The sequence below is a fragment of the Pelobates fuscus genome, chromosome 11 (assembly GCF_036172605.1).
Source record: "Pelobates fuscus isolate aPelFus1 chromosome 11, aPelFus1.pri, whole genome shotgun sequence".
Classification (NCBI taxonomy): Eukaryota; Metazoa; Chordata; class Amphibia; order Anura; family Pelobatidae; genus Pelobates; species Pelobates fuscus.
Genome location: NC_086327.1, coordinates 77,058,439 through 77,130,527, shown reverse-complemented (window position 1 = coordinate 77,130,527; position 72,089 = coordinate 77,058,439). Strand labels below are relative to the sequence as shown.

The window sequence follows — 72,089 nt, the reverse complement described above, 5'->3', positions numbered from 1 at the left end:
GCACCTGTACCCAGAGTGGTACCTCTGCCGTAGTGTCTTCCGGGTCCCTGTAATGGTACTTACCCAGTTTGCGTGCTGGCTGGGGTCCTCTGACAGAGCCGCACGGGGCTCGAGCACTCCTGCCTCCAGGAGAGCCACATGTGGCTCAAACACTCGTGGATCCTGGCGGGGAGTGTGCGCTGAACAGTCTGATCGGGCGCGCGCCCCATACAGTATTACGAACGCTGCTAACATCGCGAGCACGTTCTTAAAGGGGAAATGGGAGCATAGCCTTGTGGTCAGCTCCCATTGGCCCACTTCATTCTGGCACCCCCTTTCATGCATATTTTTGGAGCGCAGGCATGACGTGGACCAATCAAATTAAACAAAGGCTTATTTAAACTTACCTGCCTGTCTTGCTTGCCCTTCTGATTATTACCGTGCACCTGACTCTGGCTAGTTCTCGTTCGCTGTCTCTCCGTTACCCAGACCCCAGCTTGTATTTCAACGACTCTTTCGACTACTGTCTGTTCCTTGCTATCCTATACTCTGCATGTTGCAGGTTTAAGACAGCAAATGGTTTCCTACGAGGCGAGGTTTGAAGAGCAAGACCACTGCATGGATCAAACTGCTTAAAGCGGCACTGTCATACCGAACTTTCCATTCTTTAATCGATTTCTCTTCTCTCCCTCTGTCAGGATCTGTTCTTCATTTCTTCCTGTCTGCTCTATTTTTCTTTAAAACAGAATACAAAGTAGGGACTACTTTGTCTTATGGAGGTTTCCTACACTTTACCAGCTCCTGGGGCTCCGATACCGAAAGTCTGTCCACTTCCAGACCGGAAAAGAAGAGGGACTCCGAGCTCTGCCATCTTGGGCCCGACTCCCCGCCGACCTCTCAGGCTTCCGCCTCTTGGAAGCTTGGGATCTGCCGCTCACCGTTTTTTTTTTTTTTGAACAGCAGAAGACTAAAAGAAAACTGTTCCAGCCTGTTCCTTCTGCACTGGTGAGTACCCTCCCCTTTGCACCCCTTCTTATACCATACCATCTCTTTGCAGCTTTGTATCTCTTTCTATTCCACCCCTTACTGCAGGGCAGCAGTCATGTCTCCACTTCCTTACAGTCCAGGGGATCCCTTTACACAGACATGCCTTCCATGCAGTATACACACACCCATGCTGTTCACAGACACATCACACGTTTCAGACTAATGAAATTATTTGATACATTAAAGCCCCTACCACTCTTCCTATCAAGGCATCAAGCCCCAGTCCTCTTCCCTTTCTTCTGATGGACAGGCTGACTCACCCAGTCGCTACAATATAAAGCTCCTTCCTGTGCTCCACATGTGAAGCAGTTGCTTCCTTCATCATCCCACAAGATGCCTAACACTCTTGGGACCTTGCCTGATTGTAATAAATACACCTGAGTGTGCTTTCACCTCAGCTTTTCATTGCTGTGGCCCTCATTACTCACTCTTCACTGACAGATGGCTAACAGTGGGCCCTTAAACTCTGATGAGCCCTGCAGCATCTGCTGCCCTTGTCCAAGATGTGTGCTATAACACTGACAGGTGAGAGGATATAACATTTATCAAAAATTAATACTATATGTATTTACACAACTGCCTATTACTCCCTTACCCCCAAGCGCAGTTCTTTTTTTAAAAACCTGAAACAGTGTAATGACTGTTTCCTCTCATTAGTCTGGTGCAGTGCCTCACAGAGCCACTGCCTTTCTGTGGTGCTGTTGTAGGCTTCTGCACACAGCCTGAGAGGTCTGACTATGTTCCCAGCTGGCCTTACCTTGCAATTATTCTCCTATTTCATTAAGACTGCCCCTTCATGTTTGCCAGTTCATTCATTTTGATTTTTCTCTGGTCACTATGTAACCTTCTATGTTCCAGAACTTACTGCTATCCTGGTATCCTCAGCTCCTTGTATCATGAGCCGCTGCTACATTTTCTTATTGAATTATGTTTTGTATGTAATTCCATTGTGTTACTTTTATATACTAATACACTTTTTTTTTAATTGAGTCGTGTGTAACTATGATCAGCACCCCTTCCTGACCAGACCATGATAAACAGGATGATATTGGAGCAGCAGTACAATGCTTGTCTGTTTGGTTATATTCTAAATGGCACAATAATCCAGTATGTCCCAAACCAGGCCCAATATATGTGGCATCAAATGACAGTCTAATGCTGGCATACCTTTTATCAGAGAAGCAGGAAGGAGGTCAATCCAACTGTATTGGCATTGTTGGAAAAAACATACATTTTGTTACAAGGTTTGATATGCATGTTCTGCAGCTCCACTGGTCTAAGAATGGTAGGATAAGGTGAGTTAGGTGAGAGTTATCCAATATCCATCTATGGGCCCAACAATCTACAAAATCTGGATAGAAAGCAGATTTAGTTTCAGAGTCATTATAAGAATCAGAAACCAATTAAAAAATGAATCCACTCAGTGCAAGGATTATTTGAAGCAACTTTCAGTTTCCTATATCCTATTTCTATTGTTTTGCTAAGCTTTTTGTAATAAATTCCCTAGGTATGTAAGGGCTTGTTGTGCTTTCCACTGTGACAAAACAGCACATACAACTATCTCTCAAGTGTCTACTTTAAGAGTGAAGGGACAACTGGGATCAGGGTGAACAAAAACTGTAGCACTTGCAAAAACCTTTATAAAAGACTCAAAAACCTCCACAGCTTCAGGGATCCAAGTCTGTTTTTCCTCCCTCTTTTTTGTCAATTCAATTATGAATGCTTTGAAGGAGGAAACACCCTTGATCAGCCAAACCCAGTGGTAATGGCCAATTCAATACAGCTGTCAGATTCTAGAGGTGATTGTGAACCCAGTAAATGGTACAATGTAACCTAAGAACTGTACTTGATAATTCGGGATTATTCTAGCTTTAGTGACCGAATAATCTAAATTTTATTAAAGACAGGAGGCGAATATTTGCTTATCTTTCTTTACTGTAACTCCCAGCAGCAAAGAAACAGTTAACAGTAAGTAAAAATTTAACCAATCAGAGTGCACAACAGAGTATGTCCAGCTATCAGGCTCCTCCCAGCTCCTCTTTCTTGATGCAGCCGTAGAATCAACCATGTAAATATAACAGGAGAACGATGAACAGTTCAAAGTGAAGTCAACCATGTAAACGATTTTGAAGAATGTAGGTAATTCCTTGGGAGGATAGTGAAGGGTTTTCACACTAGGAAAAAAGAGAGAGAGGTCGTGAAAGTATGGTTTCTTGGGTAAGAGAAAATTACTTAATTACTTTAAATGACATGTTTCCAACCAAAGAGTACACCAAATATTCTGACAAGTCTTCAGTTATGTTTAGTGACTGTGGGTATTATCTGTAAGTGTAGTTGTAAAGAGTAGTCTGGCACCTTGATTACGTAAAATAATTGGTGTGTGAAGTAAAGGTGTTGTGTAATACCTACCTAGATGGGTTGGGCGCGTATTCCAGCGGGCGGGAAAATATTCGCCTCCTGTCTTTAATAAAATTTAGATTATTCGGTCACTAAAGCTAGAATAATCCCGAATTTTATGTCAAGACAGGAGGCTTCATATTTGCTGTTTTAAAGCGATGATAAGATGGAATTGGATACATGAGGGCATTGTCTGAAATAGAATGTTCTGAAAGTGGATTCTCTGGACCAATCTGCGGATGTGAGGATCTCCGTTAGGGAGCCTCCGGACGTAAATGCAGAAGAGGCAGCCGCGCCTCTCACTGAGTGAGCACCGAAACATGGGTCGATGCCTGCTAGGGACAGTAGCCACTTGATCCAACGAGCAATCGTGGGGCATGACACTGGTTTGTGAGGTCGAACATAGGACACCAGTAGGGGGCCTGTTTGTGGTCTAAGGTCAGTAGTGCGAAGGATGTAGTGTCGGACGCAGCTAGCTACGCAGAGCGTGGGTTTGTCGTGGAAGTAGGGGTAATTTACCGTAGATGAGTTAGTTTTGGTGCGCCGGGTAATGGAGAAGTGTACTCCCTCAGGGGTAAAATCAACGGCATGGACGTCAAATGCTCTGATGTCTGAAACTCTTCTAAAAGACACCAGACAGAGCAGCAGTGCCAATTTGGCCGACAGTTGTCGGAGAGAGAGCTCTTCATTAGAGGGCCAAGTCTCTAAGAAGGAGAGCACAATAGCAACATCCCAAAATTGATTGTATTTGGGAGCCGGGGGTCTCGCCAGTCGGATGCCCCGCAAGAGTCTACATATGGAGGGGTGTTTGCCAACCGCGGAGTTGTCAACAGGAGTATGAGCTGCCGAAATGGCGGAACGGAAAACATTAATTGACCGATAAGACTTACCCTGTTCGAAGAGTGATGCCAGAAAGTTCATGATGTTAATCAAAGAGGCTGAAAAGGGATTGACGTCCCTCTCCAAACACCAGCTATTCCAACGTTGCCACGCTGAGAGATAAGAGCGTCTTGTTCCTGGGGCCCAAGAGTCCCAGAGAAGTCCTCGAGCAGCAGTCGAAAGGCCAAAGACGTTCCAGGATCCCCTGAAATGGTCCAGGCCACCAACTGGAGGTGGCCTTGTAGTGCTAGTGGATGGAAGTTGCCTGAAGGGTCCCTGAGGAGGTTGTAGGAGACGGGTAGGAGTAGGGGGTAGTCCACTGACATCTCCAGTAGGTAGGGGAACCATGGTTGGGTTCGCCACAGTGGGGTCACCAGTGTTATCATGACGCCCTGTGTTCTGAGGTATTGTACCGTGCGTGGGATCATGGAGAACGGGGGAAAGGCATATGCCCCGGATTTTGGCCACGGTTGGAGGAAGGCATCCACTGCCAGGCACGCTGGGTCTGGAAGCCAGCTGAAGAATGCGTCCGTCTGACGGTTCAGGCGAGATGCAAACAGGTCCAGGTTGAGTGGTCCTCTCAGAGCTTGTAGTTGAAGGAAAATTTGTGGATCTAGTTGCCAGTCGCTGGAATCCCTCCAGTGGCGGGAGAACCAGTCTGCCACAAGATTGTCGGAGCCTGGGAGGTATTCTGCACGAAGGGAGATGTTCCTGTTGAGGCAGAATTGGTACAATTCCTTTGTCAAATCCGATAGCATCTTTGATCGGGAGCCACCTAGGCGGTTCACGTATCGTACTGCTGAGACATTGTCCATCCTCAGGACAAGGCTGCAGTTGTAAGCTTCCTTGGCGAAACTGCGGATTGCGAAAGAACCAGCAATTAGCTCGAGGCAATTGATGTGTAGTGCCTGTTCTGATGGGGACCAGAGGCCTCCGGTAGAACGTTCCGAGCAAGTGGCACCCCATCCGAGGAGGCTGGCGTCTGACTCCAGAATGAAATCCGGTTGTCGGCCGAAGATAGCCCTTCCATTCCAGGCTTCCATATGTTGAAGCCACCAGTGGAGTTCCAATTGTACTTCGTCTGTGAGAAAAATCTGTTGTTCGTAAGATGTTGAACGACGTAAGTAGTGTGTTTTCAAACGTTGCATTGCCCGATAGTGAAGTGGGGCTGGAAATATTGCCTGGATTGAAGCGGAGAGTAGTCCTATTGTGCGGGCTAAATCCCTGAGTCGGAGATATGGTGAAACCAGCAGTCTCCGGATGTCCTTTTTTATGGTTTTGATTTTTGTGGTAGGGAGTTGGAGGACTGCCTGAATCGAATCTATCTGAAATCCCAGAAACTGGACTGTCTGAGACGGCGTTAGAGAAGATTTTTGAAGGTTGATGACAAAACCCAAATTCTGGAGGAGAGCCGAAGTCCTATCTGTATGGAGACGTAGAGTCTCCTCGTCTTGAGCCATAAGGAGGATATCGTCCAAGTATATGATGGACCGAATCCCTTGTGAACGGAGTAGTGCCATCACCGGTTTCATTAGTTTGGTGAAACACCAAGGTGCGGAGCACAGTCCGAAGGGGAGACAGGTGAACTGCCATAGTGTTTTGCGCCAATGGAATTGGAGGAAGGTGCGGTGTTCTGGTGTGATTGGTACTGTGAGGTATGCATCCTTGAGGTCGAAGCGGGAGAACCAGTCTCCCTCGCAGAGGAGGTCCCGTAGTAGATGGATGCCCTCCATCTTGAAATGTCTGTATTTGATGAATTTGTTCAGTTCTCTTAAATTGATGACTGGTCGGAACTCGCCCGACTTTTTCTTGACCAGAAACATGTTGCTCACGAAACCTCGTGGGCTGGGTGCTTGTTCGATGGCACCCTTGGTGATAAGGTCGTCGAGCTCGACCTGAAGGGACATGTCGTCTATTTGAGACATTTTGAGGGGGGTAGGTAAAGCAACTTGAACTGGGTTCTCTGTGAACTCTAGGTGGAAGCCAGACACGGTCTGTAGGATCCACGGGTCTTGTGTGAGTCGAGACCACTGTTGGGAAAAATGGGTTAATCGACCTGCTATAGGTATATGAGAAAAATGAGAGTCCATTACCTGTAGGAGTGCGACCGCGGAGGGAAGCGGATCCACGTCCTCTAATAGAGCCACGAGATGGGAAGAAGGATCTGTGATGGAAACGGGTATTGCCCGAGTTCCAGTGTTCGGAAGGTTGAGGCCTGTAGCCCGTGAAGGCAGCTCTGCCAGCCGACCGGCCTCTGTAATGGCTGGCTCTCCCAGAAAAACGTTGGGTCCTAAACACCTTGCGTAAGGAGGATTGCGCTTTGGTAAGCGTTGTAAACACCGCAACGTGTTTGCTCAACTCCTTAATAAATTTGTCTCCAAAAAGCATGCCTTTTGCCTCAGGGCCAAGCTCTTTAGTGCCGAGTTCGGCGAGCTTTGAGTCAATGTTGTATAGGGCGGCTTTCCGCCTTTCGGTTGACATTGCTACGTTGGCATTGCCAAGTAGGCATAATGCCCTTTGTGCCCATTCACGCACCATGTGCGCATCTAAAGTGCCACCTGCCAAAGCCTCATCCGCAATGCTGAATATTTGGATAAGCGGTCCCGCTATATCCAATATCTTGTCTTGAGTTGCCTTCAGGCCTTGTTCCAAACCCTTACGGGGATCTTTCCCGGATTTGTATAGAAAGGTGACCAGCAAGGGGTCAAATTCTGGGGTAACAGCTACCTTGTCTGGGATAAAAGGTCGTGAGCATTCTGCTTTTAGTTTAGCTCTCACTTCCTTTTCCAAAGGTTTCCGTAGCCACATCCTGCAGAATTTAGCGATGTGGTCTGGGGGGGTCCACTCAGTCGACCGTGGGTGTTTGATGTACCTAGGGTCGAACAGGGGACGGCCAAGGGTATCTAGTAAGACCTCCTCCGAAATGGGGTTAGAGTCAGAGGGGGGTTCATTTAGTTCGTGAGAGGGAAAATCCTCGTCTGAATACCCTGCACAGTATTCGTCAATGACTTGAAGTTGCAGGTTGGAGGTGGAACCCTCTAATGGATCCCGGTTATAGTTGGGGTTATTATCTGGAATGGATAATTTAGGCGTCTTAGCCGGTGCTTTGCCTTTACCGGCGGTAGCACTATCGCCCTTCCAGGGGCGTTTGCGGGGGTTTTCCTCATGGTCTGAGCTTTTTGACTCTTCCGAGTCTGACAAATGCACAAAAGGAGCTCTAGAGGTAGATTTTGACTGATCGTGGATAGCTGCTAAGGCTTTTGGAATAGAGTCCGCAATGGCGTTATATAGCCAAGCTTTGAGCTCCGCAGGGACTGCGGGTTCAGGTAAATCGGACATAGTTGGTAAAGTGGGGTCACCACTAAGAAATGTATTTTTGATTTTTTTTTTTTGATTTTTTTTTTTTTTTATATAATAAATAATTCAATAGGCGGTGGACTTGTTTTCGGTAAAGTAACGCAAAGCGTTGTATCAAGAGTGGTGTCAGTCACCAATTGAGCGTGGAGTCACCCACAAATAACATGCGGTATAGATTAATAAGGGGGTCACCCTTTTGGAGGCAAAAAATGGTTTATGAAGTAGAGGGGGTCACCCTCAGTAATTTTCAGGCAATATTAATATTCTTTTCAGAGGGGGTCACCCTCTATAATGAGGCAGACAAATATAGTATAGAGGGGGTCACCCTCTTGAGACAATATTATTTAGAATAGAGGGGGTCACCCTCTTATGCAAGGATTTTAGATTTTCAATGGCAATCTGAAAATAAAACAAAGTGAAGGCACTTTAATAAAAAGAAATGTAACAGCTAAGTGCTGTTTAATTCGGTGTATACATAACATGTATGTTTGTTTTAAATGCAACTTACCTGACAACCAGAAGGCGGCGCCGGAGAGCCGTTTGAACATCACCCTGTTGCAACTGACGTGATGGTCGGAGAGGAAGCGCGGGAAAAAGCCCGCGCAATGCAGAGGGAAGGAGATGGCCGCGGAAGGACGGACCCGTCGCTATGGTGACGGTAGGGGAAACAAATGCGGCAATACAGGCGGTGTTACCGCCCGAATATGGCAGCCAGCCAGAAGCTGCGATCAGGTTACCGACGTGGCTCCTGTCAGTAATCCGATGTGTTTCGGATGTGACAGGAGCTGCAGACGGCGGTAGTGTTTTAATTAAAGTGACAGTTTTGGCATTACATGTAAAGTACTATTGACTACTTACAAGGAATGAGCTATAAAGCAATATAATTTTAAATGGAAATAAATTAGACCATTGTTAATATATATATATTTAGAAATTGATTACATGCTGTTATTGGAATAGACTCACCTGGGAGGCTAGCAGCAAAGAAAGAGGAGCTGGGAGGAGCCTGATAGCTGGACATACTCTGTTGTGCACTCTGATTGGTTAAATTTTTACTTACTGTTAACTGTTTCTTTGCTGCTGGGAGTTACAGTAAAGAAAGATAAGCAAATATGAAGCCTCCTGTCTTGACATAAAATTCTTCAACTCCTAGAAGATGGTATTACAAACACCAAGGAACTTTTGTGTATCTTTAATGCCCATTTCTGCTAACGGCCATCTTTCATTCATGACCCTCCTTAATTCCTAAAGACATTGGAACCTAATTGTATTGAAAAACAATGTCAAAGGATGTCTATTTTGTATACAATATGGTTTAAAGGGCCATTTCAGACACATAAAGCACTTCAGCAGAATTGCTTACAAATGTATAGATTTAAAAATAGGTTTTTCCTCCACTTGTAAATAATTCTTTGGCATAGACCTCTATGCCAACAAACTGACTCACAGGTAGAGCAGAATCTCCTGCTCTCCGTGCATAACAACAACAGTGTATGTGCTCTGATTGCTATGGTTACTTCAAGCACTGGATATGGAGTATAGGAACAGAGGGACTCCTAACTCTGTTCAGAGTGTGTCATGAAAGCAGTGCAGCCAGTGTGTCTGCATCATGGAGGAGGTTTGCCCTGCTTGAAGGCGGCAATAAAGTAACACCCATGAAGTTGAAGACATGTCAAGACTAGAACAGATAAGGGGTAATTAAACATATCAGACTTTATTTTTTACTGAATATTTCATTTTATCCACATGACAGGAGGTTTCATATTTTCCATAACTTTCTTTACTCGAAACTCCAGCAGCACAGATCAATCATAGAATCAACCAATCAAAACAAAGTAACATACTCTATTTAAGGCACTGAAAGTACAAACTCATCCTCTTTCTTTGCTGTTCCTGCTGTACACAGCTATTTGCTCCTTCTGTTTTCTGTATCATCCATGTGTACTTCTATCTACACTTATATTTCTTTCATGGTGTCTCCTATAGTTTCCTATACTCTATGCTGCCCTACCACCTCTCTTCCCCACTGTTCTGCCTACCCTTTATGCCCTGTCAGGTTTCTGACCTTTAGTTTGCCATTAGGCCTCTGGATTTTACTCCCTATAGTTCCCCCTGTATTTGCTTGGTTTTGTTTGCCATTAGTCCTCTGGATATTACTCCCTATAGTTTCCCCTGTATTTCCTTCTTTGGTTTGCCATTAACATAGAAACATAGAATGTGACGGCAGATAAGAACCATTCGGCCCATCTAGTCTGCCCAGTTTTCTAAATACTTTCATTAGTCCCTGGCCTTATCTTATAGTTAGGATAGCCTTATGCCTATCCCACGCATGCTTAAACTCCTTTACTGTGTTAACCTCTACCACTTCAGGTGGAAAGCTATTCCATGCGTCCACTACCCTCTCAGTAAAGTAATACTTCCTGATTTTATTTTTAAACCTTTGTCTCTCTAATTTAAGACTATGTCCTCTTGTTGTGGTAGTTTTTCTTCTTTTAAATATAGTCTCCTCCTTTACTGTGTTGATTCCCTTTATGTATTTAAATGTTTCTATCATATCCCCCCTGTCTCGCCTTTCCTCCATGCTATACATGTTAAGATCCTTTAACCTTTCCTGGTAAGTTTTATCCTGCAATCCATGAACCAGTTTAGTAGCCCTTCTTTGAACTCTCTCTAAGGTATCAATATCCTTCTGAAGATAGGGTCTCCAGTACTGTGTACAGTACTCCAAGTGAGGTCTCACCAGTGTTCTGTACAATGGCATGAGCACTTCCCTCTTTCTACTGCTAATACCTCTCCCTATACAACCAAGCATTCTGCTAGCATTTCCTGCTGCTCTATTACATTGTCTGCCTACTTTTAAGTCATCAGAAATAATCACCCCTAAATCCCTTTCCTCAGATGTTGAGGTTAGGACTCTAACAAATATTCTGTACTCTGCCCTTGGGTTTTTACGTCCAAGATAAGGCCTCTGGATATTACTCCCTATAGTTTCTCCTGTATTTGCTTACTTTAGTTTGCTATTAGGCCTCTGGATTTTACTCCCTGCTTTGCCTTGCGTCGTGGCCGACAGCACTGTGCTCTGAGCACTCTCTCCACTTCGGATCCACAGGGGTTGTTCCCCGGGTCTTCGCTCATGGTGACCATTTTGTTTCTTGTTCTAGTCTATTTGGTTAGTTTCTAAAATGTTTTTACACTAACGACACACTATAAAACTGTCACACTGCTCCATATTGTCTATCCACACAAGGAATCCTACTGTTACACCGATACCCCTCACTTGCTGGTCTGCCTACACTCCTGGATCCACTGCTAAACTGCATAGAAATAATACAGGATCTCTCTCAGGTGCTTTCCTTTGTTGCTACATAAGAAGGATTTAATTGTACTCTATCAACTGTACAGTTATAATTTTCATTGCAAAGGTTTACCTAACTTACATGTAGAAGTTTACTTACATATAGGGTGCCTGATGGGGCAGTTTGCCTGGTGCAACTGTGCGTAAGGGTAAGCCCCCATATATCTTATCTTTGCCATGTGCCTCATGGTATTCTATAGGGGTGAACCCCCTTTACTTCTGAAGACTACCAGCGTTTCCCCATATTGTTAAGGGTACCAATCCCTTGCATATATTAGCTACTTGTTTCAATCGGCTCTTAGTGGTGAGTCCTCCTAATAATAAATCATTAAAAGCACCTTAACAAGTATACCTTGGTTGTTCACGCTATCTACCATACCAAGAATGTCATCCACAAGATGGTGAAACGTACTTAATTTATGTCATTTGTGCCATTGTCACCGAATGATACCATTGATGATCTAAAGAGGGTGATATACAGTGTATACTACTGAACTTTTCTGGTGCCTGTTTGTGCAGACTGTCAGGTACAGCAGCACGCAGAGTTGAGCCCCTTTCTGTACCATTGGGAGGAGTCCTCTCCAGGCCTATGTGCTTGCTGGCAATAGATAGGGGTGACATCCTCTGATTGCGGTACCGCTATCCAACTGTGATTACAACACAGGACATTCCGTGCACAACCTTGAGTGACTCACCACCACCACCACAAACCCAGGATTTCCAGTCCATGATTAATGTTGCGGAGCTTTTGTGGAGAAGGCTCCACAAAAGTGACTGCCACTTCCTCCCAGCAGTACTTTGCGGTTGCGATTTTTTTTAAAAGGGACCGCAGAGCTGACCGGGCCCCTGAAGATATAGGGCCCATCGGGTGTCCCTAAGTGCGTGTGCCACCTGATAGGCCCCAACAGTGTGCGGGCCCCGGTGCAACTGCACCGGCGGCAGTTCAGCCGCTCCACGTGGGGCCTGGGCGGCCGGGCCCCCCAGGGCCGCCGGGCCCGTGACTACCGTCATGGTTGTCACCCCCTGATGGCGGCACTGATTCCATGTCAGATGATAAGGATAGCCGGCAAGATGTGAGTCAAAAAACTTTACGGAGTCATTCATGGAAGGCTTCCTCCCACAGGATGACACCAAGGATTCTCATCCGCAGGACAGTGAGGGTTTTTTCCTGGAAGCTCAGGGTTGTCCACTATTAGATTCCAGGACATCAGATATCCAAGGTTCTCCGAAGAGAGCCTACCCACCCATTTCTGGATAAGAAAGCCCTTAAAACATGAGGTCCGGGCTCTCTTACGAGTGGAGTGTGCATGATCTCTCCTCCCATAAAATAGAATGGCGGTCACGATGGAATTTGACCAGGTGGTCATATTTAGGTCCAGGACGGGACGCAACTCATGTAAGGGGGTAGAGAACAGGTTAGAGAGCACCCAGGATAAACTGCTTGACCTGCTAGGTCTGTTAGCCAAGATACTCTACTTTGCAGACCTAGCACTGTCACAAAGAACCCTTCTCGACCCGAGAGCTATACGCGAATGTGCCAAACGCTCTGTTTGTATGCTGGGGAATACTAATGCGGCTTTGAGCACTGAGAGGCAAAGAGAAGACCTCTCGAGGATTGACTCAGAGCTCTTGAACATGACCACTAAGAAGCTTTGACCCTCTATCAATGTATTACTGTTTGGCGACTCCTTAATTTTCAAGCTCAAGAAACACGTCTCCCTGTTTATGACCTTTAAGAAGGCTCAGTCCTCCTCGAGACAGATATCCTCCTGCTCCAGGTCAAGGTGTTTTTCGGCAAACTAGTCGGCAGAAAGGCTGTGTCGCTAGCCGATTTTGGGTTTCTGGCCCTAAGCTTTCTTCCCAATTTCTTCCCAATTTCCGTATCATGGACATTTTCCCACAGTTGGGTTCACGTTTCCATTGTCCTTCAGTGGGTAGACGAGGTGACCGATTTATATATCAGCTGCATGGAACTGATCACCAGCTCCTTTGCTATTCACAGTTAGACCCGTCACATGTCTGACTACTGCATGCAGTTACGCCTGGACAATGCCTCAGCAGTCCAGCATATAAACCACCTACACACAAGCGTTGTGAGAAACGCCGAGGGCATATACAGGTTCACTCTATCTCGCAACATCACACTAAGAAAAGAGTACCTCCCGGGAACCTTCACCATCACAGGAGATTGTTACACTTGTCATTGGTGGGATGGAAGCAACTGTAGTCTTCCACAAGCTATTCAACTGCAGGGGCCCTTTACGTGTCGAACCTTTGTCTCATGTCTTGGCCGGTGTCGAATCTTGTTTCGGTACTCATTCCGTTCACCGCGCGGCTGAGTTGCAGGCTTTTTACGGACATCATGCGTTACACAGATTGGTCTTGCGAAGCTTCATTTCGGGTCTTTTATTTCTGTCCTTCTTCTCAGGTTTCCTTTGCTTTCCTGTAATCCTAGTATTAAAAATGCAAAATACGAAGCCTCCTGTCATGTGGTAAAATTGTAGATTATGCTAATGAGGTGTACCTATCATCTTAATATTAATAATGACAGGAGACAAGTATTTTTCCTCCCTTCTTTCCCTCCCTTCTATAGGTTTTTATTTTTTGTGATCTATTTCTCTTCTGGGTTTTCAGACTTCGATACATGTCTCTGATTTTTATGTACAGCATGCTTTGTCCTGTTATGATTCTGAATTGACCTATTTTCCTATTTAGTATTGCATAGCACTTGATTTTCGCTCTTATGTTGACATGAAGCCATTAACGTTGCCTTTCACTTATTTCTGTTCTGTTTTGTTTGAACTTCAACATTTTTTATCGGCTATGATGGTCTCTTCCGAATTTCTTTTCGGAACTATTTGGAATCAGTATTCTGTTGTTCCGTTGACTTTCCTGTTCCACTTCTTTTTGGTTTCTAACTACCTCGAAAGAAAGAGGAAGAGTTTGGACTGTCAGGGCCTTATATAGAGAATGTTACTTTGTTTTGATTGGTTGATTCGATGATAAATCTGTGCTGCTGGAGTTTTGAGTAAAGAAAGGTATGCAAAATACTAATCTCCTGTCATTACTAAAATTATGATATAATTTATCTCTATCATAAAGTATGTATTAATTGGCTATTGGGTGAGGGATTTCTGTTAAAGTGAACCTGTCAAGATTCACTTTAAAGGGACACTATAGGCACCAATACCACTTCAGCTCATTGAAGTGATCTGGTTGCCCTGTCTCTTTTGCACTTTGTGCTGCAATGTTAAACATTGCAGTTCCAATGAAACTGCAATGTTTACATTGCAGCTCTAAGTGTGCCTTCGGTGGCTGCACTAGACGGCTTTCTGGATCGAAATGGACCTTTGGTCTGGTATCTGACACTGGACGTTCTCACGTTCTGCATGAGGACATCCAGCGTCAGATTTTCCCCCAAAGCAAATAATTGATTCAATGCTTTCCTATGGGGAGATCTAATGCGTGCATGGCATTTACCGAGCATGCACATAAACGCCAACTCGTTGAGGGACGTCAGAGAGGGCGGTTCCTCGACCGAGCGCCAAGGGACACTGGTGCTGGTTTAAGGTAAGAAAATGAATAGTGCCAAGAATACAGCTTTGTATTCCTGGTACTATAGTATCCCTTTAACCTTTCAGACCTAGCTGATAAGGTGTGCTGTGATGTCAAAGAAAAAAATAGTCAGTTAAAAAAAAATAAAAAAAATATGTTGCACAGACAGGTATTCAATCCAGTCACACCCAGTCAAGTAGTGGAGATGAGGATGTAGCAGAGTCCGGCTGCTCAGTCATTCCCTCCCAGCTCTCTCTGGAGGGGAACAGAAAGTTTCTTTAGTATCTTCATGCGACATATTTTTTATTTCAATATATATATATTTATTTTTTTTTAATTTTATTTTAATTGTCCTGTAATAAATGCAGCAAGAATCAATGCAAAAACAATCACTCATCAGTAGGTCATTGTTATCAGTTCAGTCTCCTTTTATGACGTAATGTTAACAGTGTCAGGACATAGAAAAGAGAAAGAGAAAGAAAAAATCAAAGATAATATACATGCATTTAAGGTAACATATTAGAAAGAAAAAGTAAATAAGTGAATCAGGTGCATACTGAGTTGTTATGGTAAATTTGCATATGTGGAGCTCATTGTGGAATGTAGAATTTGTTGTTATAATTAAAACAAAACATATTTAAAACAATTCCCAGTCTATCCATTTTCTCTCAAAAAAACTAATTGTATCATTAAAAGTGTGGGACATTTTCTCTCAATACTCTTCAAGTACTAATGTTAATTTTCAAGGCCAGAGAACTATGAAAGAATATTTTTTGTTGATTACATGGGATTTGTAACAGCACCATTTCCAGAGTACGTGGAAATGATGAAGATGCTGAATGGCTTGCCGGGTAAAAAGTGAGTTATTATATATATATCATGTCCCTCGGAGTCCCAGAGGAGGGGACAGATCCAAAGCATTACTTCAACGTGAAACATACTGGATACACCGCCTTGACACGGTTACCCCGAAAGGACTGAACAAATATATCACATTCTCCATGTTCTCTTGACTCTATATTTTGTATACATCCTATGATTATTTAAACAACAGACTCTTGATCTACAGATAACGCTTATGCTATATAGTAACTTTTAAATAATGTACAATAGTTACTTAAATAGATTAACTATTTTTTTCATGAATGTATACCACGTTCATGAATGCAAGTATATTCATTTATGCTCTCAAATATATAATCTTTCTTTTTCGTTTGTTTTTAATGTAACTTAAGAGACCTATGGTATTTCATTTTTTAAATCACTTTTTTCTGTTGCACTGGATCTAAGCACTGTTGAGCACCTTTAGCACACAGCACTTTCACATTTGGTTTATAGGTCTTATTTCTATACACTTGTATTAACTTGAGGTCTTCTTACTATTTGTGTATCTATTCTATGAGATCTCTTTAACAAACAGCACTATCTCTGAAATCACAATTTAGTACGACATTTTACAGGCTGGTTGCGAGTTTCACTGTTTACTGAGTATCACCTAGCAACCACGCCGTACGCACTGACGCACGCTAGGGAAACCACGTGGGTCTCCGTGACACTTCCGGGTTTGAACAGGCGGCTGCACACACGAGATTGGTGAGTCAATTTCCTTCACTCATATATAAACTGTATATTTTTCACGTGTAAATTGTTCTTGAAAAAGACCCTGAGGGGTCGAAACGTCGAAATAGAGGATTTACACTCTGATGTAACTTTCTTGCACTAATAAACCCACTTTGGAAAAGTCCTTTTGGAGTGCTCCGATTTATCTTTTGTATATGTTTGGACGACGGATGCACCAAAGGCAAGATATACCTATATTCTATTCAGGGGTGAGTGCCTAAATTACAATTTTTATATATATATATATATATATATATATATATACAGTTGTGCTCAAATGTTTGCTTTTATGGGATTCATATTCAACTGTAGGTTATAACAGAATGGCACAATCATAAAACAAAACATGGCAACAATGAAAAAAAAAATTACCCCTGTTCAAAAGTCTGCATACCCTTAGTTCTCAATACTGTGTATTGTCCCCCTTAGCATGAAATGACAGTGTGCAGTCTTTTGTAATAGTTGTCTATAAGGCCCCAAATTCTTGCAGGAGGTATAGCTGCCCATTCATCTTGGCAAAATGCCTCCAGGTCATGCAAAGTCTTTGGTCGTCTTGCATGAACTGCACGTTTGAGATCTCCCCAGAGTGGCTCGATGATACTAAGATCAGGAGACTGTGATGGCCACTCGAGAACCTTCACCTTTTTGTGCTGTTACCACTGGAGGGTCTGGCCTTGTGCTTAGGGTCATTGTCATGCTCGAAAGTCCAAGAGTGTCCCATGCGCAGCTTCATGCAGAAGAATGCAAATTGTAAACAGGATTTTCTGATAACATGCTGCATTCATCTAGCCATCAATTTTCACAAGATTCCCCAAGATCAGAAGATTTATAACTCACACCACAAATACCACACTGTCTTTTCCAGAGAAACCTGTATTTCTCCTGAGGTTACCTGTGGGGTTTTTTTTTGTATCCCGAACAATTCTTTTGGTAGTTGTGGCTGAAATCACACTTGGTCTACCTGAACTTGGCTTGGTATCAAGAGATCCCTAAATAAGTGATTGAAGAGTACTGACTGGCATTTTCAAGGCTTTGGATATTTTTATATATCCTTTTCCATCTTTACAAAGTTCCATTACCTTGTTAAGCAGGTATTTCGATAGTTCTTTTCTTCTCCCCATTGCTCAGTATCTAGCCTGCTCAGTGCATCCACGTGAGAGCTAACAAACTCATTGACTATTTATACACAGACACTAATTGCAATTTAAAAAGCCACAGGTATTTGAAATTAACATTAAATTGCCATTTAATTGCCTGTGTGTGCCACCTTGTGTGTCTGGATCAAGGCCAAACATTCAACGGTATGTACATTTTAAACCATGTGGTTGATTTCTGTTATTATTATGATTTCAAAAGGAGCCAAACGACTATGTGATAATAAATGGCTTCATATGAATACTATCCTTCAATAAAATAAAATTGTTTGCATGATCAGTCATATTTTCAAAATCAATGCTACAATTTCTGGCAGGGTATGCAAACCTTTGAGCCCAACTGTACACACATGCAAGGATGGCACCCCTGGGTTTTCTTGTAAATTAAAACAATTTGTATCATTAACATTTCAGTTTTATATTAAAATATATTATGTTTTATATTTCTTTTCAGTTTTATGTTAAAACTTCCATCAAGGCAAACATTTTAAAATAAAACTAAAACATTGAGAATTAAAGTTAAGTTTAAAGTTACATTAAGAATCAGGAGAGGAAGGAAAATAATTGCCCATAGAGGATGTTTATTTGATAAGAATGCATTTAGCTTATAAACAATATATATACACTTATACACATACAACGCCACATACTCTGTCCTTTGCATATATGTACAAACACTCTACCTTACATTAACACACTCGCTCTTCATCTCACACACACACATGCATAGCTACATACTCTGTCTTTTATATATAAGTACAAACACAAACTCTCCTTTACACTAATGCACTCACTCTTTATTATTACACATACATACAGCATGTGTGTATACAAACACACTCCTTCTTGCACATGCACTCACTCTGTGGGACATACACTATCCCATATCTTCTACCCCATATATTTATACATAAACATTTACACACTCACCCACGCACATATATTTTGCCTGTCTCTCTGAAATACCAATACTGTAGACGATGAGATGTCTCTTAGTAAAAATAGATGGAGATTCATGATGCAGGACATTAGTTTCCACAATACAGACAGTGCATCATGTTCTATTCCCCCAGTTACAAGTAGCAATAAGCAGTTAAAGGGATTCTATAGTGTGAGGAAAACAAAGCCGTTTTCTTGGCACTATCGAATCCTACAGTTAAAACTCCTTCAGTTACTTAAATAAAAATCCAGCGACAATATCCCTAGGCGGTGGATCAGGCTCCACCCACGCTCCTAACCCACCGACAGCCGGGGGGGAGACCTAATGTGAATGTGCTGCATTATTCAATGCTTTCTTATTGGGAAAAATCTAACGCTAGAGATCCTCATTTAGAGTGTGAGGACGTCTAGTGTCAGATAACGGACCAAAGGTCCGTTTCGATTCAGGAAACCCTCTAGTGGCTGTCTGGTATACAGCCACTGTGGGCATATTTAGAGCTGCAAAAGGGACAAAGTACCCAGACCGCTTCAATGAGCTGAAGTTGTCTGGGTGCCTACAGTGTCCCTTTAAAGGCAGCAGGGGTTTTGAAAGACCTCGAAGAGGAGATATGGGAATTTCCCCAAATTCTTCTCTCTACAGGTACCATTGACAGAACTCATGTGGACTTGGGGGAAGCACAAACCACACTGCTCCCCAAGATATACCAATATCGAAAGGTAGCATTTAAAGTGGTCTGTTCACCCTTATAATGCCTGCAACCCTGAGGCTATTGCTTGGTGGCCCTCTAGCAAATCCAGGCCCTCTGGCAAATTTTATATTTTCCCTTATAATAAATTAAGTATAACATTGGATGAGCCTAATGGGGTTGTAGTCCACAGAAGCTAGAGTTCCCCATGTGGAAGGGGTAGATTGTTCCTAACTTGCCAAAGTTCCTAACATGCTAGAAACTAGAGTGAAGCTGGTTATAGCTTCATCAGTCGGCTGTAGTGATGAACTCGGGACAATCGGGAGGTGTGTGGGCAGAGCACCCTTACTTGAGGTAGAAGTGTTCGTCATGTGATCGCGAAAGTAGATTGAGCGCGATCATTTAAAAGGACAACTGGACCTTGACAACACTACAGCCAATTGATGAAGCTATTACTAGTGAAACACATTTTGGCCTAAAGAGACTATACTATCAAAACCAGATAAGTTTACCTGTGGTGTTTTTTTTTTTTTTACATATATGTTTTAACTTTTACTTTATTTATAAATATTGGTTTTAAGCACTGCTGATAGTTGGTCTTGCTCCAGGTTCCTGCTTTGGGGAGTGTCACCCCCACAAAGTGACACCAAGCACTTACACCTTAGAGCCAAGGCAAACAGGGCTCTAAGCAAGGTCTTAGAGAGTCTTTTTACATTGATTGCCTATTACATGTTACCAGCATAGGTATACTACACCATAATTTTCTACTATATCTTTGTTTTGAGAGAGAGACCTATCTGAAGAAGGTGGAGTGCTGCCTCAAAAGCATATCTGAGCTATTATAGAGCCTTATTACTGAAAATTGTGAGTGTAACCCCATATTTCCCTTTCTGCACATTAGCACTTCGTTAATACTATCTGCACGTTTATTTTATTGTATTTTTTCTTTAATGTTGAACTGCAAAGAGACCTGTATATTGATATATTAAGGGTTAGGACTTAATTTTTAGCACTCCCCCCTATGGTTACAAGAGTATCCTTGTGAACCATTTTGTTTTGTTGGTTATAAGGGTAAGGGGTAGAGGGTATTCCATCACGGGTGTTAGAGCTGCATAAGACTATACAATTTAGGCGCTTAATCACACCGACTCATAGAGAGTCTTTTCTAAGAGTAGGAAAGCCCTCTACAGGAAAGGTGTCTACTCTGCCCAATGGGAAATCCGTCCCTGGCCGCATATATATTGACATATATGGAAAGTTCTGTGCATTAGATGGATGAATATGCTTAATTTGTGTGGCCTGTAGCTAATGTGGTGTGTGGACAGTCAATGAGTATGTGTTTGCAAATGGGGGCGTATATGAATGTGTGGAAAGCTCTGGGATAGTCCTCTACTGCTTGTGACACATTTCCTCTCACTGCCAGGGCTGCAAATGCTGTAGCCTCACTCCCTGGCTCCTGGAGAGGAACGGCAGAGCAGGGCGCAAATGGCAGAGCACCTTAAAAAAGCCCCACCTTTAAAATGTGGACCTTCTCATGTAATTTACATCTGCCGGAACTGCTTCTAAAAATAATTGTGAGGATTCTGCACATATTATTTTACTTGGTTATTTAAGGTGGACTGTGTACTATTTTTAATTAAGTTTTTACTTTCTGTATTTTAAAAGATTTCCAATTTATAGCGCTAATATATGTTTATCAACACTGATTCTATTCGGCATAGTTTATCATATTTATATTAATTCTTGCGTGTGGTCCCATAGGTAGTGGGTTTCCTACCAGATGTACAGCTGCTGTTACATATTTTCAGGTATTTTAGACTGCTGATATTTGTGATTTCTATAAAGCATTGCTGGTATTTGTGATTTCTATAAAGCATAGACCAGTGCAGGGTAGAGCTGCTGATCATAGGGGGAGGGAAGTGATTAAATCCACAGTGTTTGAGGCTTAAACTGTGCATAGAAATGCTTGGTTTGATAACTGCTGTGTCTGAGAGGGACCTGGTTGGAACAGTCAGTCTAATCTGACCCCGATCCTCACAAGCATAGCATTTAAATCATTTGAGCAGCGTAACCACAGTGCTTGGGACAGGAGCCTAGTCCTTCACCCTGTGGCTGCACAAAACAGCTATCTACGACTTCAAGGATCAGAGACATTCTTTAAATCACTTGCCAGGACTCAACTTTCACTCACAAACTACAAGAATGCAAGTGGAAATTGTGAGCCCTGCCACAAATGAAGGAAGCTGCTAATATTGCCAGGCCCAGGTTTACACCACAAGCACCTGTAGGCAGAGGCGTAAGTAGAAACCATAGGGCCCAGGTTGCACTCCGGTCACAGGGATCAACAGGGCAGCTGGGCTCCCTGTAGTGACGGGCCCAGTTGCTACTGCGACCACGGAAGTTCTGTCACTGCCTGTAGGCACAGAATTCTCAAGCTCCCCCAAATTCCCCACACACAAATCCAAACTAATTAAAAATTAACCATTTTAAATGGTGAAAATTGTTGTTTATACACACACAGGCCCAGACTGGCCATCAGGCATACCGGGCAAATGCCCGGTGGGCCGCGATGGCCATGGGCAGAGGCCAGCAGGATCACAGGATATCCCAGGCTGGCCCATGCAGGGCCAACACTATTAGAGTGCCGGCCCTGCTGTGTGCCTTCATGGGCCGGTGGGGAGATCAAAGATCTCCCTCACCAGCCCACAGGCACTGTAACGCTGCCGCTGGCTGGAGAGGGAGGGAAAAGAGGACCCGGTGGAGCTCTACCCTACAGCTCCGCCAGGATCCTCTCGCGATGGCCATGGGCCGAGGCTGGCAGGGGAGATCACAAGATATCCCCAGCTGGCCCGTGCAGGGCCAACACTATCAGAGTGCCGGCCCTGCTGTGTGCCTTCATGGGCCGGTGGGGAGATCAAAGATCTCCCTCACCAGCCCACAGGCACTGTAACGCTGCCACTGGCTGGGGAGGGAGGGAAAGGAGGACCCAGTGGAGCTTTACCCTGCAGCTCCGCCGGGTTCTTCCCGAGAGGTCGGAGATCGTTGCCCCAGTTACCATGGCAACGCTCAGATCTCGCGAGAGTGAACTCTACCCCAGGAACTGCAGGGTAGAGTTCAATCACCACTAGGACCACAAGGGACTTCAGCACGGCCCCCCTCCATGGCAGCATGGCAACCCCCTCCCCTCCCAGGCTAAAGGTAAGAAGGGAGGGGGGATATGAAGTTTAGTTTTTAATAAAAAAACATATTTAATATATTTACATCTTGTCCAGACATATTCACACACACAGCACACTCACACACCCAGCACACACACACTAACAGCACACTCACACACACACACACACACTAACAGCAGACTCACACACACAGCACACTCACACACAGCACCCTCAGACACACACACAGTGCGCTAACACTAACAGCACACTCACACACACAGCACCCTCACACACACACATAGCACCCTCACACACACACACAGACACAGCACCCTCAGACACACACAGCACCCTCACACACACACACAGCACACTCGCACTAACAGCACACTTACACACACAGCATACTCACACACACAGCACCCTCACATACACACAGCACCCTCAGACAAACACACAGCACACTCACACAGCACCCTCAGACACACATAGCACCCTCACACACACAGCACCCTCACACACAGCACACTAACAGTACACTTACACACACAGCACCCTCACACACACAGAACACCCTCAGACACACACAGCACCCTCAGACACAGACACACACACACACAGCACCCTCACACACACAGTACCTTTACACACACACAGCACCCTCACACACACACACAGCACCCTCATACACACACAGCACTCTCACACACACACACACACACACACAGCACCCTTTTTTTCCCAGTCTGGCCCTGTACACTCATATAGAGTAAGTGTATACTTGTACATGTATTATGTGCATATCTGTAGCAGTGTGTGTGTGTGACGAGGCAGACTCGATTAAATCCGGGAACATTGGGAGGGAGAAGGGACCATTAATGGTACCCCTATCGTGCCATATGTGCTGGAGTTTAGGGAACGCTTGGAGGCCATGACCAAGACTGTGCGCGACAACCTCCAGGCGGGCCAACGACGACAGCGCCGATGGTACGATAGGGGAGCCAGGGACCGCAGCTTTCAGGTGGGACAAAAAGTACTCATATTACGACCCGTCCACAAGGACAAGCTGCAGGCCTCCTGGCAAGGCCCATACAAGGTAGTAGAGCAAATATGCGATACCACCTATGTGATCGGCCCGGTCACCGGCACAGGGGTTAGACGCATGCTCCACGTGAACATGCTCAAGCCCTACCAAGAGCGGACAGAGGAGGTCACTGCGATCTGCACGTCCGCAGCTGAGGATTTCGACAACTTACCTCTCCCCGATCTCTTAGACCAGGAGGGCCAGACTGGAGATTTGGGAGAGATACAGCTGGGGGAGCGGTTAACCACCCCAGAACGGACTCAAGTCCAAAACTTAATTAGGGAGAAAAGGGCCACTTTCTCTAACTTACCCGGATACACCCCCTTAGCCACCCACAAAGTAGAGACTCTGGACCAAACCCCCCTCTGCCAACCTCCTTATCGTATCCCAGAATCCGTAAAAGGGAGTATGCATAAAGAGGTTGCGGAGATGCTCCAGCTAGGAGTGATAGAGCCCTCGGATAGCCCTTGGGCCTCCCCAGTGGTACTAGTGCCGAAACGGGATGGAACGACCCGTTTCTGCGTAGACTACCGGAAGCTCAACGACAAAACCACCTCCGATGCTTACCCGATGCCCCGGATAGACGAGCTCCTAGATAAAATGGCCAGAGGCCAGTACCTCACCACAATAGATCTGTGCAAAGGGTACTGGCAAATTCCACTAGCCGAGGACGCCATCCCCAAGTCGGCGTTTGTCACCCCGTTTGGCTTGTACCAGTTCAGAGTCATGCCATTCGGGATGAAAAATGCCCCGGCTACCTTCCAAAGGATGGTGGATCGGCTACTGGATGGGTTTCAGGAGTATGCTTGTGCATATCTAGATGATATTGCCATCTTTAGCTGCTCCTGGCCTGAACATCTGACCCACATAGGAGCCATACTAGACCGCATCAGGGAGGCAGGATTGACCCTCAAGCCCAGCAAGTGCCACATAGGGATGGCCGAGGTCCAGTATTTGGGACACCGGGTAGGCAGCGGTCAGCAGAAACCCGAGCCGGCCAAGATAGAGGCCGTCGCCAAGTGGCCAACCCCCCGCACTAAGACCCAGGTGCTGGCGTTTTTAGGTACCGCAGGGTACTATCGTAAATTTGTGCCCAATTACAGCACCCTCGCCAAACCCCTCACTGATCTTACCCGCAAGAACTTACCTAAGATAGCAACCTGGGCCCCAGACAGGGCCGCCATCAGGGGGTGACAACCATGACGGTTGTCACGGGCCCGGCGGTCCTGGGGGGCCCGGAGTGCACAGGTAATCCTCTGCATGCCCGGGCCCCCAGCCCTTCAATCTGCATATATACATAGCGCGTACCGCTATGTATATATGCCTCTGCGGGCCCTGCTGGGCTGGCTTCCAAGCAGGGCCCAGGATATACTTACCTTCCCCTCCAGCACTCTCGCGAGCCACAGCAGTAAAGCGTTGCCGCGGGTTGTCATGACAACGCTCCGCGGCACGCAATGCATGCTGGGCTCGCATAGAGCAGTGGCTGGCAGGAGGGAGAACGTGGAGGGAGTCTGCTGGGCTCCTCCTTGCTGCCCCAACAGGCAGAGCCACCGGACCACCAGGGAATCCAGTGCCCCCCTCCCTGGCTACAGGTAAGAGGCAGGGAGGGGGGAATACACCTTGTTTAATTATACAAATTCTTAAAAAAAAAAAAAAATCCCAGCAGCATTTGTCACACATCACACACACACACACACACACACACCATCCACCATCCACTACACAACCATACACATCATCCACTACACAACCACACTAATTGCATCCACTACACAACCATACACATCATCCACTACACATCCACACTAATTGCATCCACTACACAACCATACACATCATCCACTACACAACTACACTAATTGCATCCACCACACAACCACACACATCAACCACTACACAACCACACACATCAACCACTACACAACCATACACATCATCCACTACACAACCACACTAATTGCATCCACTACACAACCACACACATCAACCACTACACAACCACACACATCATCCACTACACAACCATACACATCATCCACTACACAACCACACTAATTGCATCCACTACACAACCACACACATCATCCACTACACAACCACACTAATTGCATCCACTACACAACCACACACATCAACCACTACACAACCACACACATCATCCACTACACAACCACACAAACTGCATCCACTACACACATCATCCACTACACACACACACAGCATCCACTACACAAACACACTGCATTCACTACACACATAATCCACTACACACACACAGCATCTACTACACAAACACACACTGCATTCACTATACACACACTACTTCCACTACACAAACACACACTCTGCATTCACTATTCACATACTACATCCAGTACACAAACACACACTCTGCATTCACTATACACACACACTCTGTCCACTACACAAACATACAATCTGAATCCACTATAAACAGCGTATACACTTTACTCACGCACTTTATATCCACTACACACATTTTATAGCCACTATACACACACAAAATAAAAATTCAGTACACACACACTTCATCCTTGAGGGTGGACTTAAGATGGGCCCTGTGGGTGCATTTGGGGGCGGGTCATGTGGGCGGACTTGGGGCGGGTCATGTGGACTGACTTGGGGGCGGGCCCCTGGGGGCCCAGACCGTAGGCTGTGTCAGGGGCCCCAAAATTTCTGGTGGCAGCCCTGGCCCCAGAGTGCGAGCAGGCATTTCAGCAACTAAAAACGGCTCTTGTAAACTCCCCTGTACTTTCTGCTCCCGATCCAACTAAACGATTTCTCGTTCATACAGACGCTTCTATGTTTGGATTGGGAGCAGTACTGAGCCAAGTCGGAGCGGATGGCGGCGAGCACCCAGTGGCTTATCTAAGCAGGAAACTTTTACCCCGGGAAGTGAGCTACGCCGCCATTGAAAAGGAGTGCCTGGCTGTGGTGTGGGCCCTCAAAAAGTTACAACCCTATCTATATGGACAAGCTTTCTCTTTGCTCACGGATCACAACCCGTTGGTGTGGCTGAACAGGGTGTCCGGAGACAATGCCAGGCTGCTGCGCTGGAATTTGGCGCTGCAGCCTTTTGACTTTACCATCCACTACCGCCCTGGGAAACAGAACGGTAACGCCGACGGGTTATCCAGACAAACAGACATTGATAAGTGATCCGTGAGTACTCTCCCGGACATCCCAAAGCCGATCCGTTAGGATCAGACTGTGTATGCCGGCTTGGTTCTGTGGGAGCATTGTGGCAAATACAGCCACTATATATTGTCCTGTATGTATAACCACTGTTAATGTATGTGTATACCCCTTTAAAAGAACCAAGCTAGCATTCGTATGCTGGCGGCATGTAAACCGCCAGCCTTCAGGTAATCGTTTCACGAACGGTGAATTTCAACACCATTCGTGAAACAAACAGACTACCGAATGGAGACCACACACAGGAGGTTGTGTGCCCCAATTAAGGATTGCAACAATGTTGCAATCGGTATTTAAGAGGATTCAGGGTGGCCGTCGTTCGACTACCGACCATGCGGCGGTCGGCCATTTTGGATCCTTTGTTCGTCCAGCGGTATTTGGTCGTCGAGGGCCTGGAACTAAAATCGGCTACTCGATGGCACGAATACCGCTGGACTTCCAAGCCGTTCGGGAGCCCCGGTCTTTCGGTAATGTGGTCTCCTAAGCTCAATCGGTAGTTTGAAGCAAGCAAAAGTATAATATGTATTTTGTGCGGCGTTCGGTTAGATAAGCTGGGATCAGAGCGGTACTTTCACGAAATGTGCGCTCAGACCCAAGCTATCTACCGAACGTCCAACCATGTTAATATACCGAATATTACCCAAGTTATGTATTTTAACTGTAAATTGTCAGTTCTGCTGCACGAGGGGATAATCCACTTAACTGTATATTTCAGTGGGAGTATCCCTCTCGTCCAGCAGTGCCTGATGGGAGAAATGCAATGCATGATGGGAGAAATGTGGGGAATGCCCCTGCTATGTCATTATGGAAACCCCTTGCATGGGGACCTGCATAAATGCTGCAACTTGGAATAAAGCACTCAGTTGACTCCCAGCCTAAGTCTCGTCTAGTTCCTGGGAGGGAAGGATTCGTACTACGCTACCTGGAATATTGTATGCTGTACCTGCCTATGCTGATTATCACCTGTGTTCCTGTATACCAGCGGAGACCTTGCAGATGGTACTGCCTCTCCGCTACAGTTTATTTATAAATTTACCGGAAAATATATCCAAAAGTCAAAGAGTTATGCTGGATCATCTCCTTATTTCTACTACTTATGTAATCCCTCGACACTGGAAATCATCAACTGTACCTTCAGTTAGAGAGGTATTACAGAACCTTTTTGAAAACAAATATTGTGAGCTAGCTACAAGATTGCCATCGAATGCGAATACCACCTTACAACACGAATGGATGATTTGGGAAGAAGATATTAGGCATCAATATCATAATTATTTCTTTCCCCCAACCGGTCCCAAACATTGTTACATATTTTTATTGTCAATGCACTTTGTACTGCATTATAATTGCTAAATAAGGCACTACTAATGATACAGTTATACTCAGGGCCGCCATCAGGGGGTGACAACCGTAACGGTTGTCACGGGCCCGGCAGCCCTGGGGGGCCCGGCCGCCCAGACCCCACCTGTGGCCGTGGTATAGCGCGACCGGGCCCCTTTAAAAAAAAAAACCCCAAAAAAACGCAAGTGCTGCTGGAGCGCGCGCGCAAGTGAAGAGGGAGCCGGGCCGACTCCCATCATCCCCAGCCACCCTCCTGCAAAGGTAAGAGACAGGAGGGTGGCTAGAAAATGAGCACTGTGTGTGTGTGTCTTTCTGTGTATGTCTGTATGTCTGTCTGTCTGTGTATGTCTGTATGTCTGTATGTATGTATGTCTATAAGTCTGTGTATGTATGTATGTCTGTCTGTATGTCTGTATACATGTATGTGTATGTATGTATGTGTCTGTCTATGTCTGTATGTATGTCTGTGTATTTATGTCTATGTATGTATGTCTATGTATGTGTCTGTGTATGTATGTCTGTCTGTATGTCTGTATACATGTATGTGTATGTATGTATGTCTATGTATATGTCTGTCTGTCTGTGTCTGTATGTGTGTCTGTATGTCTGTATGTATGTATGTATGTATGGCTGTGTATGTATGTATGTGTCTGTCTGTATGTCTATGTATGTATGTCTATGTATATCTGTCTGTATGTGTATGTCTATGTATGTGTATGTATGTATGTCTGTCTGTCTGTGTATGTATATGTATGTATGTCTGTGTATGTATGTATTTATGTCTGTCTGTATGCATGTATGTATGTCTATGTATGTGTCTGTCTGTAAGTCTGTGTATGTATGTCTGTATGTATGTCTGTCTGTCTGTATATCTGTGTATCTGTATGTATGTATGTCTATGTATGTCTGTATGTCTGTATGTATGTGTGTCTGTCTGTATGCATGCATGTATGTCTGTGTATGTCTGTCTGTCTGTATGTATGTGTATGCCTGTCTGTCTGTATGTATGTGTATGCCTGTCTGTCTGTATGTATGTCTATGTATGTCTGTCTGGATGCATGCATGCATGTATGTATGTCTATGCCTGTCTGTCTGACTGCATGTATGTCTGTGTGAGTATGTATATGTGTGTGTATGTATGTCTGTTTGTCAGTATGAATGTATGTCTGCATATCATTATGAACGTATGTCTGTGTGTATGAATGTCTGTATGCATGTATGTCTGTCAGTAGGTCTGTATGTATGCATGTATGTCAGTCTGTATGTATGAATGTATGTCTGTATGCCATTATGAATGTCTGTATGTATGTATGTATGTATGTCGGTGTCTGTATGTATGCATGTGTCTTTATGTCTTCATGCATGTGTGTCTGTATGTATGTTAGTATGTGTCTGTCTTTTACTATGTATGCCTGTGTGTATGTCTCAGTATGTGTGTGTCAGTATGTATGTCTGTATGCGTGTATGTCTGTTTCAGTATGTGTGTCTGTTAGTATGTATCTGTGTCCTTTTGTATCAGTGTGTGTTTATGTCTGTGTATGTATTCCTGTGGGCGGTATTTGGAGGTGGACCCAGTGGGCGGTATTTGGAGGCGGGCCCCTGGGGCCCAGACCCTGAGCTGAGTTAGGGGCCCCAAAATTTCTGGTGGCGGCCCTGGTTATACTTATTATTGTACAATTTCTTTAAATTATTTATAATTTTTACATTTTTGAATAGTATTGGATGATTAATATTACTTGTATATTTTCCCCCTTTCCTTGTTGCTGGCTCTGCCCCTGTCTGCCTCAAACCTGCCCCTGTCTGCTGACATCATCAGAAGTGGTGGTCTGATCCAATCACAATGCTTCCCCATAGGATTGGCTGAGACTGACAAGGAGGCAGATCAAGGGCAGATCCAACACAATTCAAACACAGGCCTGGCCAATCAGCATCTCCTCATAGAGATGAATTGAATCAATTAATCTATATGAGGAAAGTTCAGTGTCTGCATGCAGAGGGAGGAGATACTGAATGTTTGGATGCATTTTAGGCAGCCATGACCCAGAAAGGATCTCTAACAGCCATCGAAAGAGTGGCCAGTGAAATTAAAGACATTGTTTACAGCAAAAAGCCTGAAGGGAATGATTCTACTCACCAGAACAAATTCAATAAGCTGTAGTTGTTCTGGTGACTATAGTGTCCCTTTAACCTAAATACACCCTGTTTTAGATATGGTTCATACCTGATAATCTCAATATCACACACACACACGGCTGTCAATCAGACAACAGGTCCTGTGACTTCCTTATTTTTTTAGCTCAGTTGAACTAAACTCAAAAGACATGCAATTGCTCAGAGCACCTGCCTTGCAAAGACTTCTAATTACAAAGACTTCTGCTACTGGACGGGAGGGATTGCAAAGGCTGTAGACAAGAGAGCTACAGCTTTTGCAAACTATTTTAAAACATAACCCAATGAAAAAAATGCATACTTAATTAGATGCATGTTTTCATTGGGGGTATGTATACTAAACATTGATTTTATTTTTGGGGGGTTTGGTCAGTGAAATGTCCTTCTGTATTCCTAAATCCTAATGCTATAGTGCCCTAGTCACAGAGTTTACTTACCTTTTCTCCCTTGTATCGGTGTTCTTCAGAGTGCTGCTCTCGCTCTTCCTTTTTGCTGAGATCATCAAGATCGATGATTTCAGACTATCCAATGCTGTGCCAATCAGATCTTCTCTCTGAGACCATTTGAAACAACTAGCAGAGATTTACTCTATTTCTTCAGAAGCATCTCAAATGGCTGCCTGAGTGACAGCCACTAGAGTCATTTAACCCTACAATGTTAACATTGCCAGCAATGTGTTAAGCTGCAAGGTTAAAGCAGGGGCAGGGATATTGTACCCAGACTACTTCATTAAGATGAAGTGGTCTGGTTGCATATAGTGTTCCTTTTAATGCTCTTATTGCAGTTTGCATAACACAAGTGTGTTTTTATGTGCTTGCACTAAACTTATTGGAAACAGTTACCTTTTGTCCCCAGATGTGGGGACCAACCAAAATGAATATGGTTCCACTGAATTTGGGACAGTTAGGGAAGTATGGGATAATCATGTCTGTGAAATTTAGGACTTTAAGAAAATCTCTTGCAGACGGGATACTATAGTCACAACTTTAGAATAATGAAGCATTTGTGGTGTATAGATCATACTCCTGCAGTCTCACTGCTTAATTCTTTTTCATTTATATGTTAAATTGGTTTGTTTACACAGCCCTAGTCACATCTCCGTGCATGTGACTTGCACAGCATTCCTAAATATTTCCTGTAAAGTGAGATCTAATGTTTACACTTCCGTTATTGAAAATTCTGTTTAATTTAGAATGTCTTATCTCCTGCTCTGTTATAGCTTAATAGATACACATGGGATGGGGGTTAATAGGGGTGATACACATGGGGGGGTTAATGGGGTGATACACAGGGATGGGGATTAATAGGGGTGATACACAGGGATGGGGATTAATAGGGGTGATACACATGGGATGAAGGGTTAATAGGGGTGATACACATGGGATGGGGGCTATGTGGGTGACACACAGGGAATATGGGGCTAATAGGGGTTATACACATGGGATGGGGGCTATGGGAGGGTGACAAACAGGGGATGGGGGGATTAATGATGTGACACACAGGGGATGGGGGGGTTAATGATGTGACACACAGGGGATGGGGGGGTTAATGATGTTACACACTGGGGATGGGGGGTTAATGATGTGTATCACCCCCATTAACCCCCCATCCCATAAATATCACCCCTATTAATCCCCATCCCATATGTATCACCCCTATTAACCCCCATCCCTATGTGTCACCCCCATTATCCCTGCATCTCCCTTTTTTAACACCACATTAGCCTACACTGTGTATGTTACTACACATTGAAAGCTGTGGTATAGAAATCTAATAGATGTACCGCGCATGCGCAGTATATCTGTCAGATTTGTATATCAGATTGCTATATCTGATGGAGGTGCTGCGCGCATGCGCAGTACACCCATCAGAATTCTATATCTGAAGGGTGTGCCGCAGGCATGCGCAGTGCACCCATCTGATTTCTATGTGTAAATGCCCAGCTGATCGAGCGTCATCGGAGGTAGCACACTGCATGTGGCTCCTCCGCCAGAATTCTATCAGAATTCTATACCCTGAGGCCTGGTAGCATGAATGCGCACAGATGATCTTTCGGTGACATAGGTACACAGAAAGTGACGTAGGTATAGAAATCTGATAGATATAGATTTCTGATAGAACACAGGCTGTGTCAGTCAAAGGGAGGGGAGGTGTGACTAGGGCTGCATGGACAGAAACAAAAGTGATTTTACTCCTAAATGTCAGAGAATTGAGCAGTAAAAACTGCTTCATTAAGCTAAAGCTGTTTTGTTGACTTTATAGATTAAAGACTTGAAAATATTAAAGTATCCCTTTAAAGATTCTATTTTATAAAAAAAAAAAAAAAAACTCAGAGGGGCCAGTGTAACTTTGAACGAAAAATCTAAGTGTGTGTGTGTGTGCATAAGTAAAACAACCAGAATTGTTTCAGTTGTTAAAGGGACACAGCTATTTGAAGTGGTCTGGGTACAGTGCCCCTGCCAGTTTAACCCTGCAATAGTAATTATTGCAGTTATTGATAAACTGCAATAATTACTATGCAGGGTTAACTCCACTTTAGAGTCTGTATACCAGATAGAAACTTGCGGGTTGTCAGGTGACATTTTATCGCCTAACTGATGCTGGATGTATCGGGCTGTCCTAGTGGTCTTGTGGCTGTCACCGTGCATGCGCATTAGGTCAAGGAGCAGGAGACAAGGCAGAGCCTGACCCAGCACTGAGGGACATCGCTGCTGGATTTAAGTAAGTGACAATAAGGTTCTGTGGGTGGGTGGGGGAGTCAGGCAAGCGAGGAGGACACTATAGGGAGTAATTTTGTATTCCAAGCCTGTAGTTTTCCTTTAAATAATGTACTAAATAATAAATACAGTCACAAAGGAGTTAAAGGGACACTATCACCAAAATAAGTTTTTGCTTGAATTCAGTTTTTTATGCATAGATCATGTCTCTGCAGTCTCACTGTTAAATTCTCTGCCATTTAAGGTTAAATCACTTTCTTTATCAGCCCTAGTCACGCCTCCCTGCATGTAACTGCACATCCTTCCTACTCTCTTTCTGTAAAGTGAGATCTAATGTTTGCATTTTCTCTATTGCACAGTCTGTTTAATTTAGTTATCTATCTCCTGCATTGTTAATAGAAAAAAAAAAATTCATGCAGGCTGTGTCAGTCACATACCAGCGGAGGTGTGGCTACGGTTGCATGTACAAAAACAAAAGTTATTTAACTCCTAAATGGCAAATAATAGAGCAGTGAGCCTTTTGCAGCATGATTTACTGTATACACCAAAACTGCTTCATTCAGCAAACGTTGATATAAACATTGCTGGCAATGTGTTCAGCTGCAGGGTTTGAGCAGGGGGAGGGATATAGGGACAGGATATGTTTTTGGTTTTCAAAGACTGCATTACAGTGCATTCGCCTTGTCCACACGCTATGACAATCAGTGTTTTTTTTTAAAATACATTATTTCTTATGTTAATTTGTCCCATTGTTCTTTTCTTGGTTTAGATGTGTACTTGTTACACCAACCTTTTGGGCAGCAGTGCTCTGAATGTAACTGTTCACGGGGGGGATGCGGTTAGTCACTGAAGGGATAATTCAAAGTGAATTCCAAAACTAAGGCCAAAGTAGCCTTCCAGATTCAGAGCATATTTTTTTTCCAATTCGGCAATTTTGGCCATAAATCTGAAATTCACTACGAATCTTTACTTTAGAGAATAAGCACGACTCTTGTCACCGTGTAAAATCCCAATCTGACTCTTTGTGTGATGCATTGTGTAGAGAGATCTGTGTGAGTGTGTGTGTGTCCCTTTAAACCAGGAGGCTGGTCCCGAAGGAAGTGACGGCTCTGGAAGCCGCCGCCTGGGGGAGAACATCCAAAGACCCGAGTCTGGTTAGGGCTGCGAGAATCTCTTATTTGTCCTGTGATCCCAGGAATCGAAAGCAACGTGAACCTTGCTCCGCATGGCATGTGGCACAATCACCCGGGACAACCGAGACCCGAGCCCGGCTAGGTACAGATACCCAACGTTCCAGGATACATTCTATCTATAAAATCCTGGACCAACGTGGAATCCTGGCTCTGTCCATTTCTGCCTAAGGATTGTTTGTCCAATGCCAGCAGTTTTTTTTTTTTTTAATGATTTCTCCAATCCCATTATTTAATCCGATCTTTTCCCTTTATCTCCTCCACCCTGCTCTAGCAGTTCCCCTCTTCAGATACATTCCCTTGTCAAGTGATTTACATTTCACTGGATTTGGTTCATGCACTTTTGCTCTTTAGACCTTTTTTTCTTTACCCCCCAGGCTCTCTATCTTTATCTCACTTTACTGCCAAGTCTCGTTATGTGCTATAAGCCTGGCCCATTTTTATTGTTACCCACCCTTTTGCAAGCTGAGATTTATGACATGGCAATACGTTATAAGAGTGTGAACCGTGAGAGCCTGTGGGATTTTTTCATTATTTTCTAAGACTGGACTTTTCCACATCACTGTAATACTTGGGAGGTGGGCTACCATCTCCTCCATTGCACCCATTATTGAAATATTTTTTCTGTATCTGTATCTTTTATTATGGCTACTGGGGTTCTAAACTTTTTAGTGGGGATTATTGTCTAAACACTGAACTGTAACGGATTAAAACCTGAATTGCATATGTTTTGATTTAGCAGAGTTAGAGAATTTTTCCAAATTATTTATTGTTGCATACATTTTGAAACCGTTTTCATCTCACTATAGGTAACTTTTTAGTCTTTTAGTGCACCCACCAGTATTTCACTTTTTTTTTTTTTTTTAATTATTGCCCCACTCTTCATTTCTATAACCACTCCCCTGTCTGAGTTTTTGTCCGGTTATTTATTTACGTATTTATTTTTTCTATTTAATTTTATTTTGTTTAATTCTTTTATATGCATATTCATTTTCATTTGGTTTTATCATGCTGAGTGTCTTGCTTCTGTATAGGACATTGCTTAAGTCACTTTTGCTTTGTCACATTATCTCTGATTTTGTCATTTACGGTCAAGTCTACTGTTAGATTGTGTTATGAAAACGCAGAATTCCAGATTTTTTGGGAGGTGTCTTTAGTGAACATGTTTGTGCTCGTCATCTCTACTAGCACCCCTCGATATCCCGGGATTGACGGATACATCTGCCCTGAGACAGTCCTGTTCACAAGCTTTCTCTTTTTTCTAGTTTTCCCTGATACCCCTGGATCTTCATTTACTCATCCTGGCAGCCTGGTGATGTTTCCTCTGGTGGATCTAAGGAGGTTCTTTTGGCTAATTGTTCCAATACTGTGGTGTTGCCAGACAAGCCTAAGTGAGCTAAGGGTCCGTGTGCGGCTTGAGGATGGGCAGATAGCAGAAGAAACTTTGCAAGCCGACAGTGAGAGGGACTGCATTACTCTTGAGTTTCGAAAGACTGATGGAACCTTTGTCACCTACTTGGCAGACTTCAAACAGGTGAGGATGGTCCTAAAAAACCTATACCTCTCAGAATTAATTCAATTATTGTACCATTTTTATTTGTGTAATTTTCAAATAACATCAATTTTTTTTATAAGGAAAAAACAATCTGTGAGTGCATTGGAAAACAAATAAAATTATAAAGAGTTACTCCATGCACCATGACCACTTCAGTAATTTGAAGTGATCATAGTGCCTGGAGTTTTTATGTGCAGAGTTTTGCTTTCAAATGCTGCACATACTGAGTTTAACCCCTCTGTTACCAGTAGTGTATCTCCACCTCCAACAGCATCATTGGGGTGTTATCAGCCAATCCGGAGCAAGAGATCCTGGCTGGCTTATATCAATTCTGTGCATATTTCTATGCACATAATTGCATACTTGGCTGCAAGTGCATAGCTAAAGATTTCAGCCAATGGATTCTGGCTTCTGCAGCGCCGCAGAAGCCAGATATGCATAATTAGAGCAGGAAGAGCCCAGGTAAGAGGGCAAACCATTGCAAAAAATTTTTTCCTATTACTGTGAAACAGGGCTAGAGTACTCCTCGCTTCAGATCCAGAACAGCAAGCTATAGTGGTTATGATGCTTGAAGTAACCCTTAATTTTTATTTAATTTATATTGATGGTAGGAAAAAAATTCTTGTTGTACTTCTCATGGAAGCTGCTTCTACATGTATTTAATTATTTCATTCATTCAGCCTTACAATTGAGAGAGGCTGTCTGCGGCTAAAGACATACTCCTCCCTGACAAGGAAGACTATCAATCAGTAGCCTCTCATTTTTGTTGGGGGTCTGATCTTATCCCTTAAAGCACTGTCCAGCAGGAACTTGTAGGTTAAAGGGCACATGTCTTACCTCAAACAAATTATGCTCATTATATTGAGCCTAAGATTTTATCTATACATTGTGCTAGCAGTTTTCTAGGAAATGTATAGTTTAAAAGAAAATCTTTTTAAAAGCAGGCATTTCTCTCAGCTGTCAGTGGCATTGATTGTTAATGGAGTTTAGAAAATACCTCCTACAGGATGCCCCTGTGCTCGCCACCTGTATTAGTCACAGCGCATGTGCCGTGGTTGCTATGGAAACTCCCTAATCGTCTCTTCAAGTGCCGTCTAGGAAGTATAGGAACAGATTGACGTTGTGTCACTCCATTCTGACTCTGGCAACAAAGCCAGCATGCCAACATCACTGACGAGATTTGAGACTTGGGGACGCGTCTCAAGCAGGGCAAGACAAGGAACACTTTGAGAGGAGTGCAGGTGGGCTCTAAAAAGTGGAAAGTGGTCTTTCCTGCTATCAACAGCAACTGTGGTTCAGCTCTCTCCAGCAAAACGAGAGAGAGATCCTTGCTACGTATAGTTCTGATAATATTGACACCACAAAAGAGAACCTTTTTTTTTTTTTTTTATCTTTCTTTGTTGTATTAATAGCCTGGAGTTGTTATGGTGCTTAGAGTGGCTCTTTTTGTCCCAATAAATGTTGCAAAGTACTTTTTGTAGGGTGATTTTGATACAGTTTGACTTAACCCCTTAATGCCGTTATGGGGTGCTATGAAGTCTCACAAAATAAGTGCTGTAACGTGTTGGGGTGGCATAACCTTCCCCCAAGGATCGAGCCCTCTCGTAAGGTGACATACTTGACCTCAGTGGTGATCGCAATCAAGGGGACTGCCCCGCAGGCAGTTCCCCCGCAGCCAGTCCCATCCATCTGAGTGATGTGATCGTGATGACACGGCGATCACTTGACTCGGATCGGCATGATTGGCTGCAAGTGTCAGGCTGATCCCTCAACATGTAATTTGTAAAAGCATTTAATTATAGTAAAATAATAAATACACACATTCATATTTAAACATATATATCATTTTTCAAGTGTATCATGATATATATTTTTTTCTATTTCAAGTGTATATTTATGTATTATTTTTACATTATGTGATTGTATTAATTCTATATTGAGAGACCTGCCTGGCAACCCAGGCATAAAGTCCAGATAATTTAATTGGCAAGCCATATGTTTAACCCTGTAACTTTCCAAAACACCATAAAACCTGTACATGGGGTGCATCATTGTACTCATGGGACATCACAGCATACAAGTATGTGTGCTTTTTTGCAGTAAATCCAATAGTATCACATTCACAGTTAAAATGACATGCAGAACTTGGAAAATAACTATTTCTTAAAGGAGCACTATAGGGTCAGGAATACACGTTTAAACCACCTTCTATCCCACTCTGGCCTCCCTAAATATAGTAAAATCTTACTTGTATTCACGTCTGAAGTTGCTGGCTCTGCCCCTGTCTGCCTCAAACCTGCCCCTGTCTGCTGACATCATCAGAAGTGGTGGTCTGAACCAATCACAATGCTTCCTCATAGGATTGGCTGAGACTGTCAAGGTGGCAGAGCCAGTCCAAGTCAAACACAGCCCTGGCCAATCCACATCTCATAGAGGTGCATTGAATCAATGCATCTCTCTGAGGAAAGTTCAGTGTCTTCATGCAGAAGGTGGAGACACTGAATAGCAGTGCTGCTCACTGTGCAGCACTGCCTCAGGAAGCACCTCTAGCAGCCATCTGAGAAGTGGCCAGTGGAGTTATCACTACGCTGTAATGTAATTTAAGTTGTTCTGATGACTATAGTGTCTTTTTTTATTTCTAATACTAGATTTTATTCATATTCACTTGTAATATGCAATATATATATATATATTGCATATTATTTATTTTTTTGTGTGAAATTAAAGCCCTGTTTCTCTTGAACATTTAACATATAAGTGTGGGTGCACTTACTTTTTGAAAGTCAAGGTTTTGTTTTGGTCGGAACTTGTACAATTACCTCTGTCCTTAACCCCTTAAGGACACATGACATGTGTGACATGTCATGATTCCCTTTTATTCCAGAAGTTTGGTCCTTAAGGGTTTAAAGGTTTAAATAAAGTATTCCCTAAAGAGTAATTCACACTTTGTATGTAGTCCAGGAATTTAAAGGGAATCTCCAGTGCCAGTGAAACGATCCGTTTTCCTGGCACTGGAGGGTCCCTCTCCCTCCCACCCCCCAATCCCCAGGTACTGAAGGGGTGAACACCCCTTCAGTCACTTACCTGAGGCAGCGGCTCCATTGCGTCGGCCGGTGGGCGAGAATGATCCCGCCCACCGGCCGAGGAGACCTGCCGCGCATGCGCATTAGCGCTCCCAATAGGAAAGCATTGAAAAATAATTTCAATGCTTTCCTATGGGGATTTGAGCGACGCTGGAGGTCCTCACACAGCGCGAGGACGTCCAGCGCCGCTCTAGCACAGGTTTCCTGTGCTATAGAGCAGGAAGTGACCTCTAGTTGCTGTCTAGTAGACAGCCACTGGAGGTGGAGTTAACCCTGCAAGGTAATTATTGCAGTTTATAAAAAACTGCAATAATTACACTTGCAGGGTTAGGAGTAGTGGGAGAGAATGGGCAGAAGTGGTCTGGCTGCCTGGAGTGTCCCTTTAATTCTCTAGGAAACTGATTATGTGGACTTGATGTCAGAACATGATAGTAACTTGCTTTTCAACTGAGGATTTACAAGGAATATGGTAAAGCAAAATGGTTCTTAAATGTCCATTTTGTAAAACACCCAAAAATGTGAAACCTGACTCCGTATTTTCTATTTTATTCACACTTTTTTCAAGTCCTCTGAATTTTTAATTTCCTCTACTATTTCATACTGCCAATATACGACATGCAAAATATATGGGGTCCTGCTACCATTAGTATGCTAACAAGCCATTCTGTATGATTGCAGCAGGTGTAATTATTATGCTTAGAAAGCTATTTGTTTGACCATAACCCACATCACCACCTAGTACCAGTCTAGTTTTATATGCATCAGTTTTGCTCCCATCAAAATAAAGGTGATACACCTGAAAAATATCTAGTGAAACAGCCAGCTAGTAAATGGCATTATTTCACAAATTTAATGCAGTGCCATTGGTTTCCCTTTTTGACTTTAGTAAATAGATCCCTGTTTCTAAGACAGGGCTCGACAAATCCCAGGTGCCAGGTTGCCATGTAGACTAGGAATTTTGTCCTGGCACCTGGGTGTTTGTCAGCGCGTTCAGCGATGGCTACCCAAGGCGGGCGGCTGTGCAGAATGGAGGTAGCGAGGGAGCTGTAATATTCCTTCCCTTCTCACTCTGCTCCCTTGCGTGCCATGCTGTGATGCCACTCTGGCCTTGGCATCAGTAAATGGTGCGTGAGGGAGCAGATTTCAGGACCCTTTAGCTCCACTGGACGCAGGGAAAGGATCCTCCCTAGATCTTCCAAAGGTAGGGAGGCTGAATGGATGTCAATTCAAGCAAATAATAATAATTTGTAAGTATGGTAGAGAAAGTGTGTTTAACCCCTTAAGGACACATGACATGTGTGACATGTCATGATTCCTTTTTATTCCAGAAGTTTGGTCCTTAAGGGGTTGCCCACGTTGCAGCAATGGACTAGGATGCAATGTAAACACTCTGTATTGTGCACAAATGGCTAAATTGTGGTTTTCATAAAACACAATAGCTTTTTCTTGAATGCATTTGTTTGCAAACTGTGTTTTTTTTTTTAGCTGGGTTCAACCCTTTTAGCAGAGACTCCTTCTATATTAGTAGTGTGTAACCCTGGGTTGGGACCCAAAATAGGTCCCCAATGGCAGGAGCAGGCACATTATATCCTTCAGTCTCCAGGCAGCTGGTAAATAAATCTGCTACTTTATTTGCACACTCTTTCGATGTCCCTCAAACACAGGAAACCTATTATGAAGTTGCTTTTCTATATATTACTTAGCATTTGAAGACTAATAGGGTTATTCACTAAAGTAAGAATTCAAAGTGGATTTCAAATTGTAGACCAAAGTAATCGAACTGGAAGCATATTTAACTTCTTACCTAAAATCTTTGCCAACTTGGCTATTTTGGCCTTTACTCTTCATTCTCACTGTAGTGAATAAACTTGTGGTAGCCCTGAGGCAACTTAAAACTGAAGAAGGAGCTGCCAAGATAATGCCATGTACCTCATTTAGGTCCCGGTCAAAACTTTTAACAAACTCTGTTCTTCCAGACATCAGAGACCTTATCTGAACAAATGTTTCATTAGCAGGCCTGATAATCAGACAGTGATAATGCTGTAGTCTCTCTCTGAAGAGAGTTGTTTACATATTACTTTTAGGCCCTAAAACCCTTCAATGCTTATTTACCATATTCTTTCCTAATCTAATCGGGTAAAATTAAAATACAATAGGCAAAGCAAACTAAGCTTTTGTGGTGCTTCTGTTACTTGAGCCAGGGTTTGTGTTGTACATGTGTTATCAATAATGAAGTTTCTGTGGGAGGGAGTGTGTGATGTGGCAGTTTCTCCTGTTCTGAATAAGATTGGACTTTGTCATGTGAATCTGGCATGGAACATTGCTTGCATTATCCCACTTGCATTTTTTTTTTTTTATTTAATAGCAATTTTACCACCATTTTGTGAAAATACATCTGTTTATACAATTTTCTTAAATTACATTTTTTCTTCAAACTCACATAATGTCTCTGGAGGTGGGGACGGGGGTTAAATTTCTTTTCCCTGCATTTAATTTTTTTTTTGTTTTTTTGTCCGGTAAACTCATCAGTCTTCTAAGCCTGGTATTGTGTAAAATCCATTCCCAGTGTTCCACCCCCTCCATTTCTTCTCACATGTAGGTCATGGTTAGAAATCACTTTTTCAGACAGTTTTTTTTGTTACCCTGATCCAAAAAATATTAGATATTATGTGTGAACTGAGGACATGGGGGGCTGGCCTTGGATGTAGGGATTCCTGAGCCTATTGTGCTGTAACATAATCCACAGTGAAAAAAAATCATATTTTCTGGCTTTCTAGTACTGAAGTATGTGTGCATGAAGAGATCTTGTGTAATAGGAGACATTATCGTGCATTGTTCTATACATCAATTTGTTACCAGGGAGAGGAGAGAATGCAGTTGTTCCCTGGGGTAATGTGAGATATTGTCAGGAATAGATGCATACAGTATATGTAGTTATGGTTAGTATTTAAATTCAGACATTATATGGAGCACTAAGCAGGAATATTGATTAATCACTAGTTTGAGGTAATTGTATCTAACACATTTTCTTCTTTTATTGATGGTTTGGGGTATGTAATTGCCCTCCATAATGTTCACTGTTTATGAGGCTAGTAAAAAAGCACTGCTAATGTATAGTGCTCTTTGGGGTATTGGGGAGAATTCAGATAATGTGCTATTATTATAAAACTCCTATTAATGAAGTTTCTGGGAAATTGCAATATTGTCCAACGAAAAAACAACAAAAAAACCACACGCACACACAAAAATGCTTCTAGTAACTGTCAGGCTGATAACCACTAGAGCTTATTCCTTTTGACTGTCTTCACATTCTGCTTTGATACACCCAGCAGCATGTTAATGTTGCTCTTATGTTTGTTTTTACATAGAAAGTCATTGGATTGTCATAGTGTGGCGATTGCTGCATGTGCGCCACATATATCCGAAGCTCTACGGAATCTGTTGGCGCTATATAAATGATAATGATAATAATAATAATAATATCCACAGTGCTCGACTATGCTAAGCATTGGATTGGACAATTCATATTTTCTGATTACTTCACTGGAGGCGATGCAACTGCTCTGTGGAGGCTAAGTCTAATTTCTAGAGTACACATTAACTTAAAACAAACACTATAACTTAAAAAGCCCCTTAATGGGCAAAGCTTTTGGAGTATTGCAGAGCTCCCAGTAATCTGTAGTGTATTTGACACTTCATGGGACAAAATGGATTAATTTAAAAACAAAACTTACAAAGCGACAGTACCATTGTAAAACCTGTGGTTCCACCAGGAATGTGTGGATACCCCAATCCCTGCAAGTCAAAGAATCATAACTGAAGTTTCATGCCTATTTGGAGCACTTTAATTTACAGTCCACTGGATTTCAAAAGTATTAATTAATTACTTTTCACTTTTACAACCTAATGGTAAAGCCAGCTATGGCTTTTAAAGGGACATTCTAAGCAGCAAAACAGTTTTGGTGGAGGACCTCACAATCACATGGCCGGGTTAGCTGGCTGAGGCATTGCCAGCAGGGGGACTAACTGTAATGACAGGTAGTCCCCCTGCTGGCTGGAAATCAAATTAAAAAGAATTAAAATAAGTGTTTAAAAAAAAAAAAAAAATAATAAAATTATATACTTAGATTATATATATACTGTCTAGGTGTATTTTACTATTAATATCAAATTACACGTAAACTGATGCTGATTAAATATATAATTATTGTTATATATATATATATATATATATATATATATATTATAAAAAAATATGTAAATACGTAAAAAAATACAATTAAAAAAAAATATTAAAAATAAATAATTAAAAAATATATAGATGTTATTTCGTTCTAACTGTATTGTGATATTAATATATATTTATATCAAAATACACGTAGAACAAAATAATATATATATCTATATATAAATATATACGTGTGTGTATATATATATATATATATATATATATATATATATATATATACCTATTTATAAATAAAAAAATATATATAAATATATATATATATTAATTCTACACATATATTTATGTAATATTTTTACATAATTAGGTATCTTAATTAATTACAATTAGCGGGACCTGCCTGACAACCCATGCCGAAAGTAAAGGGAATTTAATTTGCCAGCACTATATTTAACCCTATAACTTTCCAAGACACCATAAAACCTGTACATGTGGGGTACTGTTCTACTCAGGAGACTTTGCTGAACACAAATATTAGTTTTTCAAAACAGTAAAATGTATTACAACGATGATATCGCCAGTAAAAGTGACTTTTTTTGCATTTTTCACGCTCAAACAGCACTTACACGGACGATATTATTGCTGCTATACTTTTTACAGTTTTGAAACACAAATATTTGTGTTCAGCGAAGTCTCCCGAGTACAACAGTACCCCTCATGTACAGGTTTTATGGTGTTTTCAAAAGTTACAGCGTCAAATATAAGGCTTGTGTTTCATTTTTTTCACATTAAAATTCGCCAGATTGGTTACGTTGCCTTTGAGACCCTATGGTAGCCCAAGAATGAAAATTACCCCTATGATGGCATACCATTTGCAATAGTAGACAACCCAAGGTATTGCAAATTAGGGAATGTCCAGTCTTTTTTAGTAGCCATTTGGTCACAAACACTGGCAAAAAATGGCGTTTTTTGCATTTTTCACACACAAACAAATACTAACGCTAACTTTGGCCAGTGTTTGTGACCAAATGGCTACTAAAAAAGACTGGACATACCCCATTTACAATACCTTGGGTTGTCTACTATTGCAAATGGTATGCCATTATGGGTGTAAATTTTATTCCTAGGCTACTATACAGTCCCAAAGGAAACATAACCAATCTGGCGAATTTCAATTTCAAATGTAACGTGCTGTATTTGACCCTGTAACTTCCCAAAACACCATAAAACCTGTACATAGGGGGTACTGTTTTACACGTGAGACTTTGCTGAAAACAAATATGTGTATTTTATTGCAGTAAAAGCAAACAGTATTATGACATTGACAGTTAAAATGTCCTGTAGAACTAAAAAAATAACAATGTCTTATTTTCTCCCATTATTTTCATCTCAAATTATGTTTCATAGCTAAATATTTCATATTAAATGAAAGCCCTGTTTCCCCTGAATAAAATGATATATAATAAGGGGGGTGCATTTAATATGAAAGAGGTGAATTACGGTTGGACAGACATATAGCGCAAATGGCAGGTTTTGTTTACGTTTTGTTTTGTTCACAACGTGTACATTTGGCTCAGTCCTTAACCCCTTAAGGACACATGACATGTGTGACATGTCATGATTCCCTTTTATTCCAGAAGTTTGGTCCTTAAGGGGTTAAGGGGTTAATCAGCCAGTGTTCTTACCTATGCAATGGTATTTAGAAGGCACAAGCTATGAATCCATATCTCTTGTCTGCAGAGAAGAATAATAGTAGTAACCTGAAGTCAGGGTTTTTTAAGACTACACTTGGTTTAGAATTGCTTAGTTGTTCTTCTTTCACGCGTTTGGCAATGGTCACCTTGCACAGTTTGCATGGAGACTGTATATGGCGAACATGTGTTGTCTTGCACCTCGAGCTACGGAGAAAAAGAAACCGTAATCCAAGATCATGTTAAATTATGACCTGTTTATGAGGGAACTGTTTTGAACACAGACTTGTCTTTATCAAGCCATTATTTACACAAGCAGCAGGTGTCTAGAATTGTTATCAAGCACTATTACATGCATCCAGTTCAGTAGCTACTGGGTAAAATGCATGTGAGGTTGAAGAAATATGTCACTAACTATGATGCTCCTTTATTAAATAGGGAGATTGCTTCACATTTTGTAATAGACTGAAAACAAGTGAAATCTGTCAATAGTGTGTATTAACTAAATTCACTAAAAGCTGAAGCTTTAACAATATGAAAGTTACAAGTGCAAAATATATGTGGTAACTATATATTGAATCATTTTCTTAACTGTTAATTTGTCCTGAATTTCCAATTCATTGTTTCATGTGTAACTCTCAGTATTTAGATTACTTCAATTAATGGATAGTTTTAAATGGAATATAACTCTGTGCTACAAATGTTTTAGGACTTCTACTCACAAAGGGAAGGATCTAGATCCTTCAAACGCACTTCCACATTTCATTGCTTAAAAATAAATATCTGGGGAGCCTAGAGGTTGTGCGAGCAGTTTGCATCGTGGGTGTAGAAAGTGGAAGAGGAGGAGTTGGGGAGAGAATGTCTTAAGAAGAGAGCAGGGGGTAGTGGGGGCGGGGGGAAGGAAGACCGGCTGTGGTGTCGAGGATGCTGGTTCTTGGTTCCCATACCTCTTGGAAGAGAGCATATTTATGGGAGATAAAGGCATTGATTTCTTCCATTGTTTTGAGTGCGTCTTCTCTATCGATCCATTCTCTGACCGTTGGAGCAGCAGAGTTTTTCCATTTTACTGGAATGAGTAGGTTGGCAGCTGTAAAGAAGTGGGTCAGGAGGATTTTTTGTGCCTTGGAGAGGGTGCAAGGTAGGATCAGGAACACAAGTGTATGTGGGTTAGCTGTATTCCTGTCCCTGTCTTGGTCGTTGTCACTATATTAGTCCAAAATCTTTGGGTTATTGGGCAATGCCACCAGATGTGCGCAAGGGACGCCCCCGGTTGTGCGCATCTCCAGCACACATCCGGTGTGTTGGGGAACAGACCATGCAGTTTGGATGGGGAGTAGTGCCACCTGGAGATTTGCTTGTAGCCACTCTCCTGTACATTAGTGCAGATTGTTGTGTGTATTTGGGAAAAAACTGTTTTCCATTGGGGTGGTGTGAACTTAGTATTAAGGTCCATGGACCATGCTTCCGTGTAGGGAGGTAGGTGGATGGTGTGATTGGCCTGGAGAAAGGTTGAGAGCAGTTTTGTTTTAACATTTCGGGTTTTGCAATGTATCTCAAAGTCGGAGAGAGTGCGAAATCCTTTCAGCAGGGGGTGGTTGGCTTGTAAGAAGTGTAGCACCTGGGCAAAGAGGAACGTTTGCATTGTAGTTGGGGTATCTGGCCACTGGGTGGCCCTCGAGTATGGAGCCTAGTGTCAGGTAGGGTAGGTCATGTATTTGTTGGATACCTTAGTAGGTTATGGCTTGTAGTCTCTGTATGAAGATGGATTGTGGATAATAGGGCATAGCGGGAACGGGTAAGGGGATATGTTGTCGGCTTCACATAATCTTGCCCAGGTCTTAAGCATGGGTAGGGTTGTTAGATGTGTGGTGTGGTCGAAGAGCAGTGTCAAGGGATGTGCTTTTTGCCATGGGATTGTGCGGAGAGGAATCTGGAACACGGAGGCCTCCAGTATAGTCCATTGGCGTGTCTCCGGGTATTTGGACCATTCATAAATTCTGGATAACATGATAGCTTTGTAGTATCTTTCCATGTGGGGAAGACCCAATCCTCCCCAGGACTTATTTATGGTCAGGACATCGTATGGCGTTCTGGGTTGTTTTTGTGCCCAGATGAAGAGCCTTCTGAGCTTGACAAAAAGGCAATGCGTGTTTGATTTCGGCATTTAATAGGTCTTGCAGAGCCGATCGTTTAGCTGTGTACGTGCTTAGTCACGTATCTCATTTGTGTTTAGTTTCCAGAGCCTGTATTTCGTATGAGAGTGTGAATTTTGGATTCCCTGAGTTTTTGTGTTGTGATGCCAGTGCAATTATCTCGCCCTGTAGCACGCATTTGTGAGCATTCCACGTGACGGGTGGGGCTGAGGTGGGTGTTGTGTTCGTGATGAAATGGGTATGTAAGGAATACCTGAGGTGGGAGATTATATCCGGATCATTAAGGAGAAGGTCGTTCAGTTTCCACTTCAACGATTTCTGTGGAAGAGTAGTTATTGTTATGTCGGGAGACAGGGGCGCATACGTGCATACGAATACGTGATCGAACCATAACTACTGGATTGTATCAGGTGGAGGAATCTGTGTGGGAGGAAGAACATGTCTAGTCTGGAATATGTTTGTGTGACGTGTGAGTAATAAGAAAAGTCTTTATCGGTCGGGTGGGTAGTGCGCCAACAGTCGTACAGTTGGGCATGGCCCAACAATTTTGCCATTTGTTTACGTGCAGATGTCTGCTGTATGGGACGTTGTGTCCATTTGTGAATATAGGAACAGGTTAAAGTTTCCTCAGGGGAGTAGAATACCCTCAGCGTATTGTTCTATGGCTTTGAGCTGTTTTCTGAGTGTTTTACTTTGGTGTTGACGGGTATATTTGCGCAGGCACCAGTTAGGGAGCAACACTTGGGTAGGATCAGGAACTCAGCCAATGGCGCTGGTAGAAATCTTCAAGCAGTCCTTTTCGAGACCAGTTTGGGTATAGGCATGGTGGGAGCGAGCGGGAGCACATTTCCAGCCCCAGGCTCTTATGTAGGCCAGCATCTTCGAGCCACGAAGAGGGAGGCTCTGAGAGCCCAGTCTTCCTCCTTTGCGGCAGACAGCCCTCTGTCGGTGTGGGCGATGCTGTAGGGTCTTGCCTCTGGTGGCCTTTGGCCTGGGTGTGCGAAGAGTGCATCCAACCGCTGCAGAGATTGCTCCACGAGGTTCTAGAGAGCCCCTTCGGGATGTGGAGTTGTGCTTATCAGGGAGTTAGATGCGTCCGCCATCTTGGGGACACTCCTGCCATTGCGGGGATGATGTGCGGGATTCAGGTCAGGTAGGTAGGCTCTGAGTGGCAAGTGATGTAGGGGAAAGGACCGGGAAAGGACCCCCACCAGTCACAGAGGGGATACGGGACTCTGCCCCAAGGCAGCCGGCAGGTTCCTGCCCAAGAGGTCGGCCGCAGCTCCAGGTTAGGCCTTAACCAGACCGCAAGTCAGACAGGTCGGTTGTAAGTCACATATATGAGTGGCACAACTGCTTCCCGGCTTCACCCTGTGTCAGTATGATTCGTTGTTGCGATTGTACTGCCATGTTTTTGAGTAAATACTGCAAATGGTTGAGGAGCTCAAGTCTCGTCGACCATTTGGCATGGCGGTCAAGCCCCGCCTCCCTTGTCTCTGCATATTCTTATGCCTCTAGACCTCTGTTTAGCGTGTCATTTGTATAAAAAAGTGCAGTACTCCAACGTTTTATGTCCAACATAATTTCAACTTTTTGTGCATACTCATGTAAAACGTTATTATAAGCTTCTAAGTTTATTCATGCACTATAAAAATAAAGAATAAAACAAAAATTAAGATCTGCCTACAGTCAATCTCAAGCAATAGTGTATTTTTTGTGTGTTTTAATATCCTATTTAAAAAGTGATCACTACTTCCTCACAAACTGTTCTTTGTACAATAGTTTTCTATGATCTATACCAGCTACTGGACTTGTATGTGTGTGTGTGTGTATATGGTAGTGACTTTGTAAGGGAGATTTTTGTTTTGTGTATAACTTTTTTTTTTTTTTTAATTTTATTTATTTTCTCCTCACTTAAGTTTCACGACCTACTGAGGGCCCCAAGCTAAGGCAGTTAAAATGTAAATACACATAATTTTACATCTGTTCCCTCTCAAGATATGTACTCTGTACTTTTTCTACTTAGTCCGGATTTCCCCCTAGTTCATTCACCGCTATATTTGGTGTGTGTGTGTGTGTGTGTGTGTGTGTGAATGTGTATCATTTTCACTTGGCCACAGAATTAGGATCTCTTTGCACTGCATGCAGGCATGACCTACTGAAATTGCATTTGCAATCTGGTCAGTCCTTGTTTGTAGTTCTTTTACCTCATAATTCCTAACCGTTTCCTGTTCACTTCTGTGTGTGACCTAACATATTCCTGACTTTTCTACTTGCCAGTCTAAGTCTTCTCTGCATTGTATCTAGTTGCTTTGAAGGTTTGTCTTGCTGTGTGTCAATACAGAAATAAATGTTAGCAAACTGCAGTATCTTTAGAAAATACTGCAGTGAGTGCAGGTGGCACTCGACCATTTGTTCCCAGTGCAAAGCACTAAAATCCGCACCAATTTTCCCAAACGGAAAAAGTCATCCAGACAAATATGACTAATGGAGGCCACTAGCTTTTCCAAAGAGGCGAATTGGTCAGCAAGGTATCTAAAGGTGTTTATAATGCCAAAGACTTAAGTGAGAGAAAATGCTTGTTTGATATGTTATTTGTCTTCTCTTTCCAGAGTGTGAAGATTTTCAGAGTCTTGATATTGGGGGAGCTAGAGAGAGGACAAAGTCAGTTCCAGGCTCTCTGCTTCATTACTCAGCTGCAGAGCAATGAGATTATCCCCAGTGAGTCCATGGCCAAACTACGTCAGGTGAGAACGTTATTATAGACATTTTTTATTCTATGAAATTGTGAATTATTCAGTAAAGGCTAAAAAAAAAAAATATGGTGTAGGGGTGTTTGTGAATTTATTTAGTTTTATTGTACCAGAGAGAGCAGGATCAGGTTGGGAGGTACTCAAATCGCAACACAATCCTATACAAATGATTAATTTACAAAGCTTGTTATAGGTTTATTAACCCCTTAAGGACACAGCTTCAGAAGCTGGACATACCCTTAAGGACACAAGCAATTTTTGCAGTTTTTGCTGTTTGTGTTCAAATGCAATTTGCATCTCTCTCATTTATTGTACCAACACATATTATATACCGTTTTTTAGACAACAAAAAGGGCTTTAATTTGATGTGACCTATACATGTATAAAATCTCAATTATTACAAAAAAAATGCAAAATAATGTGGAAAAAACAAAAAAACACTTTTTTCCTCACGTTTTGGCAATAATAATGTGTGCATAATATGTACAGCTTAGGAAAAGTAAAGTCAAAATCAATTAATTTATGTGTCTTGATTTACAAAGTACATAATATGTGTAGGATTTCAGTTTATTTTGAAAGTTACAGGTCACAAACTACAAGGTCTAAAATAAAATTTCAATGTGAAACAATTTTAGAAGTTGGTATGTTTGTCTTAGAAGTTTAATACCCATTACAGGAAACAGAATTGCCACACAAAAGTATATATTTATATAAAGTAGACATCACAGGCTATACCGAAGGTTAGTTTGACACTTTTTGCGTAGCCATTTCACCGCCAATCTCTGCTAAATATTGGAGTAAAATTGTGTTTTTTCTCTATTTTGGCATATTCACATGTAACAAGGTTTTTGTAATGTGTATTTCGTAAATCTAGTGTGTGCTATCCCTGTACAGAACCCCATATTGTGTTCAGCTACATCTGCTGAGTACAACGATACCCCCATTGTATACCTTTGCCCCTATTCTGTGAAGCTACAGTGCCATATAGGAGACCATGCTATTTCAGTTTCTATAGTTGGAATTTTCATAGATGGTCATATGTCTGAATTTGTGGCATTATAGCCATTTGACTGTTCAAATAACCCCATAAAGGCCTTCCATTTGAGAAAGCAGACACTCCAGGGTATGTTATTAGGCATATAGTATACCTTAACTTGCCACCATGTTTTCACCAATTTATTTCAAATTTTGTGGTGAGAAAAAAAATTAATATTTTTTTTTTTACATACATGTTGCATTTTCGCTGGGTATTTCTTACATTTGATAAGTGCCACTGTCATAAATTCCCCCTAAGTATGCTCAGTTACCTCTTCTGAGTAAAACAATATGCCCAATGTATGACCCAGACACTATTTTGTTTAGTTACAGTGCTGTGAAAGAGATGTGATAAGTTCAGGTTTTTAAGTGTGAATTTACATGGAGAGTTTTAATGGGTCCGTATTCTATTTTTAAATCTGTTAGCAGGCTGCTTTTTCCAATTACCCCAAAAAGGCATACAATTTCTTGAAGACGCCCAAGGGTATTTCAAATGGAAAATTTTGAACCTTAGCGTGGGATAATTTTTCCGTTAGCTTGTATCAAGTGCAGTGGTAAAAGCATTATTTTTCTGCCTTTTTGACACACACAATGAGTTTGTACTGTATATTTTGCAAACCTTATGTATGCTACGGCTATATAATACTTCCTATCTTGCTCAGCTATGTCGTCTGAGCGCAGCAATACCCCCATATGTACCTTTGCCAGGTATATGTGGACATTGAAGGGGCACATTTGAGACAGTCATTCCAGTTTTTTCAAACTTTACATTTTTACGCTGTGTCCATACCCCACTTTGGAGGTTTGTTTGTAGGTTAATTATTCCAGCTATCCCATAAAAGCATACTATTTCTTAAAGAAGACATCCCCGGGTATTTCAAAAGGCTTATTTTGAACCTTAGTGGGGGATCATTTTTCTGCTAGCTTGTACCAAGTGTAGTGGTAATGAGCATTTTTCACTGCTTTTTTTTACACACACAATGAGTTTGTACTGTATATTTTGCAAACCTTATGTATGCTACGGCTATATAATACTTCCTATCTTGCTCAGCTATGTCGTCTGAGCACAGCAATACCCCCATATGTACGTTTGCCAGGTATATGTGGACATTGAAGGGGCACATTTGAGACAGTCATTCCAGTTTTTTCAAACTTTACATTTTTACGCTGTGTCCATACCCCACTTTGGAGGTTTGTTTGTAGGTTAATTATTCCAGCTACCCCATAAAGGCATACCATTTCTTAAAGAAGACACCCCAGGGTATTTCAAAAGATGTATTTTAACCCTTAGCATGAAATAATTTTTCCGCTAGCTTATACCAAGTGTACTGGTAATACGCTTTTTATATGCCTTTTTGACATACTCAATGAGTTTGTAAAATATATTTTGCAAACCTTATATGTGTTACAGCAGTATAATACATCATATGTTGCTCCGCTATGTCACCTGAGTACAGCAATACCCCCGTATGTACCTTTACCAGGTATATGACAACGTTGAAGGGGCACATTTGAGACACAAGGTAGAATTTTTACGCTGGGTCCATGCCCCACTTTGGAATTTTTTTAATAGGTTGTGTTTTCCATTTACTTCACAAAGGCATACCATTTCCTAAAGAAGACACCCAGGGTGTTTCAAAAGGCATATTTGAAACCTTACCGTGGTATCATTTTTTCGCTAGCCTGTACCAAGTGTAGCGGTAATACGCATTTCCCCCCTTTTTTAAACATTTTTTTAAAACTTTTTAAAAGTTTTTTTTTAACTTTTAAAAAGTTTTATTTAGCTTTTAACAACTTATTTTACTATTTTAAAACTTTGTTTAAACTTTTCAAAAGTTTTTTTTAACTTTTTATTGTTTTGTTTTTTTTAACTTTTAACACCTAACTAGCCTAACCGTAAATCCCCAAATTTCCCTACTAACTTCTACCCACCTTAGCTAAATAAATAAATATTTTAAAATATTTAAAAGAATTAATTACATACATTTAACCCCTGAGGATTTAAAAAAAAAATTAAAAGTTAACCCTCAGGGGTTAAAAGAAAAAAATCAGATCACAGTGAAATACTGTGATCTGTATTTTGATCACTGCAGGCAGTGATCAAAGGGCAGGGAAGGGGTTCAATTTTATTTGAAAGAGGTGGGGGGGGGTGGGATTTTGTAACTATCTGTTTTTTTGTTTTTTTACAGGGAGAGACAGATCAGCACTGATCTGTCTCTCTGCTGTTCACAGCTCACACGGAGCTGCAGGGAAACAGATCGGGTTTCACTGCAGCACATGTGATCGCTCTGACTCCCGGTCAGAGTGATCACATGGGCTGAATCAGTGAAACTGCCCATGGTAGTGTGCCTCCGATAGGGAGACACACTACAGGCAGATTAACCCCACGATTGTGGCAATCAGGGGTTAATTTTCATTTTTGATGGAAATTTTCCATCATGCGTCCTTAAGGGGAGTGCTGCAATGACGGAAAATTTCCGTCATGCGTCCTTAAGGGGTTAAATTATTGCAAAATGCTTAAAGGAATATTTTAAGCACCAAAACAGCTTTAGCTTAATCAAGTGGTTTAGGTGTATAGATCATGCCGTGCAGCTTCACTACTCAATTCTCAGCCGTTTACTTAGACTGCAGAGGTATGACCTATACACGAAAACCACTCCATAAAGCTAAAGTTGTTTTGGTGCTCTAAGTGTTCTTTAACGTGATGTGGTGTTACTCTAAATTTGAAATTTGGCAGCATGTAATACAAAACAGGAAAACAAGCACAAGCTTTAAAGTTCAAATAAGTTTATGACTATATAGATTCACTTGCACAATGTGGGGTATCGATACTAATTTTGATGCTCCCAGCATTGCAGCCTTCCCCTCTACATATTTAGAAATTCCTCCATTTGTGGTACTTTAACACAAAGCCATATCAATTTCTGATGTAAATAATTGCATTTAGAAATGTTATACTGACCGCCACTAGAGGTGCTCCTGCTGCACTGACCTAATGAAACCTGGGGTCATAGGAAAGCACCGGATTTAATGCTTTTCTATAAATATTGGATGAGCGAGGCACTTGCTGCCATGCACATCAGGTCCCCCAATGCTCCTCTGAAGATCATTGGTTTGGTCCATCGTAGGAGGAAGACCTGATGTTATGTGAGGCAGAGAGGAGAGCAGCGCCAAGTGTATTTCGACACTGCAAAAAGCGTTAAATCCAGTGCTTTCCTATGACCCCTTATTTTTTGTATTTTATTTGGGGGGAGGGGCGGACTATGGGACAGGGCACCATGACACAGGTTTTTGTTCCTAACATTAGAGTGCTACTTTAATTGATGCATTTTTCCGTGCCATAGAATTAAATGGACACATTTAAAAAAAAAAAAAAATAAAAAAAAAAAATTATAATCTATATCGAAAATGAAAGGCTTCTGGATTTCCCCAGACTTTTATGACATGTTTGCTGTGAAACAGAGGCATTCAAGAAAACAAATTTGATGTGGAAGAACCCACATTACTGAATGTAGTGTTATGCAATGTAATTGTCGTTTTTTTGTTTGTTTTGTTTTTTATTTAATTTTTTTTTGAGAGGGACGGGGATGTGCAACTATTATTATTATTTTTCCTTGTAAACTTCTTTTACTTTATGGATCTCATCCTAACACGTTTTAAGTCAATTAATTATCTGAGTAGTTTTAAACTGAATTTAAACGGAGAGTATAGGCACCATAACCATTACAGTTTATTGTGGTGGTTCTGGGGAGAAAGGGTCTATTCTAAGAAAAGGCAGTGTTTACACTACTTCTGTTGCGGTCACCGGCCCGCCGAGCCTCACGGTCGTGCCCGACCGGCACGACCGCTCCGACTACACGAGCTTACCTGCTCGTCGGCGAGCCGGGAACCGCGCACGTAGTTCTTCCGGGCATCGCGCCCAGATCCAAGATGGCGCCGACCGCGTGGTCGCGTCTATTGCTAGCCCCGCCCCCGAGAATTATACCAACGTGTGCGTGACGTCACGACGTCAACGCACACGCACGTTTTGGGGTCAGAGGTCGCCCTCTGACCAATCATAGCCTAGAGAGGGGTATTTAAACCCCTAGCTTTCCCCATTACTTTGCCATGTCGTGGTTTCAGTTTCCTGGTTTCCTGAAAGTGCTATTCTCGTGTTTCTGATTTCCTGGTATCCTGATCCTTGGCGTTTCCCTGGTTATTCTGATCTCTGGTTTCCCTGACTTGGCTTGTTTATCGGTATTGAGTATTTTCTGGCTTCCTTGACCTCGGCTTTCCCTTTGACCATTCTCTGTCTCTAGCGTATTAGTCCGGCCATTCTAAGGACCGGTTTACGCTCTCTCCTATTATTTTCCTTTTCTTACTTATGTATATGTTTACATAGTTTCTGCGTGCTGGACCACATTACTAGTCGTGACATTACGACATGGCCATGGATCCTGCAGAACTATGCAAGCATATGATCGCATGTGAGAGTAGGGTGGAGGATATGGACCACAGGTTAGACCAATTTGCCCAGGCATTTCAGACCTTGCTCCAGAGGACTGCCTATTTAGAGGTCCCTCCGGTACCACCTGTGGTTCCGCCACCTGTAGTGGTTCCCGTACCACATAAACCACCGTCCATAACCTTGTCACCGCCCCCTCGCTATGGAGGTGATTCTAAGGAATTCAGAGGTTTTTTAAACCAAATTGAATACCACTTTGAGGCCTCCCCAGGTTCATTCCCAACAGATAGATCTAAAATAGGCTATCTGATGAACCAATTAACTGGAAAAGCTTTGACCTGGGCTAACCCCTTATGGGAAAGTGGTGACGCAGTAGCCCGTGATTACAATACTTTTCTTACGGCCTTTAAAGCTACATTTGAACCTAAAGGCAGGGAGAAGAACGCTGCCAAAGCCCTTATGCGAATCAAGCAAGGCAGTCGTTCTGTAGCCGATTATGCTATAGAGTTCAGGACATTAGCGTCTGAGGTTGATTGGACCAATAGCGGTCTGGTGGCTGCTTTCTCTGAAGGTTTAGCTGAGAATATACACGATGAGACTGCAGCTAGAGACCTTCCGGTTAATCTTAACGAGTTTATTGCCTACATGATAGACATTGACAACCGGCTCAGAGAGAGAGAGAAAAACAAACAACGTAACAGACGCTCTAATTTGTCCATAGCCCCTCGTTTCTCTAACCCAGTGGTGAGTAGCCAAACGCCTCTTCCAGAGCCTGAACCCATGCAATTGGGTAGTGCTAAACTCACTGAGGCAGAGAGACAACACAGACGTAACGAGGGGTTATGTATGTATTGTGGCAAGAAGGGGCATCTAAGGTCGTCATGCCCGGTTCGGCCGGAAAACTTGCACACCTAAGGCACGTACGGGGACCGACCTTAGGTGTGATGTGTATGTCCCCTAAATTGACTAAGAACCGTTTCCTTATCAAAGTAACCTTATCTTTCGAGAACACTACTGTTCAATGTGAGGCTATGATTGACTCTGGGGCAGCGGAGAATTTCCTAGACAAAGAATTCTCTGCAAAACATCTCCTGCCCTTAAGACATAAAGAGAAACCTATAGCAGTCGAGGCCATTGATGGGAGGCCACTTACCCAGCCTTTCATCACACACGAAACTCTGCCAATCACTGTTTCAGTGGGTGTTCTCCATTCTGAAGAAATGACCTTTCAAATTATCTCTTCACCTACAGTTCCGATAATACTCGGTTTCCCTTGGCTCCTTAAACACAATCCACGTTTGGATTGGATTGAAGGAGAGATTGTGAGTTGGGGGGAGAGATGCAAAGGTGTCTGCTTTAAACAAATCCCACAACCTATTGGCACCATTAATGTTCCTGTTACACCTCCCTTGACCACACAAATTCCACAACAGTATATGGATTTGAAAGAGGTATTTAACAAGGTCCAGTCAGAAGGGTTACCTCCTCATAGACCTTATGACTGTACTATAAATTTATTACCAGGGACTATGCCTCCCAAGGGAGGAATCTATGCCTTGTCTCCCCAGGAAAATCTTTGTTTAGAGGAATACATTAAGGAGGCTCTCAGAAAGGGTCATATCCGTAGGTCCTCCTCACCAGCCGGGGCTGGATTCTTCTTTGTCTCTAAAAAAGAAGGAGACCTACGCCCTTATATTGATTATAGGGGTTTGAATAGGATTACCATTAAAAACGCCTACCCTATTCCCCTTATATCAGAGCTATTTGACAGATTGAAGGGAGCTCGAGTCTTTACCAAGCTCGATCTCCGAAGTGCATACAATCTAGTCAGGATTAAGGACGGTCACGAATGGAAGACCGCATTTAACACCAGAATGGGACATTACGAATACCTGGTTATGCCGTTTGGATTATGTAACGCTCCAGCGGTATTCCAGGATTTTATTAACGATGTCCTAAGAGAGTACCTTCACATGTTCGTTCTAGTGTATTTGGACGACATTCTCATCTATTCCCCAGACCTAGAGACACATCACGAACATGTGAGAATTGTACTGAAAACCCTGTTACAAAACGGCCTTTACTGTAAACTGGAGAAATGCCAGTTTGACCAAACGGAGATACAATTCCTTGGATACGTTATATCTCCGTCTGGTTTCCAGATGGACCCTCGTAAACTGGAGGCAGTCTTACAGTGGCCATTACCCAAGGGCCTTAAAGCTACTCAACGCTTTATAGGTTTTGCAAATTACTACCGCAAATTCATAAGGGGATTTTCCTCCGTGATTTCCCCTATAACCAATTTAACAAAAAAAGGAACAAATTGTATATCTTGGCCCAAAGAAGCAAGAGAGGCATTTGAACAATTAAAATTTTTATTTTCCTCAGCACCTGTCCTGATCCATCCTGATCCATCCAAACCATTTATCCTAGAGGTGGATGCATCAGAAACAGGAGTTGGAGCCATTCTGTCTCAAAGAGAAAGTCCTGATACGCCTTTACATCCCTGTGGATTTTACTCTCGCAAACTCACACCTGCAGAGAGGAATTACGACATAGGGAATAGGGAACTTTTGGCCATTGTACTTGCCCTTAAGGAATGGAGGCATCTCTTAGAAGGTTCCAAAGAGCCACTTTTGATCTTTACTGATCATAAGAATTTGGCTTATATTGGGGACGCTAAGAGACTGTCCTCTCGTCAGGCTAGGTGGTCATTGTTCCTCTCCCGATTCAATTTCGTAATTACGTACCGGCCTGGTACTAAAAACACCAAGGCAGATGCACTTTCTCGGAAGTTCGAGACAGATGAAGTACCAGAACAGGAGATATATCCTATTGTACCTCCTGAATGCCTCATTGCCACTACTGTTTCCGAAGTGTCTTCTCCACTCTTCTGTGCCATAATAGCAGATCAAACTCAGGCACCTGTGGGAAAACCTCCGGACAAACTGTATGTGTCACCTCAGTTTCGAAAGAAGGTACTAGATTTGTTCCATGACAACCTCACAGCGGGCCATCCTGGAGTCCATAAAACTCTCTCAGCCGTCTCCAGGAGGTTTTGGTGGCCTGCTCTTAGAAACGATATCAAAGATTATGTTGGGGCATGTCAAATATGTGCAGTTTCTAAAGTTCCTCCTAGGTCACCTCCCTAACTGTTACAACCACTGCCCATACCTAGTGCTCCATGGACCCACTTGGCCATGGATTTCATTGTGGATCTACCCAGTTCAAACGGGTTTAATACAGTCCTTATGGTTATTGATAGATTCACGAAGATGGCACATTTCGTCCCACTTAAGAAATTACCATCTGCTCAAGATCTTGTTCAAATATTCTTGAGAGAGATCTTTCGGTTGCACGGTGTACCCAAAAACATAGTATCTGACAGAGGTACCCAGTTTGTTTCTAGGTTTTGGCGTTCCTTTTGCAAACAATTGGGCGTTGAACTCTCCTTTTCATCAGCATATCACCCTCAAACAAATGGAGCAGCAGAGAGGGCGAATCAGTCTTTAGAAGCCTATTTACGTTGCTTTATAAATGCCAATCAATCTAACTGGTATGAGCTCTTACCCATGGCTGAGTTCGCCAGAAACAACGCCACTCATGAATCTTCTAATCACAGTCCATTCTTTGTTAATCAGGGTTATCACCCCGCTGTTTTACCTTCTGCATTCTCAGACACAGAAATCCCCGCTTTGGACACCCGTTTAGAATCGATTCATGATACCTGGGATTCCGTCCATTCAGCTCTGCAAAAAGCCTCATTCCGAGCAAAGGTCCAAGCTGACAAGAAACGGGGCGCTAATCCTGTCTATCTTCCAGGTGACAGGGTGTGGCTCTCCACGAGACATATCAAGCTTAAGGTCCCATCCATGAAATTTGCCCCTCGGTACATTGGTCCCTTTCGAGTTACCCAACGTATTAATCCAGTGACCTATTCTTTGGCACTACCGGCTCATATGAGAATAGCGAATACTTTCCATGTGTCTCTGCTCAAGCCCCTTACTTGCAATCGCTACACCAGGGTATCCACTCCTCCTCCGCCCTTGGTAGTGGGTGATCAAGAAGAATACGAAGTCCATTCTATCATGGACTCCAAATTATCCAGAGGTGTCTTGTCCTATCTCGTTGACTGGAAGGGTTATGGTCCCGAGGAACGTTGTTGGGTTCCTGCTGACCGGGTCCATGCGCCCCGTCTTATCCGGTCGTTTCACAACCGCTTTCCTCTTAAGCCGGGTCCTTCCCGCCCGGTGCGCGGTCTTCGAGTGGGGGGTACTGTTGCGGTCACCGGCCCGCCGAGCCTCACGGTCGTGCCCGACCGGCACGACCGCTCCGACTACACGAGCTTACCTGCTCGTCGGCGAGCCGGGAACCGCGCACGTAGTTCTTCCGGGCATCGCGCCCAGATCCAAGATGGCGCCGACCGCGTGGTCGCGTCTATTGCTAGCCCCGCCCCCGAGAATTATACCAACGTGTGCGTGACGTCACGACGTCAACGCACACGCACGTTTTGGGGTCAGAGGTCGCCCTCTGACCAATCATAGCCTAGAGAGGGGTATTTAAACCCCTAGCTTTCCCCATTACTTTGCCATGTCGTGGTTTCAGTTTCCTGGTTTCCTGAAAGTGCTATTCTCGTGTTTCTGATTTCCTGGTATCCTGATCCTTGGCGTTTCCCTGGTTATTCTGATCTCTGGTTTCCCTGACTTGGCTTGTTTATCGGTATTGAGTATTTTCTGGCTTCCTTGACCTCGGCTTTCCCTTTGACCATTCTCTGTCTCTAGCGTATTAGTCCGGCCATTCTAAGGACCGGTTTACGCTCTCTCCTATTATTTTCCTTTTCTTACTTACCGTATATACTCGAGTATAAGCCGAGTTTTTCAGCCCATTTTTTGGGCTGAAAAACCCCAACTCGGCTTATACTCGAGTCAGAGTCTGTATTATGGCAATTTGCATTCCCATAATACAGACTGGGGGGAGAGGGGGGCTGGCAGAGCTGTACTTACCTGTTCTGCAGCTCCTGTCAGCTCTCTCCTCCTCTGCGCCATCCGTTCAGCACCTCGGTCAGCTCCCAGTGTAAGTCTCGCGAGAGCCGCGGCTCTCGCGAGACTTACACTGGGAGCTGACAGAGGGAGCTGCACAGACCGCGCGGAGGAGGAGAGAGCTGACAGGAGCTGCAGGAAAGGTAAGTACAGCTCTGCCAGCCCCCCTCTCCCCTCACTGAACTGCCACTGGACCACCAGGGAAGGAGCCCCCCTCCCTGCTATGTATCAAGCAGGGAGGGGGGACGAAAAAAAAAATATAATAAAAAAATAAGAAATAATAATAAAAAATTAATAATAACAAAAAAAGGGGTATAAGGACCACTATGGGAGGGAGGGGGGGTATAAGGACCACTATGGGAGGGAGGGGGGGGGATAAGGACCACTATGGGAGGGAGGGGGGGGGATAAGGACCACTATGGGAGGGAGGGGGGTATAAGGACCACTATGGGAGGGGGGGGGATAAGGACCACTATGGGAGGGGGGGGGATAAGGACCACTATGGGAGGGAGGGGGGGGATAAGGACCACTATGGGAGGGAGGGGGTGGGATAAGGACCACTATGGGAGGGAGGGGGGGTATAAGGACCACTATGGGAGGGAGGGGGGGATAAGGACCACTATGGGAGGGAGGGGGGTATAAGGACCACTATGGGAGGGAGGGGGGTATAAGGACCACTATGGGAGGGAGGGGGGGTATAAGGACCACTATGGGAGGGAGAGGGGGGAATAAGGACCACTATGGGAGGGAGAGGGGGGGATAAGGACCACTATGGGAGGGAGAGGGGGGGATAAGGACCACTATGGGAGGGAGGGGGGGTATAAGGACCACTATGGGAGGGAGGGGGGGGTATATGGACCACTATGGGAGGGATGGGGGGGGGATAAGGACCACTAGGGGAGGGGAGGGTAAGGACCACTAGGGGAGGGGTGAGTCAGGACCACTGGGGGGGGGGGTGAAGGAACACGGGGGTGGGGAGGTAAGAATCACTGAGGGAGGAGGAGGGGAAGTCAGGACATATGGGGGGGGAGGGGGCGGCAAAATGTTTTTTGCCTACGGCGGCAAATATCCTTGCACCGGCCCTGCACACACTGCATTCACACACTGCATTCATACACACACACACTGCATTCATGCACACACACGCTGCACTCATACACACACGCTGCACTCATACACACACGCTGCACTCATACACACACGCTGCACTCATACACACACGCTGCACTCATACACACACGCTGCACTCATACACACACACATACGCACACACTGCATTCATTATACACACACTGTAAATAAATATTCAATTAATATATTTTTTTTAGGATCTAATTTTATTTAGAAATTTACCAGTAGCTGCTGCATTTCCCACCCTAGTCTTATACTCGAGTCAATAAGTTTTCCCAGTTTTTTGGGATAAAATTAGGGGCCTCGGCTTATATTCGGGTCGGCTTATACTCGAGTATATACGGTATGTATATGTTTACATAGTTTCTGCGTGCTGGACCACATTACTAGTCGTGACAACTTCCTAACAGCGCTTTTACTGGCTTTCAGCTACTGCAAGGCCTTTCTTGGTTCAGCACTGCAAAGATTGCAAGATTGACGTTCAATGTCTCCACGATCAGCATGGAGACACTGAACACTCCCAATAGCGATGCATTGACTCTGTGAGGAGATGCTGTTTGGAATATTGTGGCGATTAGCTGTGCATGCACACTAACCTCCCAAAGCTTCCCTACAGGGAAGCATTGCATTGGCTTAAATAATTAGGATTGATGATCTCAGCAGCCAGAGAAGGAGTGGTAGCCACGACGAGACTGGTGTGCCAGGGGAATAAAGGTGAGTAAAGAAATAGTATGCATTTGAGGCATTTCGGATTTGAGTGGCAAAGATACCCTAATATGTGACATTGAACAAGCATCCATATTCCATTTATAAAAAAAAAAAAAAGAAACGGGCTGTTCTCTGATAATCACTGCAACTGCTTAAAAATGTGGCAAATTAATACTTACAGGGTTATTGATGTAGCCAATCAGAATAAATAAGTGAATTAATTGTGATTCTGATTCACCTCAGACATAGTTTCTTTTGTGTGCTTTAATTTTTTCTCCTTGTTTCAGAATTTTTATAGTTTTGTGTTTTTAACGTAAGACAAGTTCAGGGCTACTTTTTCTTTATTTATAGTTCAACACATGACACTCTACCTTGAACTTTGCATTCATTTTACCCAAAATGCTTATCTACCCTTTGTGTCCAATTTTGCCATTCTTTCACATGATCATTCTTCCTTTGCATACAGTTACTCTGAACTGGGCATGCACAGTATTTAAAGGAAGGCAAATGGTAACCATGGATGTCACTGTCAAAAAACAACAAAGGGGAGGGGGGGGGGGCCTGACCGCGGAGCAGAGAGGACGCTTGCCTCCACAGCTCCAGCTGAATGGGACCATGTTAAGCGAAAATAATAAGAAAAACTGCGACAAAACGAAAATAAAGGTCACCCGGTGAAAGGGTACATCGGGGAGCTCACACAGATACCAGTTAAGCGACATTCTACGAGACACACACCCGACACCCTGGAACGGCCTCCAAGCATGGCACACGCGGGATAGACAGCCGCCCTCCTGCCACCGGAGACTGCTGGAAACCCGATCGGAGCCCTCGTTCCCCCCCTTCCGCTATGGCGGGGGTTATCCCGGGCCGACCCAACTTGAGCCCTTGGACAAGAGGTTCCCCAAGTAGAACGTACATGAAGCCTGGAGGACGCCTCTGAGGTACTCAAAATGGCGGACGCCTCGAGCACTACAGCCACATGCAATGCCGATAGAGAAACGGAGCTCAGACTCAACCAAATCTTTGGCTCATGCTGGGACAACCTGGATGCACTTATGATACCCCTGGAACCGCTCGACAGCACCATGCCAGGTCGGACACGGGAGTCTAAAGAGAGGGGCAGGGAAGTTCTCCCAGACTCCGCTCACAAGATGGGCAAACAGAGAGGGGCAGCCCCGAAAGCCACACCACGGAGACACACTGGGGGTGCATGCAGCACGGAAGCAGCCACCCAAAACATGGTGTCGCCTACCAGCTACCCTCAAAGGCCACATCGCCTGCAAACGAAACCACACAGGCCCCGAAGAGGCATAGCTCACCGCACCCGATCAATAATGTCAAAAGAGCATTGGCAGCGGATCAACAGCAGCCTGCAACCACAGCCAAAGGATAGACCCATGACCGGGACTGTGTCTTACCCAACGAACGAGACAGACCTCCTCACTGGAGCTACATCCCCCAGCACTCCTGGATCTCCAAGAATGAAACATAGATCACCACATTAGGGAGCCATCGAGACCCCGCAAGTCATCAGCTGACGACATCAATATCAGGCAGCCGCAAGGACCTAGAGACTGCACCCTCTCCTATGTGCGCTCGCAAACCACAACCTCAGGGAAACCCGACGAACACAGCTCCTGCTTCAAGCACACACAGGGAGATGAGTGATTACCTTCCCATAGGGACTGTCATATCCTCCTATAAATACGACCTAGCTTCAGATTATCTCGCTATGTTTCCCTACATATTTTCCTGTAAATGTTATATGTCCTTGTAGTGTGCTCCAGGCTAAGGCGCAACACAAATTTCGTTGCATACTTAATCTTAACAGTCAAGGCACATGTCTTAGCGGAACAGCATTAAGTAACGGGTACTAGCTCAACCGCTCACCTACTAGATTAAACTGCCTTAGCATATCACACAATCACATAGTGATCCTGCATATGTTAAACCATACCTAAACCTGTACATATAGAATCGATAATCCTCATTAGCCTAGCAGGTCCTATGCATATATAAACTCACAAATACACTATTGTCATAGAAGACTAGAAAAACTAGAGTTTTACATTATAATCTGTTTACATTACATGTCTGCAATGTTAATCTTGTTAATTCTTATACTACTTAAAGTGCACAGCATATTTCATGCCATGTTATACCATGTTAATGAATGGCTGACTGCGGCTATTGTGGCGTAACAAGCCAGACTGTTATTTCATGCACAACCAAAAAGAAAGAATTTAAAAAAATAAAAAATGGACCGAGAAGGATTGACCAAATAAAAAGGAAATCAGAGGGACAAAAAAAAAAATGCTGGGACAATCTGTGCATGTGTTTTTTTTTTTTTTGTGTGTTTTTTTTGAGGACTTTGAGGGTACAGTGTAGCTTAGAAAAAAGATTTTCAATGTTTTCTAGGGGTGCAGAATATTAAACGGGTATGCCAGACCCCTAAAGCACTTTAACTTGCTGAAGTGCTTTATGTGTGAAGAGTGTGTGGAAAAAAAAAAGTGCAGATTTCAGTAGACTTCTTAAGGACAGCGGGTGTACTACACCATCCTTGAAAGAATGGCCTTAAACGCCGGAAGGTGGCATAGTACGCCGAGTCGTCCTCCCGCCGGCTTGGCCCCCTTAACTTGCCTGGACAGGCGATCCGCGGCAATCCCGAGACCCCAGCAGTCCCCCTGTAGCAGCTACGGCTCTCCAGGACCATGTGATCACCATGATCACATGGCCGCAATAGGAGTCTATGGAGGTGTCTGAGCTGTCCCCCAGGTTGCTAAAATGTAAAAAAGAAAAGGAAATTATAAAATAAAAATATAATGCATATATATGATTTCATTATATGTGTGTGTGTATGTATGTGTGTGTGTATATATATATATATATATATATATATATATATATGTGTATATATATATATATATATATAATATACAAAATTATAAACTTAACACTTGTTTTTGCCCCAATTTTTCATGAGCTGAACTCAAAGCTCTAAGACTTTTTCTATGTACACAAAAGGCCTATTTCTCTCAAATATTGTTCACAAATCTGTCTAAATCTGTGTTAGTGAGTACTTCTACTTTGCCGAGATAATCCATCAACCTCATAGGTGTGGCATATCAAGATGTTGATTAGACAGCATGATTATTTCAAAAGTGTGCCTTAGGCTGGCCACAATAAAATGCCACTCTAAAATGTGCAGTTTGATCAACAGCACAATGCCACACATGTTGCAAGTTTTGAGAGAGCATGCAATTGGCATGCTGACTGCAGGAATGTCCACCAGAGCTGTTGCCCGTGAATTGAATGTTTATTTCTCTACCATAATCAGTCTCCAAAGGCATTTCAGAGAATTCGACAGTACATCCAACCGGCCTCACAACCGCAAACCACATGTAACCACACCAGCCCAGGACAGCTGCTGTAACAATCGGTTTGCATAGCCAAAGAATTTCTGCACAAACTGTCAGAAACCGTCTCAGGGAAGCTCGTCTGCATGCTCGTCCTCATCAGGGTCTCGACCTGACTGCAGTTCGTCGTCGTAACCGACTTGAGTGGCATATGCTCACATTCGATGCCGTCTGGCACTTTGGAGAGGTGTTCTCTTCATGACTGAATCCCGTTTGTTTTACTGTACAGGGTAGATAGTAGACAGCGTGTATGGCATTGTGTGGGTCAGCGGTTTGCTGATGTCAACGTTGTGGATTGAGTGGCCCACGGTGGCAGTGGGGTTATGGCAGGGCTCGACAAATCCCAGGCGTCCTGGCATGTGGGATTTGTCAGCCTTTTACCTAAAGTGGCTGGGTGGGCAAACAATGGAGCCGGCCGGCCGGCTGCCTGCCCGCTGCCTGCCCGCTCAGAAAGCTGTGTATAGCCAGCCGCCCGTGGGAGCATGCAGGCGGCAGGCTGGGGCAGCGCGCAAGGGAGCAGTCTTCCTGCAGCTCCTCTCTGCGCTCTCACGCTCTTTAATGATACCGGGAGCCGGAAGATGGCATTATTCGGCATCACTGCAGACAGTGTGAGGGAGCAGAGAGGAGCTGCAAGAAGATTACTGCTCCCTCGCACCCAGGATATCGGCCCCATTGGACCCCAGGGAAAGTCCACTCAGCTCTCCCAAAGGTAGGGAGGCTTGGTGTATTAGAATTAAAAATGTAAATGTTAGAGAAAGTCTGTGTATGTCAGTGTGTGTGTGTGTCTGTTTAGGTACCTGCCTCCGATCACATGATTGGTGTTTTTTAATTACCTTTTTCCCCCACGCCGTGCTGGTTTCGCGGTCACTTGTCCTGCCTCCATAGCTGAGATCTTAATGGTCTCAGCTAAGCCAATGCTTTCCCATAGGAAAGCATTGGGAGGACATTATGCATGTTCTCTATGGGTAACATTCAGCACCTCCATGTAGAGCACTGACACAGTGACTGTCACTAGAGGTCTAACTTGGCAGCAATGTAAACGTGGCCTTTTGTGTACATAGAAAAAGTCTTAGATCTTTGAGTTCAGCTCATGAAAAATGGGGGCAAAAACAAGTGCTGTGTTTATAATTTTGGTTCAGGGTGTGTGTGTGTGTGTGTGTGTGATAAATATATGCGCACACATTTAAAAAAATTAAATACATAAAGATATTTCTTATATTTATACATAATAAATGTAATATACACACGCAGAACCCAGGCAGACAGTCCAGAGAACTTTATTGGCAAGCACTATATTTAACCCTGGTGGATTAAAAGTAACCAATCAGAGAGAAAATTCCAAAGAACTTTCCCACGCTGTGTAAAATGACACAGAGCACTCTGGCTGGATTTCAAGCTAACCAATCAGAGTGCTGTGACAGGTAAATGTAGAGACTTACCTGTCAGTCTCTTGATTTACTTGTTAGAGCACTCTGATTTGATGGCTTAAACCAACCAACCAACCAGAGTGCTCTGATCCTAATTGCAGGGCGGGGCAAGGCTTTATAAGCCTTCCAACACCCTGCAGAGCTCAGTCTGCGCGGTGCCCTCCATGGGTGAACATGGATATTTTTTTTTATTTTTATTTTTTTCAAAAAGCCGTGGGGGTCAGAGGGGAGGACTATAGCCCCCCCTCCCCTTATTCTAATTTAGGGCCCCCACCCCTGAGCGGTAGGTCCCCCCTCCTTATTGGTATTTAGGGCCCCCACCCACCGCTCAGAGGTGGGGGCCAGGGGGAGGACTATAGGTCCCCCCTCCTTATTGGTATTTAGGGACCCCACCCGCCACTCAGGGGTTGGGGCCAGGGGGAGGACAATGGGTCCCACCCTTATTCTAATTTAGGGCCCCACCCACCACTCAGGGGTGGGGCCAGGGGGGAGGACAATAGGTCCCGATTTCCCTCCCCCCCCCCTCTTTGAGGCTGCTAACTGTTTACTAGACATGCGCTACTCGCGGTATAGCGAGTATGGGCAGAATTTACTAATACTAAGTAATCTTTAGAAGATAACTCCCTAATTCTCATGTTATTAGGGAGCTATCTACTTTTTTATTCCTGTCATTCCATTGACTGGCTATTAAGTAACTTCATTTTATATGAACGTGTGTTACTTGATTGTTGTAAGTGTTGCAAATGCTTACAGCTGAATCCTGGCTATGTTTGTATACTTTTTATTTAACCCCTTAAGGGACCAAACTTCTGGAATAAAAGGGAATCATGACATGTCACAAATGTCATGTGTCCTTAAGGGGTTAAACTTGTATACAGTGTAACATTCTTCCACTGGGTAGGTATATTAGTACTTTGGCAATACTGTGCTTCGGCAGCTTCGGAACTTTGACACTTCGGAAATTCGGCAATTTCGGGACTTCGGTTATTCAGCTATTCTGACATTCGGAACCAAACGAATTACACATGTCTAGTATAGATCATGCCTCTGAAGTTTCACTGCTCAATTCTCTGCCATTTAAGAGTTAAATCACTTATGGTTCTGTTTATGTAGCCCTAGCCACACCTCCCCTGGCTGGCTGTGACCTATACAGCCTGCATGGAAAAGAAAATGGTTTAGCTTTCGATCAGATGCTTACTTACTTTGAAAGGTTTTTATCTCCTGCGCTGTAAATTGAAATGTAATTACATACATGCAGCTCCTGATGGATCTAGTAAGCTATTAACAGAGCGCTGGCTCTATGTAGCATTTGCTTTTGATAGGAAGATGTATTAACATATATATTTACCTTACAATTTAGTCTGGTGTTTTATTTATTTCTTCTTCTTTTTATATAGAAAAACCCACATACAGTACGTCAGGCTGAAGAGATGAGAAAAATTGAAAATTTGCAGATGGACGTGGCTGTTAATTTTACTAAAGCACTCCAGCTAAGCCCCCATGTTCATAACATTTGTGCAGAGGCAAAAGAGGCCATTTATACAAGACAAGATGATGTACGAGCATGGCTAGAGAAAGGTAAGTGGTGATGAGGTAGAGGAAAGAGCAGGAACTTAGTGGCTTTGTCACCAAAAATAAACATCTAAACTGCTTCCACTTAGCTCCCTGTGCTTGAATCTTTTGGTTTCCTGAGTGCCCTAGTTTTCATAAAATACATAAAGAAAAGTAGAAACCAATAGGATTAATAAATATATATTATAATAAAAAAAATATATACACTGCTCAAAAAAATAAAGGGAAAACAACACTTAAACAACATAATGTAACTCCAAGTCAATCACGCTTCTGTGAAATCAAACTGTCCACTTAGGAAGCGACACTGAGTGACAATCAATTTCACATGCTGTTGTGCAAATGGGAAAGACAACAGGTGGAAATTATAGGCTATTAGCAAGACACCCTCAATAAAGGAGTGGTTCTGCAGTTGGTGACCACAGACCACTTTTCAGTTCCTATGCTTCCTGGCTGATGTTTTGGTCACTTTTGAATGCTGGCGGTGCTTTCACTCTAGTGGTAGCATGAGACGGAGTCTACAACCCACACAAGTGGCTCAGGTAGTGCAGCTCATCCAGAATGGCACATCAATGCGAGCTGTGGCAAGAAGGTTGCTGTGTCTGTCAGCGTAGTGTCCAGAGCATGGAGGCGCTACCAGGAGACAGGCCAGTATATCAGGAGACGTGGAGGAGGCCGTAGGAGGGCAACAACCCAGCAGCAGGACCACTACCTCCGCCTTTGTGCAAGGAGGAACAGGAGGAGCACTGCCAGAGCCCTGCAAAATGATCTCCAGCAGGCCACAAATGTGCAGGTTGCTGCTCAAACGGTCAGAAACAGACTGCATGAGGGTGGTATGAGGGCCTGACGTCCACAGGTGGGAGTTGTGCTTACAGCCCAACACCGTGCAGGACGTTTGGCATTTGCCAGAGAACACACAGATTGGCAAATTCGCCACTGGCGCCCTGTGCTCTTCACAGATGAAAGCAGGTTCACACTGAGCAGATGTGACAGAAGTGACAGTCTGGAGATGCCGTGGAGAACGTTCTGCTGCCTGCAACATCCTCCAGCAAGACCGGTTTGGCAGTGGGTCAGTAATAGTGTGGGCTGGCATTTCTTTGGGGGCCATGTGCTCGCCAGAGCCTGACTGATTGATTAGGTTCTGAGATGAGATCCTCAGACCCCTTGTGAGACCATATGCTGGTGCGGTTGGCCCTGGGTTCCTCCTAATGCAAGACAATGCTAGACCTCATGTGGCTGGAGTGTGTCAGCAGTTCCTGCAAGATGAAGGCATTGATACTATGGACCGGCCCGCCCGTTCCCCAGACCTGAATCCAATTGAGCACATCTGGGACATCATGTCTCGCTCCATCCACCAACGTCACGTTGCACCACAGACCAGGAGTTTGCAGATGCTTTAGTCCAGGTCTGGAAGGAGATCCCTCAGGAGACCATCCGCCACCTCATCAGGAGCATGCACAGTCGTTGTAGGGAGGTCATACAGGCACGTGGAGGCCACATACACTACTGAGCCTCATTTTGACTTGTCTTAAGGACATTACATCAAAGTTGGATCAGCCTGTAGTGTGTTTTTCCACTTTAATTTTGAGTGTGACTCCAAATCCAGACCTCCATGGGTTGAAAACTTTGATTTCCATTTTTTTTATTTTTGTGTGATTTTCTTGTCAGCACATTCAACTATGTAAAGAACAAAGTATTTCAGAAGAATATTTAATTCATTCAGATCGAGGATGTGTTATTTTTGTGTTCCCTTTATTTTTTGGAGCAGTGTATTTTTAATTTATAAAGCGCCAACAAATTCTAATGTATAATGGGTAGACTAGATAGAGTTGGATCCGTGCAATATTTTTGAGATGGAAGCGATCGACTGGATATGAGGGATGAGGGACGTAGAGGTTGGAGTGGAAGAGAACACCTAGGCTGCGAGCCTGCGCCGATGACTTGGAGGGAAACAAGCACACCATGGTAGAAGAGAACAGATTTTGAGATCCAGCACAAAGAAGAAATTATAATTAACAAGGCCATGGGGGCATAAGGTACAAGGGGCTTTAGGAAGTAGACCTCAAAAGGGAGTTTAAGAAAATAATTTTAATACAGGTCCGCTTTTACAGCAAGTAGACCACGTCTGCTGTAGAAGAACCAAGAAAGAGAAAATTGCTTATGCAGTAAGCGGAAAAGAGAAGTAAAGGCAGGGATTCTAAGGAATGAGTAAGGTGTACAAGAGGCAGCTATTGCATAAAAAAAAAGAAAAGTAATTGAGAGGGAGAGAAAAAAAACTGTAAACAGTATGGTTATATATAAATATTTATATATAAGTAAAACTGGGTTATAATCTCATTTTAAGGGTATAAAATATACTGTTCTTGGTGAAATATAATTGGCATGGCTTAAATGTTTTTTAGTATATAAATATTTATCACCATTGTGCCCTTTCTCCCCTGACTATTTCCATGATAACTCTAGATCACTTTTCATAAATAAAGGAACACTCCAAGCACCATAACCACTTTAGCTTAGCAGAGTGATCACCATGTTTGTTTTCTCTGTGTTATGTTTTTGTTTTTCTGTTTTACTTTTATATTGCCTCCCTGGAAACAAGATTGAGTATAGCACAGGAGAGAGTGTACTTGAATTGATGAAAGTGTAGATGATTGGAAACTCATGTCTGGAATACAATAAAATGAATGGTAAAGAAATATTTAGGAAAAAAATGCGTTCTTCTGGAAAAAATTGCTCAGTGGGCCATAGGTTGCTGTAGACATTGTTGAAATCCCTGACTGATACACTCAGACTTCCATTCCTCCAATTGTCAATAAAAGTAGTAAATAATTTTTTTTAATTATAGTGTTATTATGCAATTATGGATATATATTTGATGCCTTCTAAAAGATTTGAAACATGAACAAAGTGTATTTTCTACTTTCTGTTTCTAGGAATTGATGGATCTATGTTTGAGGTTCTTCCTCAGTCTTCCTCTCTTCCAGCCCTGCCAACATGCAAGGTCTGTTCTCGGGAATGGAAACCATGCATTTGTTCATACCGACTTGGCCTGGAGTGGATTCCATGCAGCCTGAAATATTGCAAAAACAGAGACTCCTCTGGACGTACCACTACCTACAAGTGCGGCATTCGAAGCTGCCAAAAGAGTTACAGCTTCCACTTTTATGTCACACAGAAACAACTGTGTCTGTGGGATGAGGAGACCTAAAACCATTTTTGTGAAACACCATTATATTGTTTCCACCATTGCTCCACCAGCTATATGGGACCACAGTTTCTCAGGATGCTAAATATTTACGCCTTAGAGTTGCCTTATACTGTGAATCATTCGGATCTCAAAAGAAGTCTTAAACCTAGATCCTGTTCTCACCCACTTCCTGCTATTGCCGTGAAGCTAGGATTATTTCTTTGCTATTGCACAATGATTGAACTTATCAAGCACTGAAATGTGCCTTAAAACAATGTGCCTCGGTGGTCTTCACCATACAGCCAGATCAAATCTCCTGCCTCTGAAGTGCCTTATTGCCACATATGTATGTACTGCTCGACGTGTTTATATGAACTTACAGAGGTGCCCAGTATTAAAAAGATCTATTAATGTATTTGAAGTGTTCAGAGGGGACAGAACATGGAAATGTATCGTTGGTCCCTTTATGGATTCACAGATCTCCATTTGACTTTTTCACTTGTATCTGCTTAGTTCATCTTTTTTTTTTTTTTTTTTTTTTTTTTTATTTAATGAAATCATCTATTAAAGTATCACATTTTCTATCAAAATACCATGATGTGTAAAGTACAGTAATCTGATGGTTTTATTATCTTGTATAATTTGTTGGCATTTGTAATGCTTGCCAAAGCAACCCTATTTGTGCTTCTAAGATGATCTAGAAAAGTTGTGTAACATTGCCCTCTGCTGGGAGAATATGGTACGCTAATTTTGTGAGACACAATTTGTTTACCCAACATAGTTGAGGTAAGTGGTTATTTTGGCTGTAATGTACAGAATAGAAGTAGAAAAGGAAAGTCTGAAACTGACTTTAACATGCCTAA

The 72,089-nt window shown here is 43.2% G+C and overlaps 1 protein-coding gene across 1 annotated transcript; it reads left to right on the top strand.

Moving 5' to 3' along the window:
* Positions 1-33,752: 33,752 nt before the first annotated feature.
* On the top strand, positions 33,753-71,763 carry OAF (out at first homolog). The gene is made up of 5 exons (XM_063436928.1): positions 33,753-33,931; positions 35,112-35,380; positions 49,127-49,261; positions 67,865-68,045; positions 70,973-71,763. Exons 2-5 carry the CDS (start codon positions 35,162-35,164, stop codon positions 71,245-71,247), a joined length of 810 nt encoding a protein of 269 aa, XP_063292998.1. The 5' UTR covers positions 33,753-33,931; positions 35,112-35,161; the 3' UTR covers positions 71,248-71,763.
* Positions 71,764-72,089: the final 326 nt, after the last annotated feature.

What these genes read in the sequence shown, in the direction of transcription:
- OAF (XM_063436928.1), top strand. Translation starts at nt 35,162, where the DNA reads ATGTTTCCTCTGGTGGATCTAAGGAGGTTCTTTTGGCTAATTGTTCCA. An exon ending in ACTTGGCAGACTTCAAACAG is followed by an intron (nt 35,381 to 49,126) that starts GTGAGGATGGTC and finishes TTCTCTTTCCAG; the next exon opens with AGTGTGAAGATTTTCAGAGT. An exon ending in CCATGGCCAAACTACGTCAG is followed by an intron (nt 49,262 to 67,864) that starts GTGAGAACGTTA and finishes CTTTTTATATAG; the next exon opens with AAAAACCCACATACAGTACG.